Source organism: Benincasa hispida, chromosome 9 (genome assembly GCF_009727055.1).
Source record: "Benincasa hispida cultivar B227 chromosome 9, ASM972705v1, whole genome shotgun sequence".
Taxonomy (NCBI): Eukaryota; Viridiplantae; Streptophyta; class Magnoliopsida; order Cucurbitales; family Cucurbitaceae; genus Benincasa; species Benincasa hispida.
In genome coordinates, this window is record NC_052357.1 from 65,005,179 (window position 1) to 65,077,267 (window position 72,089).

At 36.6% G+C, this 72,089-nt stretch overlaps 2 protein-coding genes and 1 pseudogene across 3 annotated transcripts; 1 reads left to right on the forward strand and 2 right to left on the reverse strand.

Annotated features, from left to right (window-relative positions):
- Positions 1 to 8,290: 8,290 nt before the first annotated feature.
- LOC120085818 (calcium homeostasis endoplasmic reticulum protein) lies at positions 8,291 to 11,865 on the reverse strand. The gene is made up of 4 exons (XM_039042027.1): positions 11,629 to 11,865; positions 10,128 to 11,224; positions 9,524 to 9,798; positions 8,291 to 9,385 (listed from the first exon to the last, which is right to left on the reverse strand). The coding sequence occupies exons 2-4, from the start codon at positions 11,147 to 11,149 to the stop codon at positions 8,622 to 8,624; spliced, it is 2,061 nt and encodes a 686-aa protein (XP_038897955.1). The 5' UTR covers positions 11,150 to 11,224; positions 11,629 to 11,865; the 3' UTR covers positions 8,291 to 8,621.
- A 2,476-nt stretch (positions 11,866 to 14,341) lies between these two features.
- On the forward strand, positions 14,342 to 45,119 carry LOC120085817 (DNA topoisomerase 1). Of its 2 annotated transcripts, XM_039042025.1 has the most exons (22): positions 14,343 to 14,660; positions 15,644 to 16,384; positions 16,486 to 16,895; positions 17,243 to 17,897; positions 20,639 to 20,725; positions 21,019 to 21,065; positions 21,241 to 21,347; positions 21,528 to 21,628; positions 22,170 to 22,262; positions 23,498 to 23,581; positions 23,918 to 24,001; positions 25,062 to 25,130; positions 25,728 to 25,787; positions 27,904 to 27,975; positions 28,229 to 28,336; positions 28,477 to 28,553; positions 36,616 to 36,699; positions 36,886 to 36,994; positions 37,077 to 37,166; positions 44,283 to 44,348; positions 44,436 to 44,531; positions 44,783 to 45,119. In XM_039042025.1, exons 1-22 carry the CDS (start codon positions 14,541 to 14,543, stop codon positions 44,903 to 44,905), a joined length of 3,483 nt encoding a protein of 1,160 aa, XP_038897953.1. In that variant the 5' UTR covers positions 14,343 to 14,540; the 3' UTR covers positions 44,906 to 45,119. The 2 variants fall into 2 exon arrangements, with proteins under 2 accessions (XP_038897954.1, XP_038897953.1); XM_039042026.1 differs by lacking the exons at positions 27,904 to 27,975; positions 28,229 to 28,336; positions 28,477 to 28,553; ... (4 more) ...; positions 44,436 to 44,531; positions 44,783 to 45,119 and adding an exon at positions 27,303 to 27,616 and having other exon boundaries at positions 14,342 to 14,660.
- A 549-nt stretch (positions 45,120 to 45,668) lies between these two features.
- Positions 45,669 to 56,990, reverse strand: LOC120084853 (annotated as a pseudogene).
- Between the last annotated feature and the right edge of the window lie 15,099 nt (positions 56,991 to 72,089).

A 72,089-nucleotide genomic window follows, 5' to 3' on the forward strand; every position in this document is an offset into this window, starting at 1 on the left:
AATGATATGTTAAAAAAAAAAAAAAAAAAAAATCAATTTTGTCCCTAAACTTGGTAGGTTACAATTCTAACCCTAAATTTTCGATTTCATGCGTTTAAACTTCAAACTCAGGTGAATTGTACCAATTTTAACCCTTAAACTCTCAATTTTATCAATTTAAACCTCAAACTGAATAGTTCAATATAAATTTTAAACGATAAAATCAATGATATTGGCGATATCTCATGATTTGTTTTGGAGAAAAAAAGAAGATATTTTCCCCTTATATCTCAATAGGTTGCATGATAGTAATGTATCACCAATATATCACAATTTTTTGATAATTGGTTTAATTATATATACAATAGTTGGTAATTAGATTTCACTTAAAACATGAACTATCATTGTAATTGTTGTAAAAAAGAACAGAAATAGGAAAAAGAAAAGCTCGTCCCGTTCAATCAATTACTATCACGACAGACAAAAGAGATTTTAAGAAAATGATGCAGTTCAAAAAAATAAAAAGAAATTTTGTTTTTAAGTTCGTAACTGATGGATACGTTTATTCATGTGTCGAGAACGTGACTAGTTTCTTTCTCGTGTTTTTTAGTTGAATAAAAAAATATATTATTTGTTAAAAAAGGTCAAAATAATTAAAGTGGGGATGTGAGACGGAAATAACGAAGCCCATATATATATAGAGATAGATGTTATACTGAATATTTAAATTAATAAATTAGTATTTTTTTCTCCTTTTTTAAATGAATATCATTACTACCTAGTTTACATTATTCATATATATGTTTATATATTTTTTTTTATTATCATCTAGATATAATAAAAATATCGATTTATCTTTCCTGTTGATATCAAATCATGAACATATGAAATATTGATGACAATTATTTGTGTGATAGATTTTTAATATAAAAATATTTGGTCCGAAGTGAAGTGTTATATAATCCTAATGATCACTTATTAAGAAATATTATTTAATATATAACTAGAGAAAATAAAATTTTAGTTTCATTTTAATTTCTTCTTCTAAATTTTTAAAATCTTCATTTAGTTCTCAAATTTTTATGTTAATTTTGAGAATATCTATTTTTATTTCAAAGTCTTCCCACATGGGTTAGAAGCAACTATTAAGAAAGCCAGTGTTAAGATTAAAAAAATAATAGATAATACAATAAGTAGTATTTTTAGAGTTAAAAATTAAGTATATAATAATATTTTAAAAAATTTTAAATATAACAAAATTTATTAGAGGTCGTTTAGTTAATTTCCAAAACAAAAAACAAAAAACGTAATGATTATCAGATCTTAATAACCTATTACATATTTTTAAACATTTAAAAATTCATTGAACATTGAAAGTTAAATAACCTATATTAAACACACTTTATAATTTATGGACTAAATGAACACAGAGCTGAAATTTAAGCACTTTTTGGCATCAATTTCATTTTTAACTTCTTTTATGAAATTTATCTTTCTATTTCCTCCCAATTTATCAATTATAATATCACATTTCTTATATGCACACTTGAACTTCTAGCAAAATTTCGAAGAAAAAATAATTAAATCTTTTTTTTTTTAAGAAAAAAAAACCTTTGACTTTATTTTTGAAAAAAATTGGTAGAAAAGTTAAAACAAAACATACAAATTTATAAAATGGAAGTATAAATAATAAGCTTAATTTTTTAAAACCAAGTAGTTATAAAAGGATGTCATAAAAAAATACATGTGTAATTTAAGAAGCTGTTTGGGGATTGGTTAAGTTATGAAATTTGAAGTTAATATGTTGGGGTTAGAAAATTTGTATTTATTGTGCAGAATTCTAAGATATACTTCATCGATAAATATGTAGACTTTAATAGTGTAGCGATGTAATGGAGAACTAATGAAATAAAAGAAAATCGAATCTCCCAAACGACATCAACATCACAGACATACGAGGAAGAAGAAGTTCTCTTCTTCTGGTAATCTTCTCCTTCTCCTTCTTCTGGTAATCTTAATAATCTTTTTTGGTAGAGACAGAGAGAATAAGAGGAGATGTGAGAGAAAGAGAGAGACAAAAAGAGGATGTGAAGACAAAAGAGATATTGGGAGTGAAATAAAATGAGAATGAAGGAAAGATAAGAAACCCTAATTATGATTGATGTGGTTCGATTCTTTTCAAATATGATAAAAACCAATCAAACTCTAATCGAACTTATTCGGATTATCGGTTTGATTTGATTTTCTACACTCTTAGTGAATACTATTAGAGTTGAATTATTTAACACTGATTTATGAAGTTTGTAGACCAAACACCCTAATGATATAGTTTTATTTTTTCAAACTTTCTATTCTTGTAGGGCTACTAAAGATTTAAATATGACAGCATTTTGGTAGATTTTATTCATTATATGGGTGGACAATATATAATATAGAAAGAGTCTAAATAATTTTTGTTGCAAGCCATTTATGGGTAAATAGAATTATTAGTTAAGGGCTTAGGTCTTAGGGTGGGGGTAATATTGGGCTAGTTGGGAAAAAAATTGACGCACATGACAGGGAAATAACAAGATACAAATTACAATAAACCACGTGCTTTTGGAGGTTAATGAAGACGATCCTCCCCCACCATGGGCACATGATTCATGTATAAACCCATCTCACAAGTTTTCTACAAAAACGAGTGGCTTTGTTTAGGGCATTTGCAAAGATCTTTGTAAGAGGTGGGTCCCACTCGTCACGTTGAAATACTACTTCCGTCCTTGCACTTTCAGCTTATTTTGGTTTTGTATTTTCAACATTGGTTCGTTTTAGTTCTTATACTTTCAAAGCGTCTCTTTTAATTTGTGTGTTTCTAAAAATTGAACATTTTGATCCTTTAATTTTTATTTTTATTTCGATTTTAAGAGACTAAAATGGTCACTTTTAAAGAGTATAGAGACTAAAACGAATTAAAGTTGAAAGTACAAGTACTAAAATCAGTGGTGAATCTAGGATTTTATGTAGGGGCACAAGTTCACGTGAATATAATTTTAGATGCTTCGATATAATATTCAAATTATATAATATCACTAAAATGAGAATAACTAACTTACATACAAACAATGACAAATCCAAAATTTTATGTTAAGAGGGTACAATTTTATATAAGGTTAAAATTTTAACACATTAACATCTCAATTTATGTCATATGTAGTTCTTGAACTTTAAAAAATATATACTAGTTCCTTGACATCTTGATTACGTGTCCAATATGTAGTACCAAATAACTTTTTAAAAAAAGAAATAAGATAACTATTGACTACAAAAATGAAATTTTGAGGTTCACATAGAAACAAAAAATACTTTTTTTGTCTTATATAATAGTTAATTTTTAAGTATTTTATATATTTTATGAGATTCTTAGATATTAAATTGTATCTTTATATATTTACTAGACATTTTTAAGAGATTTATTATATTTAAATTGAAATTAAAATTAATTTTAAAATAATAGTAAGTAAATAAAAAATAAATTATATGTGAAAATGGCGTTTGTATACCTTAATTTTTTTAAAAAAAAACTAAAACTAATAACTTAAAATATAACGTGAAAAAAGAAAATTTGTATATAAACATAAACGCATAGTGGAAAGAAAAAAAAATGGATTTTGGTTTTTCTAACACGTTATATATATATATATTTGAAATTTTAAAAAGGAAAAGAATTGTGACTTAGCAGATTCGAACCCTGGTTACTAGTGTAATGAAGTTCACCATTCACCACCGACTACTGTATATACACAATATAAGTAATATTTTTTACTTAATAAAAAAATAATATATTTATATGTAAAACAACACGATATGAGGGAACACATGCCTCCCTTGCTCCTTCATTGATCCGTCATCGACCAAAATGATCATTTTGAAAATGTAAGGACCAAATTAATCTAAAGTTAAAAGTATATAAATCAAAATGAATATTTTAAAAATATAAGAACTAATGAACTAATGAAATTACTAGGACCATAATAGTATTTAACCTTAAAAAAAATCAATTTATACATCTAAATTGTAGAGTTATACTAATTGAAATTTTGAACAAGTAATGATATTGATTTAAACTTTGGGATTGATGAACCAAAGTTGAAAGTATATAGATCAAAATAAACATTTTAAAAATATAAAGACTAATGAACTAATGAAAATTACTAGGACCATAATAGTATTTAAACCTAAAAAAATCAATTTATACCTCTAAACTTTGAGAGTTATACCAATTGAAAATTTGAACAAATAATGTTATTGATTTAAGTAAAATACTTAGGTGCAGGGTGTCACGGTCATGCTTGTCCAGGGCCTGTTGCCCATGGCCGCATGCCCGATCCAACCCCCTTCTAGCATACTTTCATATAATGTATTGTATTAGCTTAGTTAACTTGCTTTCTTTACATTTTCATTGTAAGTGACCACTCGCCCTTTTGCATATGCAAGGGTGTCGGTTAGCTTTTTGTTCATAATGCACTATATGGGGATAAGACCTGTCTCTTATACACATCTAGATGTGTATAAGAGACAGCTTAGGCAGTTTTGAACGTGACGATAGCTCATCGGGCTCTATTGCCCACATAGAGGAGCGTGTCAAAGAGTTGGACGGCTCCCAAAAAGCAATACTTCAGATGGTAACCGATTTGTCTGAAGACTTTTGGTCGGCCCTTGACGTCGTCAGAGCGAGATAGCAAATGTGAGCGCAAGGGTGAATCTCACCATCCGAGCGGTAAGGAACCAAGCCCTATCTAGGGGAGCAATGACAGTAAGCAGAATAAAAATCCCAAAACCGAAACCCTTCAGTGGGGTGCAGGAAGCAAAAGCCCTGGAAAACTTTATCTTCGACCTTGAACAATACTTCAAGGTGACGAACACAATAACTGAAGAGTCGAAAGTCACACTAGCAACGATGCATCTGGCTGAAGATGCAAAACTATGGTGGAGATCACGATTTACAGATATACAGGAAGGACGATGCACTATTGATACTTGGGATAGATTGAAACAAGAACTTCGCTCGCAGTTCTTCCCTGAAAATGTCGAGATCTTGGCTCGACAAAAACTCCGAGAGCTGAAGCAAACAGGTAACATCAGGGACTACGTAAAACAATGTGCATGACTCATGTTGGACATACGAGATATGTCCGAGAAAGACAAGTCTTTTTCTTTTTCGAAGGGCTGAAACCGTGGGCGAAATAAAAATTATAAGAACAGAGAGTACAGGATCTCCCCTCTGCCTATGCGGCAGCTGAACGACTTTTTAAAATTTCTGGAAAGTACAGCGAATAAATTTAGACATCTATATATACTAAAAACAAATAACACAACAAAAATATTTTCAAAGGAAATTCTTATTATATAATACTTAAATATTTTTTTCTCAAAAAGCTAATTGTTATTTCTAAAAAATAGTCGTGACCTTTTTAAAATTCATAAATTTACAAAACACAAATTTGGAAGTCTATTGTCCTATTATATAAAATATATAATTTTATATCAAATAGATCCGTTAATTTTAAAAAAATATATTGGATATGTTAAAGTCTATTAGACACGAGAATGAAAGTTTAGGAACTTATTTAACAATTTTAAAGTTCAAAGAATTATTAAGCATAAAGTAAAAAGTTATGAGATATATTAAATATTTTGTAACGTTGAAAGACCTATTAGACAAAAGCATGAAAGTTTGGAAACTAAAATGTAATAACATATTTTAAAGTGTTGTCATTGTTAAATTTGTGACTATTATATGACATGTTGTGTTAATTAGACCAAAGATTTGTGAATTGACATACATTATCTAAAATAATAAGACAATAAAGACTCTTTAAACAACTTAAAAAAGCTAGAAGATCTTTTTTAGTTCAACAACAAGACCAAATCGAGCACAATTTAATCGACATACAAATGTACTAGTAATCGTAAAATATTTGGTTTAAATTCTCCTGTCCTAATTATACTAAAAAAAGTTCAACAACAACTTAACTAAATTTAAAACATAGTTAAAATTACACTTCTATAAATTTATGGGATGGACATTTTTCGTAGAATTATATATATATATGATTAATATATATATATATATTAAATATTATATAATATATAAATATATTTATCGAGTGGAAGATTAAAATTTTGACGTGGAGATTGAAAGTAGATACTTTGATATAATTGAGTTAGGTTAATTTGGATTACTAACATTTTTTTTCTTGCTTCTGTGGAAACAAACCAAATTAAAAAAATAAAAACAATAACTAATAAATCCCTGCCCAAGGCCTACTTGATTAATAAAAACTACAAATACATATTAGAAAAGAAGTATGACCACTAATATCTTTTGATATTTGGTGGATTGCACTTTTTTTTTTCTTTTCTTTTTAAAAATTCAACTGGTGGATTGCACTTTGCTTTCACTAAATATAAATAATATACTACAGAAGTGGACAATTTTCCCATCTGATTCTTGCCTTGAAGTGAGCAAAAAAAAAATTGTTAAGAGAATTTGGAAATTTTTTTTACCCATAAGGCTGTCCCAAGGGAACTTTGCAGAGATATAAAAATCTTGTCTAATGGGAATGGGTTTAGAATCTAAATAGACAGGGATGTACTTTGGGCATTGAAAGTGAAACATGAAGGCTCTCTTTTATATTATGGGTTTAATTACAAGTTCCGCCTTTGTATTTATTTAGTCTTTGAACGATCTCTGAATTTTTAATTACGACTTCTATAAGCCTCTAACATAGTCAAAATTTTAAAAATTTAATTTATTGGTTGGATATAAAGTTGAGTTTTATGTTTATTAGAGATCTTGAAAATTTTAATTTTATGTTTAATATGTCTGTAAAAATAGATGAAAAAGTCCATGACTTGTGTTGAGAGTTGCCCCTAATGCAAGCCCAAAGCCCACATGTGAAGCCAAACTCGCAAGGTACCAAGAGGAAGATTGAGGAAATGTACGTCTCAAAAGAGAAAAGTCAAAGCCTCGAGTTTCGAGTCAACCAAATAAGCTCCAGATGAGCTCAATGGATAACCGAGCCAAGCTCAATGCTCCAGCCCAAATAGACGAGCTCATTTGGCGCCTTGGAACTTTGAGACTCACGATCTCCCTGAATCGACAACGTTACACATAACCACATGCAAGTATCACCAAAAGGAAAACCATGAGTCTTGCAACCACCCTAACATTGTTAGCATTACATGTAATTAGAGGCGAATGTCAGAGGGATGATCTATAAATAGCCTCACTCGACGACTCCAAAGTAGAAGAGTAAGTAATATCTAAAAGAAGGCTTTGGTTTTACTTATTATGCGCTTAGCTAAACTATACGCTCAATATCACACCAATGCGAGAATTTCTCATGCAGATCAGGTCAGAAAGGGAGACTAGACAAGGAGAAGTGGACCGAAGGTCAAGCGCACGAGAGACCCGCAATGCCAAGGAACACGGATAAGATCCAAGCGCCAACTTGTTAGACAAAAAATTGACCACGACTTATTGCATGAATTTAAAATTCTAAGAACTTGGTTGACACTTTTTAAAGTTCAAAAACTTATTGGATACAAAATTAAAAATGTATAGACTAAACGGACACAAATTCAAAATTTATAAACTAAATTTGTATGGAAATTCTTTTTGTACTTGTGAAGATGTTCAAACTAACTTTTGAAGTTTGTGGTCCTTCAAGATTATTCCACATATGAGATGGCATTAAATAGTTTACGGTTATACTTTACCAGAAAAAGGACGATAAAACCATCAAAAATTTATTTTATAAGAAGTAAAGAGAAATATGATCTGACACAAGAAACTCATCATCATTATTATTATTATCTTTTTATTTATTTATTTACAACATGTGAGTTGGAGAATCGAACTCCCGACCTTGAAGTTAGTACTATAAATTCAAGCCAATTGAACTATAATCATGTAGGCCGAAACTCCTCACCTTTAATTAAAAAAGAAAAAGAAAACATATTAGGTGAAGAAAATATCTAAATGAAATCATATCCATAGATGTATTTGTTAGGCCCATCCAATGACCATAGTTTGTTGATTTAAATTTTAGAAAATATTGGAAAAAAGTAGATAACGAAATTAAAAATTTGGAGATGATATCTAATTTATATACCATTTTTACATATTCCTAATCATTTCAATTTTTTGTAAAAATTGGTAATATGTGCACATGTTATGCTTATAAAGTTAGATACAAATGTGTGTTAGTGAAGGTAAGGAAATGTTACTTTGAATCTGCTTTTGCCAAACAAGACATCTCTGTGCTTTCTATCAAGTACAGCTTTAAGAAGAAATTTCCCAAATAATTGAGTCAGCCAACTATTGTAAAGCAACCATGCAGGACGAAACTCACTGTTCGATTTACCCGAGGAATCAAAATCTGAAAAAACCGAGTCTCATTTCATGTTGTTCGTCTGCTCGAGTATGATTCTTTAGATCAGAACTAAATACACAATTCAACCGGTCGAGTCCGATGCTAATGACCCAATAATGGTGAACAAATCCAGCAAAACTTAGATGCAAACAGAAAAAGGTTGGTATGTTACATGTTCCAAACTACGGGGTCACTCCTAGTAATAAATTCAACTGTTTCTTTTCACTTTGTGGTGGCCCTTGCACTCATAGAGGAGTGGTAATTGGTACTTCTTTGCTTTCTATAAGAAGTATAAACATCATCATATTGACTATCCTCATTTGGATTGGCTGTTGCTCCGAGTCCTAACCTTCCTGAGCCTTTTCGATCTACACTTCCATCGGCATATGCACCCGTCTCTGGGTCAACCTGAAGGTTGGGAGGAGGAGGAATGCAAGCTCCGCCCTTACGTACCGGTGGTTCTCTCTCATACTCAAAATCGTCATCTTTGGCATCAGAACTCATGGGTCCTTCTGAGGGATTAACCTCACCAATCTCTTTAAAGAACTTAGACACTCTCTCAAGAACTTCGGAGGGAGATATATTGGATGGAGGAATTATAGTTGGAATATCCAAAGGGCTCATGGGAGAATATGGGACTCCACTTCCAATCTGCATTTTTCTCACCATTCCAGGAATGAGACCAGGAGGGAACAAAGGATATGGTGGCAATTTTTCACCCACAGCAGCAGGCTGTGGAGGCATTAATTGGGCATTGGGCTGTTGGTTTGGTGGTTGAACAGAAGTTGGCAAAGGAATGGAGCTTACAAAAGCAGCAGTTGGTATTGTACTTGGTAGAAATTGCTGTGGCGTCACGGATCTTGGCAGAGCCTGGCCTGAGGGAACAGCCTTATCGGGGTGCTCTTGATCAGGAAAACTTGGGATGGCGCCTTGCCTGTCAGGTTGCCATTGGTGCACGGTGTGGTTATTTGTATGCTGTGTCAATCCTGCATGGCACCAAGAAGTTTAACAAAAACTATAACCATTTAACCAGAAAATATCATTTTTGCACAATGGCACTCTCCAAATGAGAACAGACGTGAATGCATAATCCAAAATAAGGGAGAAAAATGAGAGGGGCCAACCAGCAGCTGAATCTACTGCAACGGGTAGCTCTTTTGGATGCCCTGGCAAAGCTTTAGTTGGTATCCCTTTAATCATTTCACTCTCAAGTGCGGTAATAGTATCCTGATCATAAATCTCCTTGGACGCCCAGAACTGTACCAACTTCTGTAATTTCAACTGGCTTTCCTCCTTCATTTGAGGGTTGTGATATACTCTTGCAAGCATGGAACCTAAAACTGGTTCGAATGCTAGAGCTTCGTTGTCAAGGTCATTTGAGTTGATTCTTCGCATCATGCTGCAAAATTTGGAAGAAAAATTAATGGGTTCATACACCTTGAATAATTATATTGCAATACTGCTAAAAGATTAGTTGGTCAACACGAAAGATAATTTATTGAATAAGCTTCTAAGAAAACAATCCACTGATTTGATTCTATTTAAGGAGCCAGACAGGAGAGAACATCCCTCACTTCACGAGCAGTTAGTTTAGACAAGTATAAGAAAATAAAGAAAAGCTGAAAATGGTATTCAACAACATCACGAACTTCAGCATGTTAAGTGCACTAAACCAAGAAATTATAAATTTGAAATAACAATAACGGAAGCAATCATATGGTAGCGAACCTCTCAAAAAGAATGTCATTGACAAGGTATATTATATGAAGTTGCTTCTCGGAATCATCTATGTTAAATATCATGTCTCTAAGTGCCTCAGCCATGGCTGGAGCAAAAGGAGACCGCTGCATGAACCAAGTTTTAGCACCTTTAATGGATTCTTTTGCGCCAGTAAGGTTACTGAGCACATTGTTGAGCTCCAGAGCAACATCTGAAGGAAGAGGTCCAGAAAGCCCTTTAAAAGATTTTGAAGATTGATCATAATCCGACCGACCAGGGATACCAAAAGCCTGTTGATGGTGCTGCTGCTCATAGAAAGAAGCAAAAGGAGTTTGATGCATTTGAGGACCCCCAATTATTGATGCAGAAGCATTCAATGGAGGAGCATTAAGGGGAGATGGACTTGTCATAGGATTTGGATGGGGGTGCAACATGGGCATAGATGAAGATGGGAAGGGAGAATTGAACGGTCCTCCAAGATGGGGGCGAGTCATTAGCCAAAGCTTATAACGGTAGTAACTCTGCCCCTCCCCGCCAAAGAGAAAGCCGTATGCTGGATTGTCCTGTTGTTTTTCTCGTATCATGGATTCAAATTCAGGGCCATTCTTTATGATATACTCCACGAGTTTGTCTATCCGTTTTTGGAGCTCAGGGTCTGAAGGAGGTGGAACTGGTGGTGGAGAAGCAGAATCATAGGGGCCATGGTAAGGTGAAGGACCCATGGGAGGAGGTAAATGAGGAGCAAAAGCTGGTGGTGGTTGCTGCTGCTGTTGAAGATGAAGAAGGTGAGGGTGGGGTGGATGATGTGGGTGAAGTTGTGGTTGCTGCTGCATAGGGTGGTGATAAGGGAACTGTTGCATCGCAGGATGTGGCGGTAGGAAAGGGGGACCTGGAACAGATGGAGGAAATTGTTGATGTTGGCCATGAAATCCAAAAGGCTGCTGTTGTTGAAGATTAGTCGCTTGTCTTTGCTGTTGTGCATACGCAGCCATAGCAGAAGCAGCTGCATAATCTTGAGACTGTCGATCCATTAGCTACTGAGAATTCTATATCGGTAATCAGCTGGATAACAATCTCGACAGAATCTCCAATCTACAGGCACAAATCTGGCAAAGAAAAAAAAAGAAAAGATCACTAATCATCCTCCAAACAATCAAAAACTATAATTTCGTATCACCAAACGAGTCAAATTTGGAAGTAGGTGTCAAACAAAAGCTATAATTGTCGCAGCCACATTTCAGACAATCAAACAAGTCCAAATTGAAAGTAAGTATCAACCAACTACATATTACTTAATCCCGAAAGTTCAACATTAAAAACCTCGAAAACGAGCAAACATACATAAACCGCTAGCTTGCGGTGCTTTCACACGGCATTTCAAGAACATCGTGAACAAAAATCCTATAATTTCTTTCTATCTTTGACATCAGAATCTCAGCCATGTAACGGAGATTCGTCCAAACTAGTTTTAAAAAAAAATGTCGAAGTGCCAGAACATATCTACACTAACCAGCGTTGTCTTTCACACAAGCCTCCGAGCTCCTTCACACTCTTTCTTGGTCCTCCTTTTCTTCTCTGTCTTCGTTGTTGCAATTCCACGACGACTCCGGCGAGGTTGTTTGCGGTCGCCGCCGTAATTTCCGGTCTTCGAAACGGTTCCTTAGGGCTCCAAGCGAACCCTGCGATAAACGGATTCGTCCGGGTCCTAGCTCCGAGATTGAACTAGGGAAAATGTATTGTTCTTTTTTACTTTTCTGTTTCCAGTTTTAATATTTAATAAAATGTTAAAATAACGGTAATTTCATTTCATTTTTAATTCACGTATTTTTATTTTTTAATTGTCAAATTTTAGTTTTATAAATCTTTGATTTAAGAAAACCGTAAATCTATAAATTTGATTAAATAGTAATAACACTTTTAATGCGAGAAAAATATACCGTGGTGATTTATTAAATGGTTTTAGAAAAATCAATAATGAACCGTGAAAACTAGTTTTTTAGATTTACTACGAGTATAGTGACTAAAATTGAATTCTGAAAGCATGTAAATCAAAATGGTATTTTATCTTTTATTAACATTTACATACATTTTTCTTTCACCGTTCAAATCGATAACATATGGTCACGTGTGAATAAGATTGAGACCAAAGTAAAATGGACCTCAAAATTTATATTGAAAGTTATTTGGTCAGTAAGAGAGATAGAGAGCTTGGGTTTTGGCATGATCTCTATCTCGACATAAGGGTGAGGCTAAGGTGCATAATTTAGACATGCCTCTAATATAATAAAATTCGTGTTGATTCTCAAGACGTAGGTAAAACTTTCCTTTTAAATCTATCATTATAATTTGAACCCTTGTTTTTACACTTTTTATTCTCCTTGACTTGAGTTCAAGGAATGTGTGATAAGCATCACGCCGATGCTGAGTATTTTTTATTGCATACTACAATCTTTTTTTCTAAATATATAAATTAATTGTTGAGACACACAAATGTCAAACACCTTTTCTCTTATACGGAGTTTTCATCAATAAAATGTTTGCTATTTGTTATTTAGTGGTGGAGAATGGCATGATGAAAAATTGCTCTTTTTCTTCCTATTTCATAATTTTGTATGTTTGGAATATAATTATATTGCCTTGAAACACTTTTTTATATGGTCAAGTATTTTGCCAAATTATTATTTGTTGTCAATGGTCATATTAGTAGTAATAAAACCGAAAAAAGTTGATAAATATAATAGAAAACTTTGAAATTTTCTCGGTATTCCATTTCAGTCGGATGGGTTAATTGTGAAAAATACAAAACAAGTTGTGTTTTCTTAAAAGTTTAAACGGTAAACATACATAAGTTTTAAAAAATTGTGATTCTCATATTAAACACGTTGATGTCAAACTTTGGATAGAAAACAATACATTTGATCATCACATGACAGCAATTGTAAATTTGTAATATGAAGAAAACGTGAACGGCAAAACACAAAGAATATAGGCACCGATGTAGTACTTGTCAGATGTATCTAAATAATAATACGTCTAACTAGAGTATGAACTACGTAAGTTGATTGATATTTCATCTTGCCAGAACGCTTTGCCTCCAATGCATATGTCAGTAGGAGATTTTTGGTTGTAACAAGAGTTTTTTTCCCGGTGCAGAGGTGTAACAAGAGCTTTCAAGGACGATAATAAAACCACTTTGATGTATTTATGGTGAACATCAGGTCTAGCGCGTTCATATAGGGTCTTTAGGTCGTATTAGGTTAATTCTTAAACCCAATGGATAAACATGCATTTATCATGCCACATTCATCAAATGGGGAGGCTCGCCCTTGACTAGCTTAAGGCCGAAGAGGTTAGTTTGGACTTTCGACCTAAACTATCATCTTCTCAAGACCAAAATAAGTTGGACATGCCTCAACCATCAAATGGGGAAGGTTAGCATTGATCTTAGCCTCGTACCCGACTTAGATTGATCAAGTTAGTATGGGTCTTGACCCAAACTCCTATCTTCCCATTTTTAATTGGGCCATAAGGGGTGTGATTTTCTACCTCAAATTTCACGAGTTTCTTGATTGGATAGTTTGCAAATTATATAAATTTGATTACGTCCTCTAATCCAAATCGATCAATACCAACACACATACTAACTTTGTCGACCATGATTCTTGTTAACTTTTTGATTGAGTTAATTGAAGTGAGGATTGCATCACAAATTTAATTTGGAAGAAGTTTGTCTTATCCACGTATACAATACTATTCTAATTCATTATGAAACACGTATAAAGCTATAATTGGTAATCAGTTTTAAACTTGACATATTAAACGGGAAAAAACCCTTCAAAATAAGAAACAAGAGAGGTGAGAAAAAAATTATATATAAGAAAAAAAAATGTAAACTTTTGAATTTCGAGGTCATATTGATTTAAAATCGAAACTAACCACTGCATCAATTTAATTGTGAACTTTCATAAGTATATCAATTTAAACCTCGAATTCTCATAAGTATGTCAATTTAAATCATTTATTTAGATACATTTATGAAAATTTATAGTTTAAATTGATATATTTATGGAAGTTTAGAGTTTAAACTGATATACTTATGGAAGTTTAGTGTTTAAATTGATATAATTATTATTTTATAGTTTGAATTGATGGTACTAAAAACTTAAAGAGTTTAAATAGATAATAACTACAAAGTTTAAAAATAAAATATAATAAGAATGACACAGCCCTAATGGAGTGACGCGAGAATGGCTGCTTTACTTAATCCCAAAACCTCTCATCCAAAAACCCCTCTTCTTTGGCGCCTGGGTTCTTTCTGAAACTGTGTTCGTCTCACTCTCTCTCTCTCTGTACCCGAAAGTGAAAGTTTAGCCGAGACAAGCTTGGAAGCGAATATGGTCGCCAATTGATACTGTTGACGCAATGAGCCAGCTTCAGAGGAGCTTGTTATTGGCCACTTCTTCCAGTAACGCCATTTCTTCCTCTGTATTTTCAACAACTCCGTCTGCTTCATCCTCGCGACTCCGTCCTTTCATGGCCAAGGTTCTCATATTCCACCAATTGTTCTATGATTTTTTTAAAATATTTTTTTTTGCTGTTCTTTAACCTTTAAACTATTGCGTTTTGTCTGGCAGCAATTATTTCATTAGAGCTGAACCGTATGAATTTTTTGAAAATTTATCTGGTAATGATCAATAATATATCTCTATAACGTTCGAAGAGTTGCAATTTTATACTGGCTTGAAGTCTTGTTAACGAACGAGCAAACTTCTGGTGTTCGACATTTTGGTTGCTTCCGCTCATTTGTTCGTTTTCTAATTGTTTGGGAGTGAATTTATATGTTTGTCAAGGTGGTAGTGTGTTTGCTACCGATTTTTCTCTGCTGTTTAGTATGCTGGTTTTGAATTATTTAAGTTATACTTTTACATTCTGACTTAGAGATTTGTCTCGCAGCATATACTAGAGATGAACGGTATGAAAATTTTAGAAACTTACGTAATAACGGTCTATGCAACCTTCATAGAGAAGAGTTGGAAGAGTTGCAGTTTTCATACATGCTTGATCTTTTGTTAACGAACGTATAAACTTCTGATATTTGACTTTTTGGTTACTTCCGCCTCTTGGTTATTTTTCTGAATGCGTTGGAGTGGCTCAGTGAATCTATGTTTTTATGGCAGTGAGACATTGTGTTTTCTACCAGTCTCTCTTTGTAGTTTCGTTGGTTGTATTCAGAGTTTTTTAATTTTCAGACTCACAAACTCCTGTTTATTGATTCGTTTTGGACTCTTGCAGCAAATATTAGGAATAGACTTTTTTGAATATTTTAAAAATTTATGTGGTAATGGGCAATCATATCTAATAAGGAAAAACATTCAAAGAGTTGCAACTCCAATGTCTGTCAATGCTGTGCAAATTTCTGCAATTTACAATTTAAGTTGCTTCCGTTGACCTTTTGTTTTTTCCAAGTATTATGTACTTGCCCGGTGGGTAATAACGTGTTATTTTGTTTGATGTTCGTGTTACAGTTGCAGAGCAGCACTATTCAAAATTATACTAGCAAATGCATACCCGTTTTACCTTTTAGCACTACTTGTAATTACGCTAGATGTTCTCAGCTTGTTTTTAGAAAAGGCAGAGTAACATTTGCTATCAAGACTGAACGTGCAAATGCTGGGCAGTATCGTACACGTGATGAGCCAAATTGTGTTTTCACTCTATATTCTCGCTTACCATTGGGATTTGTGCATTCTGTTGCATCACCAAATGCTCCTAATTGGCAGTTGTTAAATGGCACTTTTACACCTAAACTTCCTAATTATAGAGCGTTTGGAAAGAAGTTCTTTTCTAAAACTACAGAAACATTGAATGGAACTGAGAATAAGAACGTTAAATATGTAAGGAATGGAACAAGTACATTGCCATTTGAAGGATTGAATAAAAAATGGAAGGGTGCAAAACCTGTTGCTACGTCCAGGCTAAAGAGAATCAGTGCTTCAGGGCCCTCAGGCTCCACTAGTGTTGATGGAACAAATTCAAGCGATCAGTTGGTTGGGACTACAAAGGAGGCAGGTCTAGTTTCATCTGATTCTTCGTCATCCATTAGGAAAGCATCCAAGGGTTTGAAAGAAAAGAAGTCTGGGAGCAAGAAAAAGAAGGAAGCTATTTCTTCAACCAATGATGCAGATGTTGAAGCAGCATGCAAGGATGGTCAGTCAAAGAGCTTAGATAGTAGCAATATTGATCAGGATGTTGTACAAGATCCAAAGGTTTGCAAATTGTAATTGATGGATGTTTTTAATCCATCCCTCCCTCCCCCCCTCCCCCCCCTTCTCATTACATTATTTTAACTAACAGTGCAGTTTTTCAGAAAAATGTTACCGGGAGTACTTCCAAAGGTTCTGCTTCAACAAAACAACAATCCAATAAGAAAAAAGGTAACTCTAGCAGAAAAAGAGAAGCTAAAAAAGACGCTAATAAGTTGCCACAAAAGCCAAACTTTGTAGTGGATGCAAGGGGGAAATCTCAGGGAATAACAACTTTCAAGCAGCTATATCCCCCAATGGGAAAGTCTGTTATGGTGGTGGAATCTGTTACAAAGGCAAAAGTTATTCAGAATTATCTTGGAGATATGTTTGAGGTGCTACCTAGCCATGGCCATGTTAGAGACTTGGCTGCAAGGTCAGGTTCCGTAAGACCTGATGATGACTTCAGTATGGTGTGGGAGGTTCCTTCTGCTGCCTGGACTCATCTGAAAAGCATAAAAGTTGCCTTAAACGGGTATGCATCTGGGTTCTGTTGTTAGCTTGGCCTGCATGCAACTGTATTTTTGGCTAGTTTGATAATGATTGTTAAGTTTACGTGTACACACACATGGACGTTTGTATTTCTTTTATTAAGTTTGGTCTGCTTTTTGTATATGGTTTTCATCGTTGTGCCTGTGCATCTGTGTCATTTATTTTGTGATGTCTAATATGCCTTATTTTCTCTTACCTCCAATTATGTCATTTATTTTGTGATGTTGTAAGACCCCTAGTTCCTTTCTTTTCTAATATACTTTCTTTTTTCTTACCTCCAGTTCCTTCAGGTTTAACTTTCTTTTATTTTGTTTTGTGTTTATTCCTCAGAGCAGAGAACCTTATTCTTGCATCTGATCCAGATCGTGAAGGTGAAGCTATTGCTTGGCATATAATTGAGATGTTGCGGCAGCAGGATGCTCTACATGAAGGTATTAGCATAGCAAGGGTTGTTTTTCATGAAATAACTGAGACTTCTATCAAGAGTGCCCTGCAATCTCCTAGAATAATTGATACAAACTTGGTTCAGGCTTACCTTGCACGGCGTGCTTTAGATTATTTGATTGGATTTAATATTTCACCATTATTATGGAGGAAATTACCAGGTTGCCAATCAGCTGGGCGTGTTCAATCAGCCGCACTCGCCCTAATATGTGACAGAGAAATGGAAATTGATGAATTTCATGCGCAAGAATACTGGACTATTGACATTAAGCTGAAGCAAAAAGATCCTTGTTCTTCAGTGGAAGAATTTGCAGTCCCTGCACATTTGACCCATTTTGAATCTAAGAAGTTAAATCAGTTTGCAATCAGCTCCAACACAGAGGCAAAGAATATAGAAACTGCACTGAAATCAGTAAATTTTCAAGTGCTTAGCTCTAAAAAGAATGAAGTGCGGAGAAATCCTCCGATGCCATATATAACATCTACACTTCAGCAGGATGCAGCAAACAGATATAATTTTCCTGCAACTTACACAATGAAGGTACGTGGTAATCTTGTTTGCCCTCATCATGAAGTTCCCCATGATATAAGATAATGCAGTCACGTTGAGTTAAGATTACTTCTAATCACCAGTAAGCACCAAATAGTTATTCTCCCCTATTAATAATGTGGTATATACTAATGTGTTACTGAATGCCGGTGCCTATGCTAGTTGTAAGATCTTTATGGACGTACCAGCTGTAAGAGCCTTGTGGGTTGTTTGGTCAGTCGCCTCGCTGAAACTAAGGATGTTTTTATGTAGTAAGTTAGTTATCATTATTATTATTTTTATAATGAAAACAATTATTTTTATTGAGAAAAAAAAAAGAGCATAAAAAACCAAGGCCACTAAAGAAGGGAACTCCACTAAAGAAAGGGAGCCCTAGCTATACAAAATAGTGCTCATAGAACAGTAATAAAAAATCTTCGAAATTGAAGCTTGTAGGAAAACATAAAATAGTGCGTATAGAGAGTTATTTATTAAGTGGGCAGTTCAGATATTGGAAAACTCAGTTCTATTTCTCGCGTGGTTTGGAAATGACATTATCCTTAGAAAGTCAAATGCTTTTGCTGGTATATTGTGTTAGGGGGTCTTAATACTCAAGAACGGATCCAAATTAGGAATCTTGGTTTTTTGCTTGTCTTCAATACAGGAAGAAGTTGAAACATTAATTTTTTTTTAATAGGGAATGGAAGAAGTTGAAAAAAATCAAGATAATTTGTTCTTATGGCTTCCTTTTTGTGCCCTTAGAGAAAGTCTCTCTCTCTCTGTCTCCTTTTTTTTTCTGCCTCTTGGTAATTGTTCTATTATGATTACAGAGAAAATATATCAAGCCATAGATGGAAAGTGTACAAGCTAAACTAAAGGTTTGGGGTAGAGGAGACCCCCTGCGAAGGGAAACTATTACGATAAACACCTCCAATTGAGGTTGAGAAAAAAAAATGTCATGGCTAAAATAAAAAGTTGTTATTATTATTATTATTTGTTTTGGAAAAGAAACAATTTCATTGATAAATGAAATATTCAGAGAGAATACAAAATACAACCGAGGAGATACAAGTGGGAAATCCATTTAGAAAGATATAATAGAAACCATGGGCCAACAAAAGAATAGATAAATAGAAAGATGTATTGTGGATTGAAGCTGCAGAAAACCTTCATATCGAATGAGACAAACTAAACAAACCAACAATCCAATACATAAAACCATAGCGACCTAAAATCAAATGAGAACCTAAACAGATAAACCCCTGACGAGTAAAAAATAGCAATGTAGATACACTTGATGAAAAGGAGAAAGGAAAGCCAAAAGTTGGACAGGAGAAACGTAGAGCAATGAAAAGTTCAAGCCGATAATGATCCTTCTCTAAGCAAAGATGATGCTTTTTTTTTTCCATAAGAGATCGATCATTCCAAGTTTTGGATTTTCTCGAATATGTTTCCTTTGTTTCACCATTTGCTTGTTTTTCTTTGTCCTAGCGGGAATAGCCATAATACAAAGTCCATTTTCTCTGAACCAAGGTGCCAATGCATTTATGTGAGGACCCAGATGAGTTCGGTAGAGGAATGGAATAATACCATTATGCCTTTAGAGGCTCATAAAAGGATGGATGAGGAGAGCCAAGTGGAGTTGGGACGGGGCTTGTTAGGTAATCTTCCGAATCAGCATCAAATGGAAAAACCACAATGGCAGTGGAATGCTTTACACCAGGGCGAAATGTTGTCTTAAGATGGGTGTCGGTTGATTGGGATGGTATGGGCTTGTTGCTTATCAAAGGGAAAGATGAGGATGGGGGAAGAGACAAACTCTCGGTGAAGGAAGAAGGAAGAGTTTGAGTGTGGATGTGATTTTTCTTGAGAGAGAGGGGGGATGTGACCGGAGGAATTGTTGGGACTGGTGGAGAGATAATAGTGGACCAATGAATGCCTTATGCAATCAAATATGTGAAAGGGGTTATTTTGATTGGGGGAGAAGGTAAAGAAGGGGAAGGGAAGTCAAAAGTTGTTGGATGGGAAAAGTCAGCAGAAGAAAGGGTGTCATTGGGTGGATAAAACAATAAAAAGTTATTTTGAAGGGCACTCCAACAAGTGGGATATGTATTGTTCAAATTCAGGAAAAACTACCTAATTTTCTGACTACCTTGAAAGAATCTTTGGCTTGTTTCTGACCACAAAACCATGGCAAGTTGGCTTTGTCTTTCAGTAATCTTAACTCTATTGTTGGTTTGACACTAACTTCAACTAATTTGATATTAGATCTCATTTTTAAACATTGGAGAAAATATATAGAATAACTTATATAAAAGTTCAATATCAAATAAATTAATATATTGATATAACTATTTTTTTCCAACATATCTTACTCTCTTCTTTTCTAAATCCATTCTTAGTAAATAGTGCCTATTACTGAAGATAAATACCTATTTCTATTTCTCATTTAATTTTTTCCCACTACGATTTTATGTCATTGGAATTAGTTTGATCTTAATTTACGTTCTGAATGTTTTCCTAGTAGATGCCTTTTGCCTTTGGCCCTTCTCCTTTTTGTATAAATGTGTGTCTGGAGGTTGAGAAACTACTCAATGGAACATGAGTATAAGTGGTTTCATATGTGATTCAAGACGTTAGGCAATATTATTTATTTATTTATATTTTTTTTTTCCTTTCCTTTATTTCTTGACAACTTAGAAATATAGGGGGGGTATTTTATGCTCCTGCCACTTATATGACTTTCTATGCAGCTTGCCCAGAAACTTTATGAGGGGATTCAACTGGCTGATGGAAAGGCAGCTGGGTTAATAACTTATCCAAGAACGGATGGGCTACATGTAAAAGCTTTTTTCCTTCAACTATACCTCCATGCTATCTCTTTTTATTTCTTTGGCAAGACAGCTGGGTTTGTCTTGTTGCCTAAGTCTATTTTTACCAATTAATTACTATGTGATTTTATTCTTTCTTTGATGTTACTTGTGTAATTTCTCATAACAATGCATGGAAGAAGGTGAAATTATTTCTTAGGTTGATGTTCTATTTCACTTTTGTCCTGTTCATGCTGTTTTGCCATTTTTAAAAATCTTAGGTGGTGGTCTAACCCTCGTTGCTTGAACCACTTCCTATTCAGATCTCTGATGAAGCTGTCAAGGACATTCGCTCCTTGATTAGGGAAAGGTGAAAGTTTAAATTCCACTTCTCTTTTCTTTGTAACTTTACTAAGGCTGTAGCGCCCTTTCACTTGAGGATGGTCTATATTTCAATTTTCTAGGTGCAATTTGTATTCTCTCCATCCTAAATAAGGGTTTTAGTGCATCTAATTTTTTATTCTTGAAAAACTTACTGTTTACAGATACGGGCAGAATTTTGTATCAGAAAGTGGACGCAAATATTTTAAGGTCAAGAATGCTCAAGAGGCTCACGAAGCAATCAGACCCACTGATGTGCAACGATTACCCTGTAATTATATAATCTTCTGGCTAAATAATGCTTGATTTGGGAATATACATATGTGTTATTTTATCCTAGTAACCTACTCCAACTTTGTTAACTCGTAAGACTGTTGCTTTAGCCTTCCCATTTTGGTGAAAACATTTTAACCGATTATTGTTCATTTTATTTCATTGCATTCACTTCCAGCAATGCTAGTGGGAACACTTGACGAAGATTCTCACAAACTATACTCTCTTATTTGGCTCAGAACTATGGCATGTCAAATGCAACCTTCTATCACTGAACAGGTCAGGATGCATTGCATTACTGTATTTATTTTATCTTATTCAGTATTTTGCTTTCTTCAATTGTTTAAGGATAAATTTTATCATAGGAATGTGTGGCTTATATAATAGAACTATCATTATTGATTCCATTTATTATTTTTTCTTATTAAGATGGTACTAACATGAGACCCTATATCATACAAGTTCTTGTGGCTTAGAGAGGTAGAGATACCGAGGGCTAGAGTCACCCTGACCTAAAAATGAGATTATTGTGGCTTAGAGTGGGATTATAAATCAAGATAGGTTCTATATTACTTTCCAAATGTCAATGGATAATTTGTGTATCTTCTTTTCCGTCTGTAAGAAATGAAGTAAGTTGTGGGTGTCTTTTAGAGAAGACTATTACTGCACATTTTCTCTTTATAAAGGAAGTGCATTGTATTTGTCCGCTAGTTTTCTTCACTTTTGTTTCTAAATTGTAGTTAACTTCAATTTGGGTGTCCTTTTTAGCAGACTATGACTACACAATTTCTCTTTATAAATATATGTTATATGTTACCAGATTCAAATTGACTGTGGACTTGCGGATGAGTCCATCATTTCCCGATCTACATGCTCAAGAGTTCAATTTCGTGGGTTTCAAGAAGTTTTTGAGGTATGAGAGTCCTGCTAAGTATTCTTTGAGAGAGAGATTGATTAATTTGTTTACTTGCATGTAACGGATGCTTTCAATTATTTACCTTCCATCATTCTGTTAGTCAATCTCAACTTCCAGTAATCAATTATAACGCTCTTTATTGAAAAAAAATGTACTGGGGAGGGAGGAGGGAGGGGGGGGGGGGGGTCTTTTTCTTTTTCCTTTAAATTATTTGATTTTACTTTTGCTGAAACTCATGAAGTTTTTTGGTTATCCAATAGGAGGATGCCTAGAATTCAATGAATGGAATTGCATTCTTCGGTCAAAGTTCACTTTAATGATAGGAATTTCACTAGGGTATCATTAGGATATTAGTGGTACAATAGTGTGACTAGACAGGGAGTTTGTTATAAATAGAGGGAGGAGGGAAGGATAAAGATAGACATTATTTGGTTAGTACATTGGAGCTCGAGAGTGATCCCATGGAGGGTCAAATACCTCAAAACACTTGATTTTTGTAGTAGCTATTGTATCTTTTGTATTTCAAATGTTTGAACTCTATCATATAATTTAAGCAATCGGGTTTTTCTATAAATTTTGAATGAATATTTAAAGCCATGAAGATGGAAGAGAGAGTTGTCTGGATGATTGGAAGTTTCCCCTCCTCCCATTGAGTTTGGTTGCTAGACATTAATAACATCACAAATAAAAATACATTTCTGTTGGAAAAATGTTTCTGGAGTTTCCATCTTGGAAGGAAAGGCCTTTGGCAGAAGATCGTAATAATATGAGATTGATGAGAGAAGGGCGTTCAAGGATTTGTCTAGTTTTTTGGATTAACCTTGCCTTAATCTTGTAGTTAGTAGGTCTTTCTTTCACACATGTTTTCTCTTTCATATTTTTAATCTTATGTGGGTATTAGCTCTAAAACCAAGGTCTGCAAGGAATGTTTGTATAAGACTGTTTCCTGATTAAACTTGTTGATAGCTGTTTTCAGCTCTAACTGTCTAATCCTTGTATTGTAGCTTCCACAACCACTTGGAGTTCGCCTTCTAAATGTTTTTGATATCATTTACCAACTATTCATGTTAATTGGTCCTACTTTTAGAAGTTAAGGGCTTTTGCTTTGGGAGGACATCTTATCTACCCTCATGTTTGCCCATCATTTCACCTTGAAGACCTGTTTCTTACTTAATATTTCACTTTTGTGGGGTCGGGTACTTTTGGATTGTAAAGATCTAATAATTTGTCAGGATCCAAAAGCTGATGCAGTCAAACATAAAGACCATGAAGAAAACATACGGGATGAACTGTTCAGAATTCTGAATGCATTGAAGGTAAAAAGATTTTATATTATTGCTTCCGGTTGGTAATTGTTTTTCTGTTAATATCTACTAAAGTGTAACCTGTTTCTGTTTGGTAGAAGACTTTATGATGTTAAGTGTCTATGTATATGGATGTGCATCTGTTATTGAAACATCAAAGAAATTACTTCCACTCGATTTTTCCTGCTGGAAGTTTGCATGGAATTTTCAATTAATTGAGCAATTTTTTTTCTTATTTACTCCTCTCCCTTTTGCGTGCTCGCAATTTGTCCTCGAATATTATTTTCGAATGGTGATTAGCAGTACAAATGGCTCTGAAATGTATATTTATAACCAGTTATTTTTTAGCCAGGGGATCAATTGTCTCTAGTTGACGTTGAACTCAAGCAACATTTTACCCAGGCCCCACCCCGCTATTCTGAGGGAACATTGGTAAGTGCTACCTAACTGTTGGACGCGAAATTTTGTGCCTATAATAGTTGGAAAATATTATTATTGTCACCGTTTATAATTGAGATTCAAGAGCTTTTGCAATTTCTTTTTCTTTTGAAAAAAATTGGGTTCCTGTCAAATGCAGTAGGAGGTTGTATATCTCCGGGTTTTTAACTTTTTAAATTTAATTTAATTTTGATATATATATATATATTTATATAATTTTTAAAAGTACTATTATTAATAGTAATATCATTATTTACCATTTTTCATTTTGTTATGTTCACCCTACTGCATTTCATTATTTAAACGTATGCATGTGAAACATGCTTTCCATATTCTTCATTTTATCAACATATATGTTTATCACAAGAAATGGTTTCTCATTGATATAATGAAAGAGTAAATGTTCAGGGTACAAACTCTTGGAGTTGGAGGGAGTGAAAATGAAATAAAATATAAAATATAAACTAGAAACTTAGAGCAAATGCAAACCAAAAAAGACCAGGCATGATAGCAGTAAATTTTGAATGAAAGTTATAACCCAAAATCAATCCTGGAGAGACTAATAAAAAAAATAATGAAGATGAGTTCCTTTTCATCATATCTAAAATTTAATTCCAAACTGAAGACGAGTTCAAGAGCTTCAAGTTATTAATGGATGGCTAATCAAACAGTATAGAGAACCTGGGACTGGACTTCCCGTTTTTTAGGCTGTTTACTTGATGAAACCCATGTTCAGAAAATTTTAAGCTGCACATCTAGTTATGGAAATTTAAATTGTCGAGATTAGTCGTTTGATGTAAAACAATAAATTTAAGTACTAATTTTTGTTGAATATGTAGGATATATTTTCAATTCAGTTTTGTGCCGTTCTGCTATATCAGATGTATGATAGGATTTGTGGGCCTATTTGGTAGGTTATGATCTGATAGAACTTAACATATGTTTTCTCGTTCTGACACCATTTGCATAAGCGCCCCCATAATGTTAAGTGAAAAGGAACTTTTTGCATCCATCTGGTTTTCCTTTTGAAGTTCTTATTTCACTGGGTATCTAGGTTAAGAAGATGGAGGAGCTAGGGATTGGAAGACCTTCCACATATGCAACCACGCTAAAAGTTTTACAGGTTACTTTAGATCATCGCAAACTATAAATTTGAATTTCTTTCTTTTCTTTTTCTGTTTGATGAAGTTTCATGAATATGATGGATGATTGCATCCTATCACGTTGAGGAATATCCCACTCCGGCATCTTTTTTTCAATAAGAATATGCCACTCAGGGATTGCTCCCCTTCTTTCATATAAATCACATCAATGAAATCTTGTTTCTGCTAAAAAAAATTATGTTGAGGAATAGCTCAAGAAGATATATCTGTTCTGAAAAAATAGTACTTTTGCTACCATAACTTCCAAACTGAATGTTGAGACAACCAGCATGGAACTGCAATTACGTTTTGCAAGTGTTCTTAAAACTTGTTGCTGGGATGCATGTTAAATTTCCTACAAAAAGAGAACTTAGTTGGTACCTTGGTTGTGTTAGCATTTTAAATGTTACATGCCATGATACACCCGTTATGTATTTATCAATGATTTTGTTTATTGCCGTCCAAAGCGATAGATTACATCGGAGAGTAAGGCGATTAAGAATAGAACTTGAATCTCTTTTTGAGGTCCGTCTGTAACATATACTTGCTTTTGACTATTTGATTTATTTTACTATCAGGACAGGAAATACGTGTTGGTGAAAAGTCGTGTTCTACATCCAGAGTTTCGTGGGCGGATGGTATGCCAGTAGCTCTTAATCACTGAATTTTCTACAAAATTTAATTTCGTTGCTATTTTAATATCATAGCCGCATATAGGATGTAAAGAATTGCATCTTCTGAACAAGTCTTTTTCGACTCCTCGGCTAGCATCATAGAAAGTAGGTGGATGGTCAAAACAGAAGTTCCATTATCCACTATATCTTTTCCGTACTGGTCCCACCACAAAACTGCAGATTATTTATAGAAAGACAGAGAAAATATTCTTAAGGAAAAGAATAAAGGTTGCACTCGATATTATCTTTCTGCATTATTTCATAACTATAGTTCATAGGAGTTTCTTTTCTGAACTCATGGGGCTTTTTGGGTTTTTTTTCTATGTATCCAATGAAAGATATTCTTATTTTCTTGAAAAGAGAAAACTTAGTCTCAGCAAAGGTCATCGTGTAGATTATAATGAATCTATGGCTTTAAAGGTATTCAACTTTACTGTGAATGGAATTATGACGAGCAATGTATATGTCGACGGATTCATAAATCCAAGTTATGGGTATGAATAAATGGGGTGTGATATTTTTTCTTGAAAATGTCAATATTCTGTCAACAACATTGTCCATGACATATTCATATACCTTATATGTCATCCTTTTGTTATATTCATACATATCTCTGTTTATAAAAATCAACATCTTAATTTTAAGATATACCTTATATGTTTTCTTTTGTGACAAGGACACTAGTTTCTTTCTTTTTTTGACACTTATCTTACGTTGCTCCCTTGGCATAAATTCTCCCTTATTTCCATAGTTCTCATTTCCTCTCATATCTCATTGGAAGTGTTTTTGTAATTCTATTGGCACTTGGGCTTCCATTTTTTTTGTATCTTCATATTTTATGTGAGATGTTGGAATTTCTGTTTCTCATAAAAAACAAAAAAAATCATAAGTTGCTTTGTGCTATTATTAATTCCGTTTTTTGGTTTATGAAAAAAAGGTGAGTCAACTTTGGTGGTTTTTCTTTTATTATGGTGTACACGATTAGTACATGAGAGCCAAAAAGAAAAAGAATATAATTACAAAAGAATTTATTGTGCCCATCAGTTGGGTGTTGTATTACAAAAGTAAGCCACTGAAGTTGACTTATCTTAGGTAGCTTTGCTTTTAAAAGAAAAAATTGTATCTATCTCTGTACTTTTTATAAATGATCAAATTATTTCTTTAAAATTTACTAACTTAATGCATGAATTTATAAAGCAAATTACATCGAAGTTGTGTCTTTTTTTTTTTTAAATAAAAAAAAGTTATACAAAAGAAAATTTTTGATCTATTAATTTGGACAAAATTTACAAGTTTCCATTGTGTATAATTTTTTTCCTTCAAATATTGAAATCAGAATACTAAGTAATATTGATTTAAAGGTCTACCTTAATATTTTCTTCGTTAATACTTTTTTTTTTCTAATCACTATCTTAAGCACTTTGTTTTTGTTGGTTTCCCTGGTGATAGTGTTTATTCAATATTTGCCTCCTTTCACAGATTTTTGTTACCTTGGGACTTGGTGTAAATCCAACCCCCCCCTCCCCCGCCAACCCACAAGCCTACTCATCCTTCTCCAATCGGAGAAACCTTTGTAATCTCTTACCTGGGGGTTTCCTCTTTTTACCATGTAAGAGATGGCAAGGTTTGGGTTTTCGATAAACAGATTTTTTGTAATTATCTGAATATCTGTATGTAGTCCAAAAACAATTGTACTGTGCCATTGCAAATTGCTTTTATAGGCCCCATTTGGTAACCGTTTTGTTTTTACTTTTGAAAATTAAACCTATAGACACTACTTCCACCTCCAAATTTCTTCATTTGTTATCTACTTTTCACCGATGGTTTAAAAAACAAAGCCAAATTTTGAGAATTAAAAAAAATAACTTTGAAAAAGTTGTTTTTGTTTTTGGAACTTGGCTAAGAATTCAACCATTGTACTTAAGAAAGATGCAAATCATTGTAAGAATTGTGGATGAAATAGGCTTAATTTCAAAACCAAAAACAAAAAGCCAAATGATTATCAAACGGGGCTATAATGTACAAATTTTGATGAGTCCTATTATAATTCTAATTTTCCTTTCTATCTTTTTAATTTAAGGTGTCGGCATTTCTTTGTCATCATTTCTCTGAGGTCACTGATTATAGTTTTACTGCAGACATGGAAACTGAGGTGAGTCAATTGTTATTGAAGTTTTTCTACCCGCTACTGCCACTTATGGGATCACAATCACACACTTCCTGTGTTCTGCCTAAACTTTAGTAGCTCACAATTTGTAATTTTGTATATTGGGTATGGTTGACATTTACGGAAGTCGTGTATTATTTGAGCACAGAATACCTCATTACGACATTACCTTTACGGGAAGTCTTACATTTTAACAAATGTTCTACTTTAATAACCATATCTACTTTTTTTTCTTCAGCTTGATAACGTCTCCGCTGGTTTAACTGAATGGAAAGGCCTCCTAAAAGAATATTGGACCCGGTTCAGCTCATATTGTGAACGTGCTAATAATGTTCATATTCATCAGGTGAAACACCTTTTTGTTTAAGAGGTGGATACAACAAATGGTGTATTATAATTAAAAGTCTCCCTCCATCACCAAGAAAGAAAAAGAGAGAGAGAAGAAGAAGAAAACAGTTGTAATACTTCAGCTGTCTGATATTTCAGGTGGAAAAGATGTTGGAGAAGAAATATGGGGACTTCTTATTTTCATTTCTTCCTGATAATTGCAGAACATGTCCAAGGTATGTGTTTTGGCTATTGTTCATCCATTTTATCACCTGGTTTTGGTCTCTTTGAAAAGAGAAAACTATGATGTAGAAAAAGGGACTATTTTGTTGAAGGAAAAATTTCCTGTTCATTCAGGAAGAATAGGGAATCAGGAGGCTTAAGACGAGAAATGTACTACGCCATCCTGTTGTAAAGAATTGAACATGATCTTGATGCCCATATAAAGCAAAGTACTTTGCTTTTGCTTTCGTTGTACGAACAAATGTCTTGTGCAGAAAAGTATGGAAGGCAGATTAAACAGTCACTTAAATCTCAAAGAATTTTAGGCCTCCAGAGTACTGAACACTGTCAATTGTTTTGTCAAAGTGGGCTGATTAGTATATGAGATGATTGCCACGGGCCCATGCCAGACATCGGAAAACAGAAAGTTCTGAACAAGTATTAGAACATTGGCATACCATAATCATCATTTGTCGACTCATCTATTTGGTGTTGGCCTTCTTTTGTTGCTCTATTGTTTTCTTTCATGGTTCTCAATGAAAGTTTGGCTCCCTCCTTATCAACCGAAGAAGGATGAAAATCTGATTTTTTTTTTTTTTTTGAAACAAGAAACAAGCCTCTTTATTAAGATAATGAAATGAGATTAATGCTCAAATTACATCAAGATATTAGCAGAACAAAACGGATCATGAGGTGCACCCAGGTATCTCAACTAGGTTGACACCCCATAGCATCCTCATCACATATGAGGAGAACAATATGAGCAAAAAATACACCTGGGAAACAAAACAAGGCCCAAACACTGAGGGTCCATCTAATACAAAGTGCTACAAGCAGCAAAACAAGCAAAATAATTTGATACAAACACCCAAAAGGGAACAAGAAACTCAAAGATCAACTCTAAAAAAAGAGTGTGCATGGTAGAAGAATGGCATATAAGTAGGGGTGGCATCTTAGAGGTCCGGGTTCATGAAGGCTCTCCAATTGATACATATATCTTGAATTGAATCATCTGCAAAGGCCTTTGATAGAGAACACCATGAGGAAGCATTCAGTTTAGTCGTCTCGAAGCGAGAAAACCAAGGAGTCTCTTTATTGTGGAAAACCCGTTTGATTTCTTTCAAACCATAAATCTGTAAGCAAAGCCTTAACAACATTAATCCAAAGGAGATTTGGTGTCGGTTTAAATTTTGGCCTCACGAGTACTTGTAACACATTTTCTTTAAAAACTTCTCCAAACACCCAACTAGTGTTGAAGCAAAAAAAAAAAAAAGTTTCTGCCAGCAATTTCTAACATACCAAAAGTCAAAGAAGAGGTGCTGCAAATCCTCTCAATCAGCTTTGCAAAGGGCACACATATTAGGAGCTAGACATTGTGTAGGCATTTTCTTTTGCATAACCGAGGAACAATTAAGAAGCCCAAAAAGCATGATCCAAATCATTATATTACCCTTCGAGGGCTCTTGGATGTCCATAAAGCTTTCTTTAAATGCTTATCTGGAGGGAGGCCAATGATGGATGTGTAACAAGAGATTTGACCAAGAAAGATCCATTAGATTCAAGCAACCATGAGCACTTGTCAAGGGCATCCCGCACTAGAATCTTAGAAATGATGCTCAACAAGTTCTGAAAGTCAATAATCTCTTCCTCTTTTAAAAATCTATGGAATTCGATGGACCATGAGGAGGTGGAGGAATCCCAATGCTCTATGACTGAACCATTGGGCTTAAGTGCTATTCTGAATAGATTCGGGAAACTGACCTTTAATGGAATATTATCTAGCCAAGAATCAATCCAGAATGCATTCTGCTCCCATTCCAAGCTTGTAAACCGCCAATGCTTCTACCTTTAGCCAAGATCTTGAGATACCTATCCATGGACTACGAAGGCTGAAGCTTACTTTTCCAGAAGTGTGCCAATTGAACATGTCCCTCCCATGAATACTCTTTACTACTTGGCTCCAAAGGGAATTTTCATTATTTATTAGATGCCACCCACCCCTATTTGGCTAGGAGAGCCAAATTTCTTGCTCTTAAGCCACCAAAGCCGAGCCTTGAGCCTTAGTAATGAACGACCATTTTACTAAGTGATTGATCTTCCCTCCTTTGTGGCCCTCCCAAAAGAACTTCATGATTCTCTCCAATATGATGATCACTTTTTCTGGCAACATAAATAAAGACATATAGTAAGTGGGTAAATTTGAGAGAACGGACTTACACAGTGTGGCCCTCTCTCCTCTAGATAAGTTAAACCTTCTCCATTTATCTAGCTTTCCTTGCAATTTGTCAATGACCGGTTGCCAAACTGACACTTTTTTTGGGGTATCCTCCCAACGGTAAGCCAAGGTACATCAAAGGTAGATGCTCCACTTTACAATTAAGTTGTGCAGCTACTGAATTCAGCTTATTGTCCTCTATATTGATCCCACTTGCAGATCTTTCCCAATTTACCTTTTGGTCGGAACACCATTAGAAGATTTCAATAGCTTTTCTTAGATTTTCGATCATCTCATCATCATATTTGCAGAATAACAAGGTATCGTCAACAAATTGAAGAGTGGAGATATGCACCTTATCTTTTCCCACAAGAAAGCCTTCATATTTCCCTTTTTTGTGCAGCCTTGCAATCAACGAACTTAGAACCTCACTGACCAAGAGGAATAGAAAAAGAGAAAGTGGGTTTCCTGCTTAATGTCTCTTGTAGCCTTAATTCTACCTAGGTCTTCCCTTTATAAAGATAGAGAACTTTGGAGTAGAAACACAACCCATTATCAAATGCTTTTTCTAAATCAAGCTTTACAACCCAACCTTTTTTCTTCTTGGATCTATACTCTTCCACGGCTTCGTTGGCAATGAGGATAGGATCAAGAATTTGCCTTCCTTCAATAAACACACTTTTTGAAGGGGCTATTATGCTTGGCATAATTACTTTGATTCTTTCGGAGAGGACTTTTGCTACTATCTTGTAAGTGTAGTTAAGCTAATGGGCCTAAAGTCTTTAACCTCACTACATCCACCTTTTTCTGAATTAAACAAATAAAATTCTCTTTAACACAAGAATTAATCTTTCCATTGCCATAAAATTCCTCAACCAGCTTCATGAAGCTATCATTTAATAAATCCCAGAATTTAAGGATGAACTCTAAAGTATATCCGTCCGGACCAGGGGCTTTATTCTTCCCCAATGCCTTCACTGCTCTTCTAATTTCTGATTGTCCACGAGCTGACTGTTTTGCTTCCTAGACACTTTTGCCCATTGTAGGTTAATAGGAATCGACCTTAATCCATCAGCCGAGTAGAGGGATGTATAGAAGCCTAAAATAAGGTCTTCAATTTCTCTAAATGATTTGGTTAGGATGCCCTGGTCATTGATCAATTCCGAGATCAAAATTTTCCTCTTTTTTGCTGCTAAAAACCGGTGAAAGAACGTTTTGTTTTCATAGCCCAAATTTAATTTAACCAATTCAGCTTGCTTTTTTGTAGGAGGTTTCTTTCATCCATTTGGTAGAGGGATATTAATTCTGTCTTTAGTGCTATTCTGATGCTTTGTTCCAGCTCATCAAGATCTATGTTTTCAGCAACAATTTCTCTTCTTTCTATTCTTTTAGCAAAAACTCTTCCTTACTCCTACTTTTCTCAGATTCGGAGTGCCATTTTTTAAGGAAGTTTTCAGGTTTCTTAAAGAAATAGCATAACCGGCCCATCCTTGCTGGCAGTCGACCACCAATTTCTTTCAATCAAATGACCAACATTCTTTGACATTCAACCAACTGTTGCAGACTTGAAAGGGGCTGGACCCCATTCGAATGCTCCGGCTTCAAACAATAAGGGGAAATGATCGGATAGAAGTCTAGCTTGCCTAACTCTTGAATTGTTGAAAACCTCCTCCCAATTGTTTGATATGAAGAATTGATCAATAAGTGATCATGAAACTATCGATTCTTTTCTTGACCATGTGAATCTTCCATTAGAAATGGGGCTTTCCAGCAAGTTAGTAGTATCTCCAATGAACTTATTGAATTTTCTCATTCCTCTTGTCATTCTTCCTATAGGGAATCTCTCTTGAACACAACGGGTCATATTGAAATCTCCCTCAATGCACCATGGCTCTACATAGTGATTAGCAGAAGAAGGCAATTTCGACAATAACCTGCTTCTTTCTCTATAATCTGTTGGGCCATAAACATTTGTTATCTAACACACTTTTTTGAAAATAGACAAGCATTTGACTGATAAGGACATTTCCTTTTTGATGACCTCTATCACTGAGATCTTTCCTTCGTCCCACATGGTTAAAATACCTCTTGATTCCCATCGCTTCAATATAATACCATCCAACATCCTTTGAGCTCCATAAGCTTTTGATGAACACTCAATCAAACTTATCTCTCTTTGTTTCTTGAATTGACACTAGGTCCGGATTTAGTTTCTTAAAAAATCTTTTAAGTGTCGCTCTTTTTGTCTTGTCTTCAAGTCCTCTTATATTCCATGAGGCCATCTTCATCGAAGTCAAACTACTATCTTAACAGAATATTCAATCTCAATTGTCTTCCACTAACAATCTTGATCATCCAAGAGTGATTTCACAGTCTTCTAATAGGGAATGCAAATTTTGGGGAATGTCCCTCTTGTTGAGGGGAGGGAATGAGAAGAATTCAGATTTATCCACTGTGGGAGCTTCCTCAATTGATCCATCTCCTTGCCATATTCATCCAAATCAATAGATTTCTCGTGTTTCTTCTGCCTCCGTATTCTCAATCTCTTCACTGCTCACACTTACAATTGAATCTTCATCAGAATCTTGCTGCCTCTGCCTTGACTTGGAGTACCTCGCACGAAAGATAAATCTGAGCTAGGTAGTTTAAGATCGGAGAGAGTAAAAGAGCACTGTTGTAAATTAGAATTTTCTAACTTGTTTAGGAATATGTCGGGGATCTAAATTTTAACACAACATTCTTCGAGAAGATTCGAGTTTGTAATTGATGTCCATGAATTAAAAAAGGTCATCTTCTTAGCAAAGTGTTTAGGAAATGGCTTCGGCCAATTTGCAAGTTTTTTTTCAATCTGAGGATGGTTTGTTCGTGCTGCTTTTTGTTTTTAGATTCATCGGAGAGAGACTTTTCTTCTGTTGGAACTTATCAATTTCTTTCTGTCCCTGAGAGAGGATTCTACTGTAATCACTAACTTTCATGACCTTACTGCGGAGTTGGCAACTTCAGAATTAGAAATATCACTCTGTGTTGGCTTTGAGACAGCTTTGGGCATGGTTTCATTGATTGGGGAGTGGTAATCGATAGAAACAGTTGTGTTTTCAACAATCTTAGACGTTTGAACTTCCTTCGAATAGCAATCAACGGACAAATTTTGAAAATACCTTTCCGCGCCTTTGCCAGCATTGTCCCTCGGATTTCCATCTGATTTTTGAGGCACAGTCGAATTCTCTCTCCTCATTAAGACGTTATCTTTGTTCACACCTTACTGGATTGGGCTTTTGTTGAGATGAACTTCCGCCTGTGGTTGGGAAACAAGTGCCGGAGATTTCCTGCGACCACACTCCGGCGATCTCCCCGGAGAACTCTATATCAGATCATTCCTCCGATTTTTCTTCGAGTAAGATGCAAAAGGGTTCCTTGAGAAGTTGTGGGGGGTTACTGGGAGTAGCACGAAAGGCCCATTCTTGATTCAAACCAGAGAAATCTATATCTTCATCTTTCAAAGCTTGTTTAACCGTACTAAGTCAATTGGGTTGGAAAAGTCTTTAACAAGCAGTGCTCCTTTGACTTCATTAGGGGGGTTTAAGAACTCTATATCTCCATAATTCAAGAAAATGCTACCTATGTTCTCCTCTGTAATTTCTATGATATAAAACCACGTAACTTTCGTTTAACTTGAATTTTTACTTCAGTAACATTAATAAAATTCAAAGTTTCGAGTGTAATAGATTCTAATCCGCCAAAGTAGGCCCCAATAGCTTCAAACGTTTGCCTGCTCCAGTAATCTAATGGTAGATTTCTAATTGAGATCCATCCTCTATATCCCTTTACGACATTTGGTCGACCATGCACTTGTTTGTTTCATTTTTCAAATTTCAAATGAAACTGACCACATTCTTGCTATTTCCCTGGATAATCTATTATTTCTTCCAAATTACCTTACTCCAATTTGATTAGAGCATTTTCTGTAGGCAGAGGGTTGATAATGACGTTTGTATCAAATTATAACTTCAGTGTGTGAGCTATTTTTGGCCCCCATCCATAAAATTCAAATAGTCGTGAAACAATCCAGAGGTTGTTCAAATCTGCCTTAAAAACGTCGTAGTTTTTCCGAATCCAATAGGAAGGTTTGCTCTATTTATCGGGTGCCAAAACGGGGGCGAATTGGGTGCTGAATTTGACGTCTTCCTCCAAGCTTTTTTTTTTTGCTGCAGTGGAACAGAGTATCGAATTTCTGGTGATTCCTTCATCTTTAGTGAATTTTTGAGCATTTCAGCAAAAGCCTGCCATCCTTGTGTTGAGACGTCCGCAGGAATATGTAAAAATTGTGTGCCTCTTAAAGATAGCCAAACTACAGATCTCATAATCCAACCCGAAGAGATGTGTAACTTGGGTAAGTTTGTTGCCCTGCTTCCATCCCTTGCATTTTTGAGGAAAAAACTAGATAGAGAGCTTTTGATCAAATTTGATATATTTTCCACGAACCAAAAAATTTGCGATTTTGTGAGGACGAGTTGTTTCCCTACAACGTCTTCCACAATATATTTGCCAGATTCTCGCCGTGTACAGAAAACAAGTTGTTCACCTTGCAACTCTTTACTTCCATGGTCAAAATATTTGGGGTTTCGGGTTTGGGGGACGATAGGTTGATGGGAAAGGAGGTGGATGCTGGTGGCTGGAGTTGTTGGATAGAGAGAGGGAAAGAGGTGGATGCTGATTGGAGAAGGAAGAAAGATGCCAGAGCTATGGTCGGAGAGGGAGAAATGGGGAGAGAAGGGAAGAGAGAGAAGAGAGCATTTTTCCACTAGTCTTCTCAACTTTTCATGGAAATAATGGATAGAGAGACTAATGCTCGATACAAGCTCCACAGAGGAGTGAAATAAAACTGTAAAAGACAATAAAAATAGCAATTACTATATATATATACATACATACATATATATATAATTTCTTAAACAGAACTCAAAGATTTCCAACTAGAAACTTTTTTTTGATAAGGAACAAATTTCATAGATGTATGAAATTTACAAAAGAATGCCAAAGCCGATTGGTCAAAAGATTTCCAAAGGAGTTACAAAAGAGATCTACAATTGGTCAAAAGGGAAGAAAGAGTGTATAGTTTAAATGAAGAAGAACATTTACACCAACTCATAGCATGAAAGATAATGAGTTATAAAAAACAAACAGAAGAGTTGCCTTTGTCATTGAAAAGATGATAGTTCCTCTCTTTCCAAGTGATCCATAAAAAAATACGGATTAGATGCATCCAGATGAGCTTTTTTTTTTGGCAAAGGGGTGTTCGTTGAGAGTATAGGATAAAGCATTTTCAATGTCCTTTTGGGGGGCAGAATGCCATCCAAATGACGAAAAGATCTCTTTCTAAAATCTCTCGGCAAAATGACAATGGATGAATAGGTGACTGGATGATTCATATCCAGACTTGCACATGGGGCAACATTGGAGCGATAGGGCCATGTAATTTCCAACGAGAAACTAATCCATGAAGAATAGTTTGTCTACTATTCTAGAGTATTGGACTAGTTTCATGTAATTATCTCTTGATAGGACCTTAGTCAAAACCATTTCATTGATAAGAATTTATCTGCTATCAATTATATGGTTCTGTTTCCTATCAAAAATGAAGAATAGTGGTCGATAAGCATTTCGTTTCTAAGAATTTAGCTGCAGGGTTTGGTTTTTCTCCACATTTCATCTATCTAATAAAATGTCTTGGTTTCTCAAAAAGTTAGTTAAGAATGCAGAAATGTTCTCGAAAAGGTCAAACAAATTGCGTACTTCTATCTTGCATATTAAAACTTGTCTCTTGTAAGTATGATGCTAACTTTTAGTTATTTTTATTTCAGTTGTCTGGAGGGCGCTCTGATCTTCAAAGTTAGTCGGTTTGGGGCAGGCTATTTCATAGGTTGTGATCAACACCCAAGATGCAAGTGAGTTTAAAAAAGAATACCTCACTTTAGTCTGGACGGCTTAAATTTTCCTAGTCTTCTCTCCGCTCTACCATTCGGGCATCAAGTAGAGAATTTGTTGCTTTTGCCACGTCCTACAAAGTTCATCCAAGCAATACATTCCTTATAAACATACTGAATGGTACTTAACTTTCTTGTTGTCATTAGATATATTGCAAAAACAATATATGGTGAGGATGAAGAAGTTACTCCTCAAAATAACAACAGTGTGGAAGAGCCAAAGTTGCTTGGTCTTCATCCAGTTTCTAATGAAAAGGTTGCGCTTACTGCTGATATATTTTTTCACACATTTGTTCATTCTATATGATTTTGTTAATTATAAGAATATTTCCTTTCAGGTTATTTTGAAGAGTGGTCCATATGGGTCTTATGTACAACTTGGTGAGGACACGAAAGGGTACTTGCCCAAAAGAGCCTCTGTTTCCCAGGTATGAGGTTCTCCCTCCCCCCCCCCGTCTTTTTTCCTTTTCTTTATTTTCTTCTGTTGACGCATATATATAAGAAATACTTTGTTCTGGATTATCTGAAACATAGTTTACTTCATGCAATTTCTTCTGAAGTAAGTTTATTTTGTTTTTCTCTTTCTCGTTTGAGACCTCTTTGTTTAAAATTGAAACGGAAATCACTATTTCTTTTATAATTTTGAATTTGACCTTTTTGTCTTTTTTTCCGGAGTGTGTCAGCATCTTACCTTGTTTAATCTTTTTGGCTTCCACTCTATATATTAGTTGTTAGGTTTAGACACGTCAGAAACAGAGAAAGAAGTTCCTTTAAATAAAACAACTCATCCAGTTTTTTAATCGTGAAATTTATTTTCATATATTCTTGTATCCCTATAGAACCTTTAAATCTTTTGCATTGCTTAAAATTCTTAGGAGGAGTTCTTTGTCTGCCACAATTTGCATACGAAATTCACTTATTCTTTCACATTAAAGGAAGCAATTTTTTTTCTTGGTTAATGTATGTGAATTAATGGGATTGGTTGTCTGTTCATTACACAAAATGATTATATATGCTTTCAATTTTGTGTTAGTTGATCTTTTTCTCTATATAAAACTTGTTTGATTATGTGTGTGTTTGGAATACATTTTCAAGTGTTTAATTTAGAAAATGTCATTTTAGAAAAAATTGGAGTGTTTAGCAACCACTCAAAATAGCTTTTCAAGTGTATTTTAATCCGTTTTTATCAAAAGTGTTTAAATAAAAATGAGTTTTTTTTAAAAACACCATTTTCTTAAGTCAATCCAAACGGGCCCTACATGTGTCAATTGAAGAACCAAGCTCTTTTGATATTGATGCATCGAATTTTAACTTTAGATACTTATGTTCTTCCATTCTCGATAAGAAAAAATCATATCAATTGCCAAACATGTAACGAAGAGAGGGGGAAAAAAGAAGACAATTTTCACTTCCTTCAAGTTTTCAAAATCCTGGCAGGGTTTATCATTTCCTGGAAGTAAGGGTTTGTCTACATGATAAAAGTTTTTGTAATTCTTCTTCTAAGAAGCATGGAAACTTAAGTTTGCCTAGCGTGTCTGTGTTCGACACATGGGACATTCCAACACTTGTTGGACACATGTCGAGACACTTGTTAGTGTCAAATGTGTTAGACATGCATAGAACACTTGTGGTGTAGACTAAAAAGATACATGTGGCTATAATGATAAATTTTGCATGAAAAATAAATTTTGTCAAACTATTTTTAAATTTTTTTTAAGCATATAAATGCATCTCTCTCCCACCTTGTCGTCCTTGCAACCTACCCACCCACCCATCCGCTCCTAGTGGTCATGAACACCAAGAAACTTTCACCATGTCGGCCGCAAACCCTTCTTCATATCAGATAGAGAAGAAAACATTCTCCATAGACCACCGAAATGGACCCGTTCGTACCAAAATCACTGAGACTACAAAAAATTGCTCTTTTTTCATCTCCGCAAAACAACCCATCGTTCACTAATTGATAAATTGTTTTAGAGCTCTACAACATGCCCCACTAAACCAACGATTCTTCAGAGAAACTAGACATGAAGATCAAACGATTTGGGTAGAGAAAACTACAAACCCCAAGGAGGAGTCGTCGAAATCGCAAAGCTAGACAATAACGGGGGATTAAATAAGCTTTTGATTCATGTGGGAGAAGACAGAAAAGGTTGGCTCGGTTCCTTAGCTCTCCTCACTGATTGCCCCAACCCACCAAACCCTTACACTACACCATAAAGAAACCACAACCTACAAAGATGTTCTTGGTAAGGGCCAACCTTTTGACAGAGTGACAACGAAAGAAGCCCCTACCATAAAGGTTACAACCACACACACGCGAACTAAGCTAGACACCTTGGTTATTGTCTACAGATTATCATTCCATGATGATTGGTTAGGGCACTACAACAACACAACTATTTTTGCATCGTTAACCCTTTCTTAGCTGATCGTGCACTCTTGCGGTGTGAAAATGATCAGGTTGATACTCTTTTCATGATAAAAGATTGGTACAAGGTTAGCCCCTTTCCTCCTGAAAATCGATTGATGGAACCTAACCACCGCCTTTCAGAAACAGATGATCCCTTCTTATGGGGGTTGGATCAAAATCCGAAATCTCCCGCTCAATAGATGGGACGAGGATACCTTAAAAACCATTGGTGACCAATGTGGAGGCTTCATTGAGACATCAAGGAAGACCGTTTCTAGATTGGATTTCTGTATAGATTGATCCCTTCTTTGTGGCTGAAAACCACATTGGATACATGGCCAGAATACAGGTGGCATACCACCGGAGAACACCAGTACTGATCATGGTGCTCCTAAACAGAAAGGCATCCTCGGTCCTTTCCTCGATGATGGGGCCCACGAGCCCTCAAACACAAGGACATCGCCCTTGAGAATTTCAGTCTGTTTGACTGCTGTTCCCTTTGCTCCGCCGGCTCCGACATCACATGGCCCTATTCCTCTTCCTTTTCCACCTATACACCCTACACGTCGACCCCTTACTCCACCCTTACCTCTATTTACTGAACCGGACCCGATCCCTCTTCTTATTGATCCAAGCCCATCCTCCCGTAACAACATGGGCCCAACCCATTTCTCCTAAAAACCCTTTAACTCATACAGAACCAATCTCTGACCCTTCGACCTTTCCTCACATTAGGCCAAAGACCCAAAAGCCCAAATGCCCAAAACATCTTGATCCAAAAAGCCCATCCAGTCCACAAAGCCCACCTGGTCATCCCAACCAAAATCACCCAGCCCTCTGTTACTTGACCCATCCACCTTACCCGACCCATCTATCTTACCCGATCCATCGACCACTATTTCTGCCCTGATTACCCGATCCATCACCATCAAAGAAAACCAAACGATCTTTGTATTGGGAAACAAATTTTCCACAAATCCACTGCCATTAGAGGATACCAACACAAACGGCTACCTCTCTAGCCCCATTCCCCTCACCATTGCCCCCCTTTCTCCCCTCCATCATCGCTTAATCTGATATAGGACACTATTGTTGGACAATTGCTGATGGAAACAATGTACACTTCTCCTCTGACCATGGAGCGATCTCTATCATGGATACTGACATAGAAGACACCACGGAGGATCTGAGTCACTACTTGAAATTCCTCCTCCCTTTGGCTTTTTTAATAAAAGGCTTTGTATCATGGCAATGCCTGCAGCAAAGAAAAATCATAAAATGGCCAAAAAACAGAAGCAATTCTTTAGGGAATTATCCGGGGCCTTAATGAATGGGAAAAACGAGCTCTCATTAAAAGGGAAATCGTGAAATATAATCTGACTGTTATTATCCTCCAAGAGACTAAAATGACTTCTTTTGGCCATTTGCTTATCCAATCATATGGATCTCACGCAATATTGGATGGACCTCTCTGAAAGCAAGCGGATCATCGGGTGGTATTCTCATTTTGTGGAGTGATTCAACTCTCTCTATCTCGGATATCACCAAAGGTTAATATACTTTATCCATTCTCATTTCTATTGCTTATGGTTTTAGTTTTTGGTTGACGGGTCTACAGACCTTGTTGTTATAGGGGCAGGCCTTCTTTTTGGCAGGAGCTGGAGGATTTATTGTCCTTGTGCATGAATGCTTGGATTTTAGGGGGGTGATTTTAATGTCTCTCGTTGGAGACATGAAAAATCTTGGGTTGGACTAATCACCAACGACATGAGACAGTTTTAACTCTTTCATTGACTGCACAAACCTTACCGATCTGCCTCTCAACAACGGCCTCTATACATGGTCTATCAGTAGGGACATCCCCACTTTGACCCTTATTGACAGGTTTCTTGTTATGGATCCCATTTTGACAAAATTCAAAGAAGTCACTGTGAGAAGACTTGACAGGCCTATACCCGGCCACTTCCCAATCTTACTGCAGTTGGGTTCTATTAAATGGGGCCCTCACCATTTCGATTTGAGAATATGTGGATGGAACACTATTCATGTCTTTCCCTGATTAAAAAGTGGTGAAGTGATAACCCTTTGACAGAATGGCCAGCCCATGGTATTATGCAAAAATTGAATGCTTTTAAAGGGATTGTCAAGGAATGGAACAAATCTCTCTTAGGATGTTTGACTACCTTGAAAAATCAGCTTCTCTTTGATCTTGTTGGACTTGATTCCATGGAAGAGCTTGGCCCGCTCAACCCATCTGACATTGAGAAAATGAGACAGATAAAGGCGCAGATTCTCTCCATTAATCCAAAGGAAGAAATTTCTTGGAGACAGAAAAGTAAGCATATTTCATTAAAAGATGGAGACTTGAACTCCTTTTTCCATCGCCATATAAATGCAAAGAAAAGAAAGAATACTGTGAAGGAGGTGTTATCGAGGGAAGAAAACAGTCTCCTTACCGAAGGTGAGATTGAGATTGAGTTTATTTCTTTTCATGAAGCTCTATACTCGAAAGATGATGGCCATAGACATCTGCCCCCGATTGACGAAGGGACCCTATCACCCCTCTACAAGCAAACGAATTAGAGCTTCCTTTTACTGATTAGGAAATATTTGCAGCCATTAGGGACTTGGTTCGAACAAGTACCGGGTTCGGACGGCTTCACTGCTGAATTCTTTAAAAAATATTGGAACATCCTTAAGAAAGACATCAAGAGCATGTTCTAAGATTTTTTCAAGAAAGTTATTATTAATGCAAGCCTGAATGAAACATACATCTGCCTTCCCCAAAAAGGTTGATGCTAGATCTGTGAGTGACTTTAGACCCATTAGTCTTATCTCTTGCCAATATAAAATCATTGCTAGAGTCCTTTCGGAGAGGCTCAAGAGGGTATTACCACACACTATTACTCCTTACCAATCCGCATTTGTTGAGGGTCGACAGATCCTTGATGCATCTTCGATTGCTAACGAGATCATTGAAGATTATACCAGGAAAAAGAAACAGGGGATTGTGGTCAAGATTGAGCTTTTGATAAAGTTGACTGGGTTTTTTGGACCTTGTTCTACAGGCCAAAGGTTTTGGCACCACTAGGCACAAATGGATTAGGGGTTGTATCTCTTATGCAAATTTCTCTATTTTGATTAACGGTCCTCCTAGCGGCAAGATCCGTGCTTCAAGGGTCCTTAGGACAAGGTGACCCTTTGTCACCTTTCCTATTTGTCATCATCATGGATTGTTTCAGTAGAATGCTGATTGAGGCTAGCTCTAGGGGTGAGATTAAAGGCTTCTGCATTGGACCGAAATCTTTATAGGTGCACCATCTCCTCTTTGCTGATGACATCATCCTTTTCTGGGACAATATTGATGACCCCTTTAAAAATCTCTTCGATCTCGTTAACACTTTTGAGAAGGCTTCTGGTCTTGATATAAACCACAAGAAGACTGAATTATCACTATTATCGAAGATCTGGAACAGTTACCTGGGACGTATAGCTCTAGAGTGAGTCATTGGCCTTGCTCTTACCTTGGTCTTCCATTATTTGATAAACCAAAATCGATCTCCTTTTGGAGCCCTATTATTGAGAAGATTGAAAAAAGGCTTCATACATGGAATCATAAACAGATTTTCAAGGGGGGTCGCCTCACTCTCTTACCGGCCACACTATCCAATCTTCCCACCTATTACTTGTCCCTATACAAGCCTGCCAACACTATGGAAAAATTATTCAAAAATTTTCTTTGGGAGGGTACCTCATCAAATGGTGGATCTCATCCCGCTAGATGGGATAAAGTCACCAAGACAGATTAAAGGGGGCCTCGGGTTACAAACACTGATTGATAAAAATCATGCTGTTCTTGCAAAATGGGTTTGGAGATACTTACCTGAAGATGGGGTCCATTATAGAAACAGATTGTGGATGCTAAATATGGGGTGACTACAAATAAATCATGGCCCAATACTCTTTTCCCTAATTACATCAAGGGTTCATGGAGTGCCATGATGGAACACTTGAACCTTATTAAAGACAATGTTACTATAAAGGGGAACGGGAAAAACACTTCTTTTTGGCATGACAGATGGATTAGAGCCACACCTCTTAAAGAGATCTACCCCTGTTTGTTTTTATTGACCAACCACTGACGGTCTTCTATACACGATCTTTGGGACTCTAGACAAGATTAGTCTCTTACATATAGGAGAAACATCAAGGAGGAGGAGATTGAAGATTGGCTTGACCTTTTGAACACCATCAATGGTATCCACCTCTCCATTGCAAAGGACACATGGATCTGGCAACCCGACTCCACCTGCTCCTTTTCCACCAAGTCCCTCACCCATGCTTTGGGAGATGACTCGGAAGCCACTGATCACATTTGCTATTTGGAAAGATTTTTACCCTAAAAAGATTAGATTTTTCCACTGGGAAGTTAGTTACAACCTCTTCCCCCAATGTTGCCTCATGTGTAAGTCTGGATTTAGATCATCTACTCACCTATTTATCCATTGCCATTTTTCCTGTGAGATTTTGGAAAGAGATCTTTTCATCATTTGGATGGTATATTGCCCTCCCAAAGGACACAGATAGTGCTTTATCCTACACTCTCAACGGACACCATTTTGCAAAAAACAAGCAGCTCATGTGAATGCATCTTATTCGTACTTTCTTGTGGATTACATAGAAAGAGAGGAACAATCGTCTTTTCAATGACAAGGGAAGCTCTTTTGATTTTTTTTAAACTCATTATCTTTCATGCTATGAGTTGGTGTAAATGCTCTTCTTTTAAATCATACACCTTTTCTTCCCTTTTGACCAATTGGAGATCTCTTTTGTAATTCCATTGGCTCGGGCTTCGGCCTCTTTTGTAAATTTTATTCATCAATGAAATTTATTTCTTATAAAAAAAACATATAAATGCATCGACACATGTATTTTGAATTTTCTTCTGGTATAAAAATGATATGTATTTTGATAAACGTGTCTTTGCCATGTCCGTATCCTAGAATTAAGAAATGATGCATCGTTGTGTTCATATTATGTCGTATCGGTGTCTTGTATATGTATCTTTGCTTCTTTGCTCTTTTTTAATTTCTTCCGAGTTCTGCTTCAAGAGTGGGTCTGTTTCTTTCAGATAAAGGATGTGGACTCTATTACTCTCGAGGATGCCGTTGAACTATTACGCTACCCAATTACTTTGGTATATTTATATTCTCCGGACGGATGATACTTTTTTTTTCCCTTGTCAATACAATTCTACTCATTCTTGTTTAACACTTCTTGATAGGGAAACCACCCAAAGGATGGTCAACCAGTGATAATAAAGATCGCAAGAGCTGGATTCACAGTTAGACATCGACGGACGATAGCTTCCGTTCCTAAGGTCATTCTTTTGTTTCCCCCCATTTTCAATTTTGCTATCAAATTCTTTAGGATGGTTAACTCGAAACTTGATAGTTATTTGAACACGATGTGTTAATCATTGACAACACAAAAACAAGAGAAAATAATCCCTTCTTTTATTTAGTTCTGGTATCGATGCATTAACCAGTTGAACACATGGATTGTTTTCTTTTCTTCGATCTTAGGGTGTAGCTTACAATTACTTAATAAATTTGAGTTTTTTTTTGACAGAATTTGAAGCCGAGTAATGTCGATTTAGCGAAAGCGTTGGAGCTTCTGTCAAGTAAAGATGTTAGAAGGTGTGGGCGACCTAAAAGCAAGCCCAAGGTTGAGGAAGCTGTTGAAATATTTTAGGCTTATCAAAATAGGGGATTCATGTGCTGCTTTTCGCTTATTTATTCATTTTTGTTACGAGGCAAGATTTTTAATAGGAATTGTAACTTTATTTTAAATTTATCTTTTCCTTGGGGCTTATTCCCCTTTATTTATTTTCTATTCGGTCTGTATTCATTCATGTGAAAGTCATTTTTTATTATTAATTTATCTCTCAGGAATAGCTTTTAAATTACTCAAAGTTTTTTACACTAGAAAAAAAACTTCTGATTGTCAACAATCAATTAAAACGTATTTAAACCCACTTGAAATAATAAAAGGTTAAAATAACATTTTAGTTCTTATTTTTTGAAGTCTGTTCAATTTTAATCTCTATATTTTCGATGATTTAATTTTAATCACTATATATTCAATAAATCTTGAATTAATATTTTCAAAGGTGTTCATAGAAAATTCAATTTTGTTTATGTTTTTTTTCAAGAAAAAGTTGCGGATTTACAAACATGGTTAGCCCCTTCCATCTTTGCTTGTCTAATATATAATCATGAAATGAAATTATAAAATAATGATACAAAAACAGAAAGAGAATTTGTACATCATTGAAGCAAATGATGATCAAAAGAAAAATATATCCCAATTGTATATACATAAATTGCCCGCCCTTGGTAAAAAAAAAGGGCTTTCCCTTCAGCATCATACCTACTTCCAATAAAGCAAGACTTCACTCTCCACATTTGATCATCGTCTAAAGTTAAGCTCTAAAACACATTTGATGCAATTAAGTTCATCTCGGGCTATCAAATATGTTATGAATGATAATTAACATGTGTGGTCTAATAACATTTCAAAAAATAGTAAAATAAAATGCTTCTATCCCTTGTGTTTATTTTTTCCACCAACCAAAAATTAGCTGATGGATTTCTCGAGCCTTTGTATGATTGCGGAGATGAAGCCATTGCTCCCTGCAATAGATTTAATATGAACTAGTGTATATAAGAGTGCTTGAAAATGATTTTGACATCGTCTAATGAACTTATGCTTGAATGTATTTATTCATCAAAATCATTATGTTTGAAAGGACACAAAACGAGAAATCTTTCTATACTACGGGAGTGAGGAAAATTTTCCATATTCCCTCCATTTATTGTGTGTCACATTATGAAGATATTCCTGTAGTACTAAAATTTTCTTGACACAAAATGGACTAATGTTTTTTCAAAGAATACTTCAAAAGTAATTTTAAGAGTTCAAAACTTAATGCCAGTGTAGTTTGTTGTTAGAACACTTTTTAGAGCTTTACTTTTGTTAAAAACACCCATTTCTAAAAGGGGAAAATAAGGTTAAAAGTAGTTTTCTTGAATCAAAAGTAGAAATTATTCTCATGAAAGTAAATGATAATACAATGTTAAACTTACCAATTGAAGAGAAACTTGACTGTTGTTGTGAGAAGGACGTGTCTCCCATCAGTGTTGGGTGCATTATTTCTTCTGTAATAATTCTTAACCTATAAACTCTGGAAGGATGACCTTCCCAAGATCCGACCTATCTTTAAGTCTTAACTCGACGCATTTAAGCGACAACTTAGCAAAAGACAAAGCTTCTTCAACAGGCCAATTGGGGATGATTGGATTGAGAATATTTTTGAACGTTCCCTTCTAGCTCTTTAGACTTGTGAGTCAATCCCATTGGCGGCCTTGAAGTTATTAGTTGGAGAAACATGATACCTAGTGAGTATATGTCGGATTTCACATCGAGTGTACCGGTTTGCTAATACTCTGGATCAATGTAACAAAATGTTCTAGTAGTTGATGTCATTTGATATTGTGTTATGCTATCAGTAATCGACAGCGGTACAAGCCTGGCCAAGACAACATAACTGATCTTACGGACAAAGTTACAATCGAGCAAAATGTTAGTTGGTTTCACATCATGATGCACAAGAGGCTTTGGCTTTGTTTGGTGCAAGGAAAACAATGTTGTTCCAGTTTCGGCTGCAATTTTGAACCTAAGTTGCCATGAAAGCGGAGGCGTGTTTCCTCATCGCAGAAATCAGTCTTCTAAGCTCCCATTAGCCATGAACTCACCAGACGGCCGTACTCGGGGCAAGCTCCAAGGAGGAGAACCATGTTTAGATGACGTATACAACTGAGTACTTCTATCTGAATGGAATGATTATCTTTCAAATCGGTTGATAAAGTTCCAGGCTTTAATTTTCCAAAAAATGTACAATTCTATACATTTTAAGATTGACCTATACATTAAAAATTGTTAGCTGAGAGTTATGTTTGGTAATACACCTCTTGCTTAAACTGAGATCGTCCTTCAATCGCATTCGGATGTAAAACCTTAATGGCAATAGGATTATGATTCTTAAAACACCAATTGACCCAAAAGCTTAAGGTAGTGGGTAAAGGCGAATTTAATTATATCATCTAACACTCTCCCTCCTATGCGAGCTTGAAATATGAAGAAGAGCCAAGTAAATGGAAATGAATATTAAATGGGAAGGAAACAACGTTATAGGGGCTTGAACACAAAATATCTTGAACCAACATGCTCTGATACCATATTAAATCACCAATTTGTAAACAGGACCATATCCTCCTTCTCTGATTTCGAAAAGAACTCTGTTGCCGTGTCAATCTCCTCGATTGTTTACTTTCTATACCTTGTATTATCAGTTTGTGCTGATGTATCAAATGCCTTTTTCTTCTCTTAAGCTTTTATGAGTGCTTTCATTTCAGCCTTCCTTTTTTTTTTCTGTGCGTCTAATTTTGCAATTCTTTTAGCTACTTCAGCCGCTTCAATGGCTGCTTTCGACTTCATCTTCTATTGTTCAGCTAGTGCCAATGCAACTTCCCCCGCCAATCTCGCCTCTTCTAATCTTTGTTCTTCTTCTAATTTCCAGCATTGTAGCTCAACGACCTGCATCACAAACAATAAATATGATTGCTGCAACAATTGAAAGTTAGTCATGATGTACGTTAATCAATCGACTTCTCTTACCTTTTGTTTTGCTGTAAGAGCTTCCTTGCAGGCTGTACTGTACATTTCCATGGTTTGCTTGAGTTCTAGCTTCAGCCTCCACATCTCAGCCTCGACGTCTTCTTGGGCATATTGTATAAAAGTTAGAGACAATAAACAAAGCTTTATGGTTATTGTATATAAACTTAAGCATGTATATGAGATGTACAAGTGGATCATGTCTTAAGTGATAACCTAAAAAGGTGTGCAGTATAAGGATTAAGAAGAGATACTTATACTAGTGACACTACAGATACGACCCGCTTTGTAGAGGTTTACAAGTGTTGTGAACTACTACAGATGGTAGATCCTGGCCATTCATGTGGAGACATGTGAGCGGGGGTGTCCTATACAAAGAGTTTGTATAAGACCAGACCACGAGATGACTAGTCTCTTTATATAATGTCGTTGATACTTGAGACTTACATCTCACCTAAAAAACCATAGGTGACATGACCTTAATCCTGAATGTTTTGGAAACTCCTACCTTTGAGGGTAGTCCTTTGATTAGTATGGGTGAGAGCGGCCAGATTGCCAACTCAACAAGCCTACCTTTTTGGGGATTTTTCTGATTTAGGAGTTGGAAACTCAGTTACACAAGATGAAATTCACTCTTTCCCCGGGACAGGGGTAAGTAGATAGATTGCTCTCTTAAAGGCTGATTCTGGATTTTGAACATAGTGGCCATAACTTCTCTTTGGAAGAGATGACTCAGTCATAGTAGAACTATGACTTATGTTCATTAGAGGGATTAGTGGTGCTTAAAGAGTTAGATGTAACTACAGGGGCATAACGATAAATTGGCTCAGCTGTACTTACAAACGATCTATAAAGGGTTATCGCACTGTTGGTTGATATGGACACAAAATATATATGTAGTGAGAAGAGTGTAGCTGTGGGTCTTTAGTGAAGTGCCTGGCAGTTAATGGATGGTGAATCTTGTGACTAAAGAGTTTAGTAAGTTATTCACATACCATTGGAACTTCAAGCTACAGGTCCATAAGGTCCCCTTGGTAGCTCAATGGATTCAAGTTGAGAATCAGTTCTTGGTGTTGATTTGAAATGTTCAAGTTGACAAGAGGAAATTTGATTATATATGATATAATCGGTGTGATGTATGAGATACATCAAGTGGAGGATTAATGTAAATATGATTTACATTAAGTACCATGAAATAGAAAAAGAGCTATGGTTTATATGTTTCATGAGATTCTCACACTTTTGGATTCTCACACTGAGAATACCAAGGTAACCATTGTGGTGGTGTCCTGACTCAATTCAACTAAGTTCGAGGTTTTGAAGGCCGTTCATCGTGTGTTCGCGGTGTTCGTGTTGTGGTTGCTGTTGATCATGCTGTGTTATGGTCGTTGTGTTTGAGGGTTCGAGTATTGCTGTCTTGGAGACTGAACGAGCGTTCTTGATCGAGGGAGTTCGAAGAATGAGTATTCAAAGGTATGTGTACTGTATCCCTTGATCTCATCGGTAAGCATGTTGTAGTTTCGTATTGTGCATGACCTATAAGTTTCGTTTCTTGACTGTAATTGTTTATGTTTAATTTTGAATGGAATTTGGAACAATCATTCTGCTGCTCATAGAAATCCTCATGCCTGATTTCCTTCAATTGGTATCTGAGCCAAGTTTTTCTGATATTCCAAATTTCATCTCTGATTTAAACTTCTTTTACAGTTGTGGTTGGTTTTCTGCATTGCGTTTAAGTGATAAATGCGTTTATGGATGGATGTTGATGAACTTTTATGGGTTAATTGGCTCTGCTTAAAGCTTTCTTTTGATTACAAAGTGTTAATTTGTCAGGGCCCCTGTGTTTTTTGGGCATAATTAACAAGCAATCGAGCCTGTAATTCAAAGTGTTTGACTTGGTTGAGTCGTTCGTGATGAAGTTTTGAAGCAAGGAGATGCGGTTCTCAGCGGGGAAGAAAACCAAAAGTTGGTCGTATCGTGTAGCCTATGGTAAACAATCGTTGAGATTTGGCTAAACAATCATGTAAATTTTTCTACGCGATCGTGTAGTATTTACTAAATGATCGTTTAGTTAATGCTAAATGATGGGGTAAAGTATTTGCTCTATCGCGTAGTGTTGGTTTCCCGATCACGTGGACGCTGGAGGTAAACAATCAAGTGGGAGCATTTGATGCTCATCGTTTAATAAAAGGCACACGCACTAAACGATCGTGTAGTTAGCATGCCTCATCGCATAGTTATTGACTACATGATCATGCGATATACGATACTTTGGTGCTCGCTTAGCGATCGTTTAGACAATTGTGCTTCACTGCATCGTTGTCATTTAGACGATCATTTAAGGTTTGCATTATGCGTTGTGTGCTGCACGATCGCGTACCTCATGCTTCATTGTATAGTAAAGGTACACGATCGTTGCTAAACGATCCTTTAGCTCTGGAAGCATAGGTAAACGATTGAGTAAAGCATTTACTCTTTTGTGTAGGCGATCATAAGGAAGTTAGTACATGATCAGTGGAGACACGGACTTCGACCAGACAGTTCAAGACCCGGTTCGCCTGTTTGAACCGGTTACTCTTTGCTATTTGTAATAATTAGCTTTATTTTTGAGGATTTGAGGCAAATTATCCTGGTTCATCAACTTTTGTTTTATATACATGAGATGTATGTGGTTTATATGGCATAGTGTATGACATATAGATTTAAAACCCACCTTAGGTTGTACAATTATTCATGCATCATGTATTATAAGTGTTATAATATGACATGATGAAATTACAAGATAGCATGTGCATGCATCATGAAATGTAAGATTTATGTTTATGCATGCTGTAAGCATATTCATGCATCATCTTTATATTATTAGCGTTATAGTATAAGGGTGAATGGAAGCATGTGTGCTTGGTTCATTGCTTATTTGTATAAGAGTTATATAAAAGTATAAATGAACGAATAATGCATGGAGCATGACACTTAGGCTAATTTATAAGCGTTATGAATGCCTTGTATATGTTTGCTTCACATTGTAGTTTATTTTGGTTGTTTCTGTTATAAGCGTTATAATGGAATTAGAAATAAAATCGATAAGAAAGAGTTGCATGCGGACTTAGGTAAACTCATATTTAAAAGGGTTTTAAAATTGGATTGAGATAGACCTAAGTTCAAAGTTCTAATGGGATTTGCAACCTAAGTTTAATCTTTTAAATTGATTGGCATAAAAGATTAAAATTGTATTAAATCTATCTATAAGGGACTTTTTGTCTAAGACGGGTTCTGTCTAGGTTGGGGTACTTAAGCTGGCAGAAACGGAATACCCCTACTTGGGAACCTACCTGGAAAGGTGAATTAGATAGATTTTCTACAAGCATGCGACAATTGGTCAAAGACTCCGTTAAAGCGTTTAATGGATGATGATCAAAAGTTGTTTCAACTATCCAAGATAAATGTTACTCTTGGGCAAACCTAAAAAGTCACTTAGTTAAACTTCTTAGCCGTGATTTTTCTAAGTAAACTAAACCATAGGTTATAAAATATTCAGTGAGAGGAAGAGATATATATGATATGTCAATGATTCCACTCACGTTTCTCCCTGAATGTTCACGCCATGAGATTCATGCTTGGCCTCATGGTGCCCTGAGAGCATCCCCCTTCAGATGGTGTTTACATGAGTCAATATCAAGGTGGACAGAGAGAGTGTTTATAGTAAATGGATGAAGAGTGTGTGTCAACCCGTCCTGCGGTCTCCTTAATTGGTTTGCACCGTGAGATCATTCTTGCACTCCCTCGTGGCGCTCTGGAAGCGTCCCCCTTCGGATGGGTTTCGTGCAGTTGGTCAATATGAATGTGAACTCTAGAAATAGATAGGGTCACTTTAAGTTTTTCCCTAATCGGATTTTTTCCCTTTGGATTGGCTGTTTGCGGCGGAACTCTAAGGCATAAAATGATGGGTCACACTTATAAGAAATTGTGAAGTAAGTTAATGATTTCTTGACCAAATCAATGGCTGGTTGAGAATGTCTCAATTCGGAGGAGGGATAAATTGACCACCCTTCGGTGACTTTTGTCCTAAACCTTTGAAGCGTCATTGCGAAACTAGATGTCACACGGGGTTCATGTTAGTTTTTCTAAATTGTATTGGATGTTGTATGTTTTTTCAATGAGTATTTGCTTAAAACCTAACGTAGGTCAATATGTTTTTGTTTTTAGCGACATGTTTGATTTTTGATTAAATGCCTCTAGTTTGATCGATTTTATACAGTGGAAAGAGTCTTGTAAAACATATTTCATAGTAAACGACCTCGAGTTTGTCATGGTTGAAGAGTGTTCTCAAGTCCCGACCCTTGATGCACCGCGAAATATTCATAATGCGTATGAGGTGTGGATGAAAGCTAATTCATTGGCCCAACTTCACATTTTGGCTAGTATACTTGATGCTTTGGCCAAAAGGGTTGGGAACATGGTCATTGCATGTGAGATCATGGACTCGTTGCAAGAATTGTTTGAATGTCAGTTCTTACTTTTCGAGCACAGAGGGATGGATGACAAAGACACCAATAGTGTCAGTTCCCAAGTTAACCTCTAGGAAGTGAAAGCAAGTATTGCTGACTCTGTTAAAGTTCATCGACGAGAAGTGTTCTCTGAAGTGGAACTTGGAGCTTATTTAGGTTATGATACTGATCCCACTACTCTCCAAAAGAGGAGGAAGTCTAAAGATAGTAAATATGATTTATTGATCTTGGAGATGTGTTTGGTAGAGAATGATGATTCTGCTTGGATCCTTGATTCGGGTGTTACTAACCACGTCAGTTCCTCTTACCAATGATTTAGTTCCTGGCAAAAGTTGCCACAATGAGAGATGAATCTTCGAGTCGGTACTGGTGAGGTTGTTTCAGCTGTTGCTGTAGGTAGGCTGAAATTATTTTTGGACAAGAAACTTTATCTATTACTGGATTATGTTTTAGTAGTTCCTCATATCAAGAGGAACTTAATCTCGGTTTCTTGTCTCATTGAACAAGGTTATACCGTTTCCTTTTTTTTTAGAGTAAAGTTTTTATTTTCAAGAATGGTATGGAGATTGGTTTTGGTTCAATGGAATGTAACTTATATGTACTAAGGCCGTTAGTCATAAAAGCCTTGTTTAATACTGACATGTTCAGTACGACGACAACAACTAAAAGGCCAAAGATTTCTCCTAAGGAAAATGCCCATCTTTGGCATCTAAGGCTAGGTCATATCGACCTTAATAGAATTGAGCAGTTGGTGAAATGTGGACTTCTAAAGATTTTAGAAGAAAACTCCTTGCCGATGTGTGAATCATGCCTCGAAGGCAAGATGACCAAATGACCTTTTACTGGAAAAGGTTATAGAGCCAAGGAAGCTGATGCATTGTGAATGTGATGAAATAATGGTGTATAATTGCGATGATGGTCTATGCATTGCACATGCAAGTTTTCCTAGTAAAACCCAAGTATAAATCTTACTAGGTTTCCTGGTAAGTCCAAGGTCGAACACAGGGACTACTAAGTTACTATGCGACAGTAAATTTTTGATTCCTTTGCGGTGACAAAAACAAATAAGTGGTTGATGTATTGTGTAAGTATATTTCCTATGCGACGGAATTGAGTAAAAAGTTGATGAAATCGAGAATACAATGAGTATGCGATGAACGGGTTGAGAAGGGATTTAGCTAACACTTCCTAAGCTTCCGTCAAAGTTATGCGATCATGCTACACACACACAACAACATGCTATCTCTCAATGCAAATGTCATAGTTCCTATTTCTAGGACGCATGCGATGTATACGATAATGTCGATAGGACTTACGTTTAAGCATCTATTCTTGTCTATGCGATGATGAATGATACACACATACACAAGGTGACTGCATACTATAATATCCTATTTCTAGGGTGCATGCGATGCATAATAGCAAACAGAACTTATGTCTAAGTTTCTAACTCTTGCTTATGCGGTTCTAATCTGACTCTTTCAAGCCTAGATTCTAACCCGACTTTCTCAAGTTTAGGTTCTTTCTTTAGACTACTCTCTCAAGTATCTCTAAAGGGTAGTTGACGCATACATAAGATAAGATGATCGCATAAAGTGAAGATCTTAGGTCATGCTAGCTAAGTACTTCTCAACCCATTCGGAAATTTAGCTACTCATACGAAATGTGAAGAGGTTGAACAGATGTTGAGATGAGAGTTCCATTTTATAGATAAAGTCAGAATACAAAACAACAATGGAAAGTAGGGATAAGAAGCTCGATAGCAATGTCTTGCTTCCCGAGGCTTTTACATTGTCTTTATGCGGCCACCTGTTTGAGCAAATTCTCGCGAGTGCATACGATTGCATGGCTTTGCGGTCGCAATCTTTTAATGCGCGCGGTCGCCAAATTCCTTGGATTGTAATTTGCTGCGCCAACGCATTTTCCTACACAAAATGAGTAAATTAGCTGCTTTTATGCGATGGGCACATGCGATCGTAATATTCTTAGTTTAACTCTTTTGGACATGATTTTGTATATTTTTATCGTTGCATACTCACATTTTTTTACATCTTTGTGCTATAATAACGTGCATTTCTGTCCGTTATCACACCTCCAAATTTAAAACAATGCTTGTCCTCAAGCATAAACTAAAGATTTTCTTTAGAGAGTCAGCCGCCTTTTCCTTACCTAGATTTCTCAATGTGCCTTATTCAAATTCTATGAACCAAAATCCTCTTAATTTCTATCCTGGTCTCTTCTTAAAATATTTCTAAAACTTAGGGACCGCAAGTTTAATCTTAAAAAAAGCTTTACTTGTTTCCAGTACATCGCATGATTTATTTCAAAACTTTTTCCAACCGGTGTGTTTCCATATGATTTTTATCCTTGTGTAGTTTAGATATTTTTTGTGACCTTGCGCTGATCCAAGTGCCTTGCCTTCATTTTGGCTTTCCCCCAAGGGTGTCATGCAGACATCCAACTACGAGCAAGACGCTCTTTTTCAGTCTAAACTTATGCCCCTTTGGCAGCGGAGTTATGATCACTTGATTTATGTGTTGATCACGATTCCTATATTTGTTTTGGCTTGCCCCCACGGGTGTCATGCGAACATCCAACTACGAGTAGGATCCGATCTCAACGTTGTGATTTTTTTTTGTTGTTGAATGTCTAAAATGTAGCAAGGTTGAAAATAAATACCGGCACCTCCAAATTTAAATGTAACAATGTCCTCAGTGCTGATAGACTAAAATAATTCATGCAATGCTCTTAGAAAGTTTTGTAAAACTTATTTTGAAAGAAAACTGGTGGACCACTAACTTCTAGAAATATTTCATGAATTGACTGTCCTGAAATTAAGTTGATTCTAGTACATATGATGAGAAATAGAGGCATGCGTTTCATCATTGAAATCATAATTGGTACGGAAAAAATGCGGTGACTGACTAAAGTAATCAACATTTAATGATTGTGCCAACTAAAGAGGATGCGATGATAAAATGATCACTGTTAAAAATGAGATGCGATAATGCAAAATTTGGAATAAACAAAGTCAAAGAAAGATACAACTCCCAAATTTTCTCTGTTGCCCACATCATCTGTGATCGCATCCTTCTTTACGACGAGCTGATTTCTTCGATTGCGATGGGCTAAACGAACTGGTCGCGTATTTCGGTTATCCTGTAGCTCCACCGCAATCGTTTACCACGATCGTTGCTAAACAAAATTCGAGAAGGTAAAAAATATATAAAAGACAGAGTTGATAATATTTTTTTTTGAAGTAGTGGTGTAAAAAGGATATAAAAAGGTAGAGTGAGTTCATGAAATAAAGATATAAAAAGGATACTCTAAAAAATGCGTCCCTGATGAGTTTTTGTCGCCTATCAACGCAGGGACCGCTTATTCCTTTTTCAATCTGGACTCTTTACGTCCATAGAGGTTTTCTCTTCTTTTCTCGATCTTCTGGATTGTCTCAATCCGAAGCTTTTTCCTATTAATGTTTATCACGATTTCTCCCTTGTGCACATCAATTTGAGCGTGACCGGTCGATAGAAATGGTCATCCCAATATGATGGGCGTATCTTCATCCGCTTTGTGATCCAGAATGATGATGTCTTCCGGTAAAATGAATTTGTCAATTGAGACCAAGACATTTTTCAACTCTCCCTCAGGGTGTACTCGGGATCTGTCTACAAGCTGGAGAGTTTTCGTCGTGGGCGTTAGTTTTCCCATATTCAATTGTTTGAAAATTGAGAGTGGCATTAAATTTATACTCGCTCCAAGATCGCATAGTCCCTGACCGATGTAGACCCCTTCAATTGAGCAGGGTATCGTGAAGCTTCCTAGGTCACACATCTTTGGTGGTATTCCCTTCTTTCGCTGTCGTTTTTCCACTTAGCAAGGAGACTACTAGGCATTGTTCCTTCATGCATTCCTCGAGTTGTGAGGGAGCTCAGTTGAGCTCGACAACGTCCATTGCGGTCTATTTTTCAGCTCGCTCGCAATCTGTCCTATATGGATTTCAAGATTGCGGATTGAAGTCCCCTGATTCTGAAGCACCGTCTCGTTCTTTTCTATGTACTGCTTTAATAGGCTCTCAAGGGAAGAAGATGGCGGCAGTTGTGAGCTGCTGGCTTGATTTTGTGCTTGACAGTTCATTCGCAGGAAAAATTCTGGCGGCCCTTTCTTTTGCGCCATAGGTTGATAACTCTGTTGTTGATTTTTCCACGCAAAATTGGGGTGGTTTCTCCACTCGGGGTTGTAGGTATCAGAGAACGGGTTGTTCTTTATGAAGCATACTGACTGCAGGTTCCTTGGGCATTCTTCAATTGGATGTGCTTCTCTACAAGTGGCAGAACTTGTGTTCGCTTGAACGATTGCGTTGACCTGCCCTTTATGCGTTCCTGGGCTATTAATTGCGATGCCCTATATCAGATTCATCATCGCATTCATTTGACTTTGTAGGGATGCGATGGCCACATTATTTACGTCACCTTAAGTCGTTGATCGCTTTCCCTCCAGTCTTTGTGATTCTTCGAAATGAAATCAAGAATATTTTTAGCCTCATCATACATTTTGTCAAGTAGAACTCCAGCTGCTACCGCATTGGCAGCCATCTGCGATGCAGGGTTCAAACCGTGATAAAAAATTTCCATTTGGAGATAGTTGGGTAAGCCATTGTGGGGACAATCTCGCATCAGTCTCTTAAACCTCGCCTAGGCATCGCTGAATGATTTGTCAATATCTTGTTCAAAATTTGTAATCAACTTCCTCCTTCTTTCGTTCTCGATCGGGGGAAGTATTTCTTCATGAACTTCTCTACTACTTGTTCCCAAGATGTTATCTCCTCTAGTTTGAGAGAATAAACCCATTTCCTTACTTGGTCGCACAGCGAAAATGGGAACAATGTTAGTCGAACTTCCTCAGCTGAGATGTTTGGGAACACAAAAGTATTGCAGATTTCAATGAAACTCTAGAGATAGGCGTGCGGATTCTCGCCACGCCTTACACCAAACTGTCCGGCCGTCTGAATCATTTGCAGCATAACTGGCTTCATCTCGAACCTCGATCCGTCCAGGGCGGGCCTCATTATTCCTGGGGAGAAATCATAGAGGTTAGGTGACGCATAGTCCCGAATGGGTCTATTGCGGTTGTTCGCCAAGAGAATGGGGTTTTCCATGATGTTATTTGCGTTTACTACTTTGTCTTCCAGTTGTTCCGCCATGTTGGGATTTCTCTCTGTTTGTCGGTGGTTGATTCTTCGTTTTCTTCGGAAAGTTCTTTCAATCTCTGGGTTGTAGTTGGCTCAGAAGCTTGTCCTTTGCTCATACGACACTCTTTTTCTTCCCTTACCAAAGGAGAAGCAGTGCACAGAGGTTGAAAGCTGCAAAGAAAATAAAAAAGTTACTGTTAGCACAATATGTACTGCCGTTGTCCCCGGAAACGGCGCCAAAAAATTGATGCATTGAAAATGGAGTAAATAAATATGTGTTCATAGTTCATTCTCCATGCGTCGGTGGACGTGCGCTAGACTAAGGAATATGCAATATGCGTCTAAGAACCTATGCGATGACCATGCGTTCCTGCCATAAGTTTTCTTGCTCTCTCGCCAAGTATAACGAGATCGCAAGTTTCTCGAGTGATCCGAGGTCGAACTCAGGGACTTATAGCTAAATGTTATGCGGTGATGTGTTTGCGGCGAAGAAATAAAAGAATGATGAGGGTTATGAGCTATGAACTACTTCTATTCCTAACTAAAAGATTAAGCGGTGGAAGTATGACTGAGATGTAGAGAACGACACTTGTTAACGCGTAGTAAAATGCACAGAAAAATAGATAAAATAGTGAGGATGCCTTCACTGCAACACTAAGCTTGACCGTTAGGGTAACCCTAGCCAACGCAAGCTATTCGAGTATGCTATACACACTTGACGAAGACGCATGCGAATGCGATAGCGTCGGGAGGACTTATGTCTAAGTCTCTATTCTTGCTCACGTGCTCCCACACATAAAAAAGATGATCACATACCATCATATCCTACTTCTGGACGCATGCGATGTGACCACATACTTTCATATCCTATCTATAGGGTGCATATATTGTGTAATAGCAAATAGAATTTATTCCTAAGCTTCTATTCTTGCTTATGCATTCCACTCTGACTCTCTCAAGCCTAGATTTGGTTTTTAGACTACTCTCTCAAGTATGCCTAAATGATGAATGATGCGCTCATAAGACAAGATAATCACATAAGGCATGGTTGACATAAGATTATTCCTATCTCTAGGAACACTGCTTACTTTGCTTAATACGTTCAACTACTTACCCTCTCGGGCAGTTAGTTGCTGCTGATTCTGCTCATAGACAAGCGTTGCTACAGCCTCACATTAAGCAAAGAGGATTTTCTCACAACACCCACGCAACGCACATCTCTCAGTGGTTTGCTACATACTTCATATGTCTATGCCGCATGATTAAGTATGCGATACTCTAGCAATCTTACTTAGTCATTGCAATGAAAATAAAGGATGATAAGAAGAAATAAATGAAGATGGAATCGAAGGAAATAGAGAAATGCATTGATCACAAAATGTATTAATCTCTTAAGCCACAATGTAATACAATATAGAGATAGAAGAGATATGGAGGGCCAGACGGGCAATGTCTTGCTTCCATCAGATGTGTGTCAAGGCTGCTGGTGGTGCCATGGATGGGCGACGAAGTAGTCTCTCTCAAGATCTATCTCCGGTGGAGCTCTAGTTGTCACTCGGAATGGTTGGAAGGATGAAGAACTCTCCAGAATATCTTCTCACGCTTTCGTCTGGATCACAAGGATCTGCCTTAAGGCAGAAGGTCGGATGATTGCAAGTTGTGCTCTAAAGCTTCTATTTATAGAGCTCGATCGCCGACAACATTAATGGTCCTTCTCTGAAATTCTGCAGCTAACGACATGATGAACCTGCTTTGAATCTCTGCTACTAACGGCGTGGTAGGTGAAATGTCAACATCGCCTTTTGATACTCCCGAGGTATGCGTTTATGCTTGGTTTCCGAAGTACCAACGCATTCCACCACCTTTGCATTCATCTCTCTATTATGATTATTACTCTGTAGCCACAATGTTTATACGATGGACGCAGACGATTAATGGTCGTAACATCCATGCGTCGAATGTACGCGATTTCCTCTGTGATAGCGAGATTCACCGCATGCGATCGATTCCTGCGTTAGCTACAAAAATAGACAATTGGATGTAAAATAACGCATAATAGTGGGTTAGCCGAGATTTTCATTCCTGGTTGACGCAAGCTCACTTTCTCATGGATTCTTAGTATAATCGCCACATATTCTTCTTAACAACCTTCATAATTCTAAATAATAGGCCTATAATAACATACATTTCTGCCCGTCATCACACACCCAAACTTAGAATCATGCTTGTCCTCAAGCATGCTTTATACTTAGGAAATTTATAATTCACCCTCTGGCTTTCCTTTATGATGACTACCCTCTCAGAATATAATTTACTCATACCTCTAACCTTGGCAGCAATGCTCTCCTCAACTTCGGCTACCTCTTCAACGAGTTCTTTTCTAAGTTTAAATCAGGCAAGTCTCTGCTAAAAAACTTTTTACTCAAGCCTCACAACTTTGCTTTTAGCTTTTAACAATGCATTCGTTTAAAACAATTCAAGCTCTGCAATTTATTATTAGCATGCGGCGTTGAACCTGATTACGCTCTTCGTTTTGGCTTTCCCCCACAGATGTCATGCAGACAGCCAACCTCGATTGCATGCCATATTCAACTTAACTCTTGCCTTGGCTTAATTTGGGCTTGCACCAGACAGAGGAGTGTTCTTATGGGTTGATCATGGCCACTTACTTTCATTTTGGCTTACCTGCACGGGTGTCATGCGAAGTATCCAACTACGGGTAAGTGCCTTTCACAACTTAACTCTTATCAGTTTGAGTTTCCCTTTTGCACTGACAGCGGAGTTTTTGTTCCCAAACATTTATTTATTTATTTAGCATCGCAATGTGATAGACGCATTTTTCCGGGACCACTGCCACCCCCAAACTTAGAGAGCTGCAGCACTCTAGCTAAAAAGCTAAAGACAAATTCATCAAGAATGCGATAACAAATGTTTGAGTAGAGGTTTACACATAATAAAACTTAGACTGTCAAACCTTGAAGAAGCTATCAAAAGTAAGGTGAGCCTTGCAATGTTTAGTTAGCGGAGGTAGGAGGCTAAATTATCAATGCAAAGGTAGGCAAGCGAACAAAAGAGAATTTGAAAAGGATAATGCATAAAAGATACAAGAAAAGAACCTTTGAGTAGAATAACACTTGCGACCATGCCTTAGAATTCATGCGGTCAAAGCCATGTGTTGAATGATGGAGAGGATTCTTCCGAGTTAACTGCCCACCGAGGAGAATTATTGTCGCACCTACAAGGAGCGAACATACCACATCCAAGAAAGCAGCTGCATATCCAGAATAAAAATAATTAAAATAAACTAAACTAAAAAAGCAAGGTAAAGATAGAGTAGAAGACGTCATTGGAGAAATTAAAGTGAAGCCACCGCGAGGAGTCTTCCATGCAGAAGATTGATCTCAACTGTTTAGGTCAAGAGGCTCGCCCTGACCATTGGAACTTCCGGTAATTGTTGGACACATGTTGGTCGACACACATTTATACTGCCTTCAGCCCATGCAACTGATTGCCTTTCTATCTTGGGGTCAATACTGGCTTTCGGCGCATCGCCTACACTTCAAATATTGTTTGCAACTTGATCGCACAAGCTACAATCTGTCTCTTATACACATCTAGATGTGTATAAGAGACAGGTTATCATTAGCGCAATATGTACTACCGTAGTCCCCGGCAACGACGCCAAAAACTTGATGCATTGTGAATGTCATGAAATAATGGTGTATAATTGCGATGATGGTCTATGCGTTGCACATGCAAGTTTTCCTAGTAAAACCCAAGTATAAATCTTACTAGGTTTCCTGGTAAGTCCAGGGTCGAACACAGGGACTACTAAGTTACTATGCGACAATAAATTGTTTATTCCTTTGCGATGACAAAAACAAATAAGTGGTTGATGTATTGTGTAAGTATATTTCCTATGTGGCGGAATTGAGTAAAGAGTTGATGAAATCGATAATACAACGGGTATGTGATGAATGGGTTGAGAAGGGATTTAGCTAACACTTCCTAAGATTGCGTTCAAGTTATACGATCATGCTATACACACACAACAACATGCCATCTCTCAATGCAAATGCCATAGTTCCTATTTCGAGGACGTATGCGATGTATACGATAATGTCGATAGGACTTATGTCTAAGCCTCTATTCTTGTCTAGGCGATGATGAATGATACACACATACACAAGGTGACCACATACTATCATATCTTATTTCTAGGGTGCATGCGATGCATAATAGCAAACAGAACTTATGTCTAAGTTTCTATCTGTTGCTTATGCGGTTCTAATCTGACTCTCTCAAGCCTAGATTCTAACCTGACTTTCTCAAGTTTAGGTTCTTTCTTTAAACTACTCTCTCAAGTATCTCTAAAGGGTAGTTGACGCATACATAAGACAAGATGATCGCATAAAGTGAAGAATTTAGGTCATGCTAGCTAAGTACTTCTCAACCCATTTGGAAATTTAGCTACTCATGCGAAATGTGAAGAGATTGAACAAATGTTAAGATGAGAATTCCATTTTATAAATAAAGTTAGAATACAAAACAACAATGGAAAGTAGGGATAAGAAGCCCGGTATCAATGTCTTGCTTCTTGACGCTTTTACACTATCTTTTTACTCCACTCTGTCCAGAAGAATATCCTTGTTTTCGTAAGTGTCGACCCTTTCTCTGTTTATAGCGCCTCCTAGCAGTCTTTCGAGCTATCCAGGAGTGATCTTTCGGCGTCTTTTTCTTCTTGCTCGCCTCCGCCTTTAAGTATATGAACAACTACAGACTAATGACTAACTAATTGTATATTCTATCTATATATATGGCGAACTGTGTCAAATTCCCACTCCTTTAATGATGGTGGCCTTCGATATTTATAGAGCTCAAGGTGAAGAAGCTTTTCTCTCAAATGATTGCAATGATGGGTGGTCATTAAATCTTCTGTCTGATACGCCGATTAATGGTCAACGATAAGTTGAATGTACTTGCTACAGTGTGTTGTTAACGGCTTGTCAACTAAATTCGGATTCGACCGTCATCAACTTTCCGTCCCATCATGATTTATTATGCTTTCACCTTGATATGCCATCTTTATGCGGCCACCTACTTGAGCAAATTCTCGCGAGCGTATATGATCACATGGCTTTGTGGTCGCAATCTTTTAATGCGCGCGGTCGCCGAATTCCTTGGATCACAATTTACTTTGCTCCAACACATTTTTCCTGCGCAAAATGAGTAAATTAGCTACTTTTATGCGATGGGTGCATGCAATCGCAATATTCTTAGTTTAACGCTTTTGGACATGATTTTGTATATTTTTATCGTCGCATACCTACATTGTTTTACATCTTTGTGCTGTAATAACGTGCATTTCTGCCCGTTATCAGAAGCCTTGGGGCTTGTACATTCAGACTTCTGTGGTCTAGTGAGTGTTCAGGCTCGAGGTTGTATGAATATTTCATCTCTTTTATAGATGATTATTTAAGGTATAAATATCTCTACCTAATGCAACAGAAGTCTGTAGCCCTTGACAAGTTCAAGGAGTATAAGGCTGAAGTTGAAAACTTGTTGGGTAAGAAGATAAAAACACTACAATCTGATCGTGGTAAAGAGTACATGGACCTCAAATTCTAGAACTATATAATAGAACATGAAATTACGTCCCAACTCTCGACCCCAGGTACACCTCAGTAGAATGGTGTATCAGAAAGAAGAAACAGAACCTTGTTGGACATGATTCGATTTATGATAATTTATGCTCATCTTTCAGACTTGTTTTAGGGTTTTGCAGTGGAGACTGCATGTTATATTCTAAACAATGCTCCCTCGAAAAGTATTTCTGAAACACCTTTTGAGTCGTGGAAAGGTCGTAAAGGTAGTTTACGCTACTTCAGAATTTTGGGTTGTCCGACCCACGTGCTTGTGACTAACCTAAAGAAGTTGGAACTGCGTTCGAAATTTTGCCTCTTTGTAGGCTACCCCAGGGAAACGAGGGGTGGATACTTCTATGATCCAAGTGAGAATAAAGTGTTTGTTTCTATAAATGCTATCTTCTTGGAAGAAGACCACATACTGGATCATAAACCACAAAGTAAGCTTGTTTTACATGAGATTTCTAGTGAGACTATTGAGGGTTCAAACACGAGTTGTTGAACAGGCTGACAAATCAACAAGAAGAATTGTTGAGGTCGGTATATCTAGTCAACCATCTCAAAAGTTAAGACAGCCTTGACGTAGTGGGAGGGTTATGAACCCACCAAATCACTACATGGGTTTGATTGAAGCCCAGAACGTCATTTGTAATGATGGGGTCGAAGATCCATTGTCTTATAAGCAAGAAATGGAGAATTTGACAAGGATGAGTGGATTAAGGCCATGAACCAGGAAATGGAGTCTATATACTTCAATAAAGTCTAAAAACTTGTGGATCAGCCTGATGGGGTAAAACCTATCGGGTGTAAGTGGATCTACAAGAGAAAAAGGTGCAAACCTTTAAGGCTAGACTCGTGGAAAAGGGTTATACCCAGGTTGAAGGAGTGAACTATGAGGAAACTTTCTCACCTGTAGTCATGTTAAAGTCTATCAGGACACTTCTGTCCATAGCCACATTTTATGATTATGAGATATGGCAAATGGACTTTAAAACTGCCTTTCTTAGTAGTAATCTTGAGAAGATCATCTACATGGCTCAACCAGAGGGGTTCGTAGTTCCAGATGAAGAGCAAAGAGTTTGCAAGCTTAATAGGTCTATTGATGGGCTGAAACAAGCATTTAGATCGTGAAACATTAGATTTGAAAGTGCAGTCAAATCATTTGGCTTTGATCGAAATGTTGATGACTCTTGTGTTTACAAGAAGATCATCAACAACTTAGTAGCTTTCCTGGTACTGTATGTGGATGATATCCTACTCATTGGGAATGGTGTAGGGTTTCTGACTGACATTAAGAAGTGGCTAGCTGCCCAGTTCCAAATGAAAGATTTGGGTGAGGCTCAGTATGTTCTAGGGATCCAGATTATTCCGGATCGTAAGAACAAGAGGTTAGCCTTGTCTCAGGCATCGTACATAGGTCAAACGTTGATCAGGTATAAGATGCAGGATTCCAATAGGGGTTTATTACCCTTCAGGCATGAAATCGTTTTGTCTAAGGATCTATGTCCTAAGACACCTCAAGAGGTTGAGGAGATGAGACGAATTTTCCTATGCTTCAGCTGTTGGAAGCTTAATGTATGCAATGTTGTGTACCAAACTCGACATTTGCTATGCAATAGGAATTATCAGTTATTATCAGTCCAATCCAGGATTAGATCACTGGACAGCGGTCAAGACGATCCTCAACTATCTTCGGAGAATGAGGGACTACATGCTCGTGTAAGGAGACAAGGATTTGATCCTTACAAGATACATAAATTCTGATTTTCAGACTGATAGAGATTCTCGTAAATCGACATCGGAGTTAGTGTTCACTCTAAATGAAGGGGTTGTAGTGTGGCAAAGCATCAAACAAGAATTCATCCCGGACTCCACTATGGAAGCCGAATACATAGCTGCTTGCGAAGTAGCTAAGAAGGCTGTTTGGCTGAGGAAATTCCTTATAGATTTGGAAATTGTTCCAAATATGTATTTGTCGATCATTCTCTATTGTGATAACAACAAGGTTGTGGCAAATTTGAAGGAACCGCGGAGTCATCGTAGAGGCAAGCATATTGAACGAAAATATCATTTGATCAGGGAGATTGTGCATCGCGGTAATGTGATAGTCACAAAGATCGCGTCGGAGCACAACGTTGCTGATCCATTTACAAAGGCTCTCATGGCTAAAGTGTTCAAGGGTCATCTGGAGAGTCTGGGTTTATGGGACATGCGACATTTTGTCTAAGGCAAGTGGAAGATGATGCTAGGTTATAGAGACTTGTATTTTTCATGTATTGTACATTAGTCTCCTGAGGCATTAGGACAAGTGGGAGATTGTTGGGATTGGTGTCCAACTTTTCCCAGAGTCTGGTATTTTTGTAAACTATACACATTGTTATGAATAAAATAAGAGTTATTTGATTTTGCATGTACTCATATCCAATAAACGAAGCTCCATAGTTATTGTATGTAAATTTACGCATGTATATGAGATATACAAGTAGATCATGCCTTAAGTGATAACTTAAAAAGGTCTGTAGTATAAGGATTAAGAAGGGATACCTCATCCTGGTGACACTACGGATACAACCCGCTTTGTGGAGGTTTACAAGTATTGTGAACTACTGCAGATGGTAGATCCTAACCATTCATGTGGAGACATGCGAGCGGGGGTGTTCTATACAAAATGTTTGTATAAGACCAGACCACGAAATGACTAGTCTATTTATATAACGTTGTTGATACTTGAGACTTACATCTCAGCTAAACGAACATAGGTGACATGACCTTAATCCTGAGTGTTTTGGGAACTTCTGCCTTTGAGGGCGGTCCTTTGATTAGTATGGGTGAGAGTGGCCAAATTGCCTACTTAACAAGCCTACCTTTTTGGGGATTTGTCTGATTTGGGAGTTGGGAACTCAATTACACAAGATGAAATTCACTCCTTCCCCGAAGTAGGGGTAAGTAGATAGATTGCTTCCCTAAAGGTTGATTCTGGGTCTTGAACATAGTGGCCACAACTTCTCTTTGGAAGAGAGGACTCAATCATAGTAGGACTATGACTTATGTTCATTAGAGGTATCAGTGTTACTTAAGGAGTTAGATGTAACTACAGGGGCATAACGGTAAATTGGCCCAGTTGTACTTACGAGCAGTCTGTGAAAGGTTATCGCACTGTTGATTGGTTGATATGGACACAAAATATATCTGTAGTGAGGAGAGTGCAGTTTTTGGTCTTTAATGGAGTGCTCGACAGTTAACGGATGGTGGATCCCGTGACTAAAGAGTTTTGTCATTTATTCACGTACTATTGGAGCTTCAAGCTATAGATCCATAAGGCCCCATTGGTAGCTCAATGGATTCAAGTTGAGAATCAGTTCTTGCTTTTGATTTGAAATGTTCAAATTGACAAGAGAAAATTCAATTATATATGATATAATCAGTGTGATGTATGAGATACATCAAGTGGAGGATTAATGTAAATATGATTAAATACCATGAAATAGAAAAAGAGCTATAGTTTATATGTTTCATGAGATGAAATATTAAAACTATAAGTTATAAATATAATATGCTAAATTGGTTATCATATATATTTATAATAATATTAATTATTGAATAATTATCTCTTTTTCTCTAATAACCAAATGACTGGGAGGTTGTTGGTGGTTTTATGGTAACCGTGAGATAAAAGAAAAAATATTTTCCTAAATTTAGAAGATTTGCTTAATTCGAAAAATACTCACATAAAGACTATCAAGTGAAATAGTTTCACTAAACGATAGCTCACAGAGAGACTAAACGATCGTGGAGTGTTATTATGCGTTTGTTCACTCAGCTGGTCGTAGCTAAACGATCGTAGGGCATTATCTATACGATAGGTTGCCTTCTTGTAATCGATTGAGCATTCGTTTATACGATCGACTCTTCTCATCTCTCACTTGCTCAATCGTCTACACAATTTTTGTTCCTCCGGTCTCTTCCTCTAACCAAGATCATATAGAGCCCACACTTCTAGATTCTCACACCAAGAGTACCAAGGTAACTGGTGGTGTCCTTACTCAACTCGACTGAGTTGTAGGTTTTAGAGGTCGTTCGTTATGTGTTCGCGATGTTCTTGTGGTGGTTGCTGTTGATCGTGTTGTGTTGTGGTCGTTGTGTTCGAGCGTTCTTGTATTGCTGTCTTGGACACTGAACAAGTGTTCGTGATCAAAGAAGTTCGACGAATGAGTCTTCAAAGGTATGTATACTGTATCCCTTGATCTTATTTGTAAGCATGCTGTAATTTCGTATTGTGCATGACCTGTAAGTTTTTCGTTTCTTGACTGTAATTGTTTATATTCAATTTCGAATGAAATTTGGAATGATCATTCCGCTGCTCATGGAAATCCTCACATCTGATTTCAACAAACCTATCATTTTGTGGATTCGTCTTATTTGGGAGCAGGGAACTCAGCTACATAAGATGGAATTCATTTCTTCCTCGAAGCAAGGGTAAATAGATAAATTGCTCCCTTAAGGGCTGATTCTGAGTCTTGAACAATGTGGCGCCACACCCTTTCTTGGCCCGAGAGAGGTTTAGTCATAATGGAACTATGATCTATTATTCATTAGAGGGACCAGTGGTACTTAAGGAGTTAGATTTAACTACACAGGCAAAATGATAATTTGGCCCAACTGTACTTACGAACAATTTGTGAAAGGTCATCGGACTATTGATTGGTTATATCCAATGAACATAGAAATATATCGGTAGTGCGAAGAGTGCAGCTGTCGGTCTTTAGTGGAGTGCTCGGCAGTTAACGGATGGTGGATAATGTGATTAAAAAGTTTAATGAGTTATTCACGTATCGTCGGAGCTTCAAGCTATAGGTTCATAAGGTCCCCTTGGTAGCTCAATAGATTTAAGTTGAGAATAAATTTTTGGGTTAATTTGAAATGTTCAAATTAATAAGAGGAAATTTAATTATATGTGATATAATTAAGTTAATTCAATTATATATGATATAATTGATATAATGTATTTGATACATTGTCATTTAATTGGAGGAACAAATATTTGAATATGATTCAAATATATTTTCTATGGATAAGATTCATAGTTATTAAATTTAATATAAATATGATTTATATTAAATGCCATAAAATAGAGAAAAAGAACTATGGTTTATTTATTGTATATGATGCGATATTAAAACTATAGGTTATAAATATAATATTATAAGTTAGTTATCATATTTATTTATAATTTATTACTTATTTGATAATTATTCTTTTTTTCTATAACCACCTTTAATAGGTAATTATTTAGTTTTATGACAAAAGTGGGATAGATGAAAATTGGTTTTTGTTATTCCTGAGAGAGACAAGCATTACTCGATAGAGTGACTACACACTTCTTGAGAGACTAAACGATCAAGTAGGAAATCTATGCGATAGACTAGTTCGTCTACACGATAGTGTTGTTCACTACACGATCGTCTTCCTCCTTCAAATTCCAAACTTCCCTCTAACCAAAATTTTCCAGAGCTCACCACTTCTGGATTCTCACACTGAGAATACCAAGGTCACCAAGTGGTAGTGTCCTATGTTGGGTTGATGCCTTAAATCTCGTAGGGTCCTGTAGTTTGTAAACACCTGTATGAACAAACTCTTTGTGATGTAATAATATGAGATATTTTATTCACTTATGTCTATGAAATATGAGATATTTTAGTTGCATTAACCACAAACCAATAAACTAAGATCCCCGGTTGTCATTGTAACTTAAGCATGTATATGGAGACATACAAGTGGATCGTGCTTTAAGTGATAACTTAAATGATCTATAGCATATGGATAAAGGAGGGAAATCTTATCCTGGTGACGCTATGAGTATGACCCGTTTTGTAAATGTTACCAGTGTTGTAAAGGCTACAAATGATATGATCTTGACCATTCATGTATTAGACATGCGAGCGGAGATGCTCTATACAAAGGAGTTTGTATAAGACCGATCCACAAAATGTTTAGTCTTGTTATATAACGGCGTTCATGTCAGAGACTTTCATTTCATTAGGATGACTATAGGTAATATGACCTTAATCCTAAGTGAGTTGGGAACTCCTGCCTATGAGGGCGGTCCTTTGATTTGCATGGGTATGAGTGGCCAAATCGCCGACTCAAACCTACCACTTTGAGGATTCGTCTGATTGGTGAGCAGGGAACTCAGCTACATAAGACAAAATTCACTCATTCCCTGAAGTAGGTGTAAGTAGATAAATTGCTTCCTTAAGGGCTGATTCTGGGGGCTTGAACAATGTGGCACCACACCTTCTCTTGGCCCGAGAAGGGTTTACTCATAGTAGAACTATGATATATTGTTCATTAGAGGAATCAGTGGTACTTAAGAAGTTAGATGTAATAATAGGGGTAAAATGGTAAATTAGCTCGGCTGTACTTACCAGCGATTTGTGAAGGGTCATCGTACTATTGATTGGTTATATCCAATGGATACAGAAATATATCTGTAGCATGAAGAGTGCAGTTGTCGGTCTTTAGTGGGGTGTCCGACAATTAACGGATGATGGATATCGTTATTAAAGAGTTTAGTCAGTTATTCACGTACCGTTGGAGCTTCAAGCTACAGGTCCATAAGGTCTCCTTGGTAGCTCAATGGATTCATGTTGAGAATTAGTTTTTGGGTTAGTTTGAAGTGTTCAAATTAACAAGAGGGAATGTGATTATATATGATATAATTAAATTACTTCAATTATATGTGATATAATTGATTTGATATATTAGATACATTAATTGGAGGAATTAATATCAAATGCCATAAAGGAGAAAAAGAACTATGGTTTATATATTGCATGAGATGTGATATTAAAACTATAGGTTATGAATATATTATTTATTTAGAATTAAATCAATTACGGGATAATTGGTTTTGGTTTTTTCTCCTAATAACTAACTTAGTGGGAAGTTGTGATCAGTTAAGGTAACTAATGGATAAAATGAAAATCGGTTTCATTTTTTAATATTGAACAATAATCGAACGCACATTAAACAAATAGCTATACGATAGCTTAAGAGAGTAAATGATCGTGCATCGAGTTTTCTATATGATAGTCACTCACTTTTAAACGATCGAGTACCCAAGTCTATAAGATAGACTCCTATCTTCTCCCACTTACTCGATCGTCTACATGATAATTCAATTCCTCCTTCCCTCTATCGAATCCATACAGAGCCCACAACTCCGGATTCTCACACTGAAAATACCAAGGTAGCCTCGTGGTAGTGTCTGCTTGCTGTTCGAGAGTCAAGGGTCGAGTGTTACTCGTTGCTGTTTGAGGATATTGCTAAGGCGTTGCATACATGTTGTTGAACGTTCGTCCTGGTTGATTGAGGAAGTACGAGAAGAAAAGGTTCTTCAAGGATATGTTCACTCGATCTTCTATACTTTCATTTTGAAGCATGCTGTAATTTAAAGTTTATGCATAACTATTGTTGTTTGATTGTAAATGTGTATGTTCTGTCAAAATGAGGTTTGGAACGATCTTCTTCCACTCACTGGTTCTTTTTGTAAAGAATTCCTTCAATTGGTATCAGAGACATGTTATTCTGATATTCCAAATTCCATTGATGCATTGAATTACATTTGCAGTCTTGGTGGGTTTTATGTTGTCTGTAATTCGTTTAAACATTAGATGTAGTTGTGGATGTGAAGTGATGGATGTTTCAGGATGATTGCCTCTGTTTGTTCAAGCTTTATTTACATTTCAAGTCAATTTGTAAGAGCCCCTGTGTTTTTGGGCATAATGACTTTGCTATCAAGATTGTATTCAAAGTGTTTGAGTCTGTAAGAGTCGTTCGTGATGAAGCTTCAGTGCATGTAGATGTCGTTCTTATCGAGGAAGAAGACCAAGGGTTGGTCGCATCTTGTAGCCCAGGCTAAATGATCGTTTAGATTTGGCTACGTGATCGTGTAGAAAAGTTCTACTCGGTCGTGTAGTATTTGCTAAAAAATCGCATGGTTGATGCTATGCAATCGAGTAAAGAGTTTACTCGATTGTGTTGCGTTGGCTACTCGATTGCATAGACACTAAGGTAAATGGTCGTTGAGTATATAATACTCGACGCATGGTAGGTGCGCGCACTAAATGATTGATTAGCCCAACATGCTTATTGCATAGTCACTGGCTACTCGATCACTTGGTATACAATACTTGACGCTTGCTCCACGATCTTTTAGACGATCATGCTTCATCGTATAGTTGTCATCTACTTGATCATTTAGGCATGTGTTACACGATGTGCGCTGCACGATCGCGCGGCCTTCATGCTTCATTGCATAGTCATAGGTGTTTGATCCATGCTACACGATCGTTTATACTCGTTCAGAATTACTCGACGATCACTAGGAGCTACTATACGATGAAGAAGCGAGGCTTCTGATGATGGGTAGAAATGCACGTCATTATAGGCCTTTTATTTAGAATTATAAGGGCTGTTAAGTGGAATATGTGACGAATATTTAGGAATTCATGAGAAAATGAGTTTGTGTCGATCGGCATTAAGAATCTCAGCTAACCCACTATTATGCGTTATTATGCGTTCAATTGTATATCTTTGTAGCTAACACAGGAAGTGGACACATACGCGAAAGCCGGGCTATCGCAAAGATGACCGCATGCGAGGAATCTCTCTATCACAGAGGCGAACGTATACATTCGACGCATGGATGTTACAGCCATCAACTGCATGCGTCCATCGCATAGAAGTTACGGCCCTCAAGCGAATGCGGTCATCGCAGAGAGATTGCGGCTACATAATGATAACCATAATAGAGGAATGAACGCAAGGTTGGTGGAATGCAAATATGAACGCATACC

Coding starts and splice junctions, on each gene's coding strand:
- LOC120085818 (XM_039042027.1), bottom strand. CDS start 11,149: ATGGATCGACAGTCTCAAGATTATGCAGCTGCTTCTGCTATGGCTGCG. Junction 9,799..10,127: donor AATGACATTCTTTTTGAGAG/GTTCGCTACCAT, acceptor CAAATTTTGCAG/CATGATGCGAAGAATCAACT. Junction 9,386..9,523: donor TGCAGTAGATTCAGCTGCTG/GTTGGCCCCTCT, acceptor GGTGCCATGCAG/GATTGACACAGCATACAAAT.
- LOC120085817 (XM_039042025.1), top strand. CDS start 14,541: ATGAGCCAGCTTCAGAGGAGCTTGTTATTGGCCACTTCTTCCAGTAAC. Junction 20,726..21,018: donor CAAGAACGGATGGGCTACAT/GTAAAAGCTTTT, acceptor CTTCCTATTCAG/ATCTCTGATGAAGCTGTCAA. Junction 21,066..21,240: donor CGCTCCTTGATTAGGGAAAG/GTGAAAGTTTAA, acceptor TACTGTTTACAG/ATACGGGCAGAATTTTGTAT.